The 59,210-nt window shown below is 39.8% G+C and overlaps 2 protein-coding genes across 2 annotated transcripts; one reads left to right on the top strand and one right to left on the bottom strand.

Moving 5' to 3' along the window:
• Nucleotides 1–1,639: 1,639 nt before the first annotated feature.
• On the bottom strand, nucleotides 1,640–11,749 carry ccdc80l2 (coiled-coil domain containing 80 like 2). Its single transcript, XM_082539712.1, has 12 exons — nucleotides 11,074–11,749; nucleotides 10,914–11,002; nucleotides 10,604–10,777; nucleotides 10,297–10,448; nucleotides 8,357–8,662; nucleotides 7,932–8,172; nucleotides 7,653–7,809; nucleotides 4,845–4,981; nucleotides 4,228–4,379; nucleotides 3,675–3,778; nucleotides 3,207–3,287; nucleotides 1,640–2,179 (listed from the first exon to the last, which is right to left on the bottom strand). The coding sequence occupies exons 1-12, from the start codon at nucleotides 11,351–11,353 to the stop codon at nucleotides 1,845–1,847; spliced, it is 2,208 nt and encodes a 735-aa protein (XP_082395838.1). The 5' UTR covers nucleotides 11,354–11,749; the 3' UTR covers nucleotides 1,640–1,844.
• A 3,409-nt stretch (nucleotides 11,750–15,158) lies between these two features.
• Nucleotides 15,159–51,056, top strand: nnt (nicotinamide nucleotide transhydrogenase). The gene is made up of 22 exons (XM_082538269.1): nucleotides 15,159–15,256; nucleotides 17,199–17,418; nucleotides 19,989–20,218; nucleotides 21,113–21,330; nucleotides 21,568–21,655; nucleotides 21,807–21,895; nucleotides 23,403–23,590; nucleotides 23,959–24,092; nucleotides 24,210–24,401; nucleotides 25,410–25,563; nucleotides 26,225–26,386; nucleotides 30,320–30,430; nucleotides 34,140–34,285; nucleotides 34,560–34,755; nucleotides 36,446–36,679; nucleotides 38,661–38,821; nucleotides 41,028–41,207; nucleotides 41,443–41,602; nucleotides 44,670–44,751; nucleotides 46,373–46,491; nucleotides 47,217–47,332; nucleotides 48,716–51,056. The coding sequence occupies exons 2-22, from the start codon at nucleotides 17,265–17,267 to the stop codon at nucleotides 48,857–48,859; spliced, it is 3,258 nt and encodes a 1,085-aa protein (XP_082394395.1). The 5' UTR covers nucleotides 15,159–15,256; nucleotides 17,199–17,264; the 3' UTR covers nucleotides 48,860–51,056.
• The last annotated feature ends 8,154 nt before the right edge of the window (nucleotides 51,057–59,210 follow it).

Raw genomic sequence — 59,210 nt, 5'->3', positions numbered from 1 at the left:
GCATGCAAATTTGACACAGAGACAGTTTAAAGTGACTTTCTGTCTTACTTCAACCTTCATTCTTCTTCTTCTTACTTATAATTCACATTTTGAGGTGAAGGCCAGAGCTGAATTTAGAGCCAGTTGTGTGATGGATGTGTTTTTCTTTTCACTTTTTTTGCTTTGTTATATTGTACCATGTTTTGATTAGACTTATTGTACATTCACTTTCTGTTACACATCATAGTTATGTTACAACTATTCTTCACATCTGTTATATTATGTGGGACTACCTTTAGCATCAACCCTCATTTTTAAAGTAAAAATGCTTTTACTTTCTTTTCTATTTTCTTTTGTGATGTATAACCTCTATGTTAAAGGTTTAATTCACTCTTTTTGCACTTGCAGAGTCAATATTGCAGAGCCATATTATTGCATGTGAGGTGTTTGCTATTTTGGACACTTGCATTTGCTCTGAGCTAAGCCTGCATATCTTCTTCTTGTGTTGATTTTACTAAACATTGCTTCAGGATATATCTGACATGAGTTTCATTGTAAACATTTGCTATTCCCCTTGCTGGATCCCGGTTTGGTTAAGACCGATGGCTTTGTTTGTTAGTATTTGGATGAATGAGTCATATCATGTTCTGGTCACAACTCGATGTTAAACTTTCAGTGTTAGGACTTCTGAATTCAAGAAATCAGTCCATGCAGGCAAGTGAAGAACTCATGTAAAACTTTTGTTAACATCTGTATTACTGACCATGAGGTTTATGCGGCTCTTTAAAAAGTCATGGCTTAAATAAAAGAACTTCTCTTCTATTTCAATACTTTGTTCGTTTTAGTATCAGCATATTTCAGTAGAGAACCTTTCCTTTTTTGTACTTGCACAGTGGATGTGTTTGAAAGGTCTACACAGACATATTAGTAAAAAGCACCGTCTGCTCTGTGTTAGGCGGGGCTGTGTGCAGGCAGGAATAGGACCCAAGGTGCAGACTCCGGAGACAGACGTGAACTCAAAAAAGGCTTTAATTCTGAACGCAACATGACATAACTTGAAAAACTCAAAATAAACTTACACTGGTGGACAGCCAAAACACACAGCAAAATAAACGGTAGATCGCGACACAGACACTAAGAAACACAGGGCTTAAATACACAGAGGGAGCAATCAGGGAATGGGTAACAGGAGGGAAACACAGCTGGGGCAAATCAGGCCTAACGAGACAAGAGGAAGCAAAACCAGACACATTAACATCACACATGGACTTTCAAAGTAAAACAGGAAACATAACAGACTCACGGGCAGGCACTATAACAAAGGGAACAGAGACACTGACTGGATGTGGGGATACAGCAGAAAGGGGAGACAGCAACATGGAACCCAGACAGAAAACCAGAACACTAAAACTCTAACCAAACCCCACCCAGAGAACCTAAACTAAGAATAATCCTAAAACCCATAAAGCAAAGCTAGAATATAATGAAATAACAAAATCAAAGAACCAAAAACACAAAAACACTGGGTCAACGACCCAGGGACCCTAACACTCTGTCTTGAAATTACTTTCTTCCCTTTTTACATATGAAGTCAAAGAGAAAATTGCTTTTTTAAAGGGCAGTTGAAATGCTTGAATAAGACCACGCCATTGTCGTCTGCTTATCTTTTCAAATGTATTTATTTCTTGTAAAATATCCAGCTTATTATTGTACGATCCAGCAGATCATCATCTATACATCGACTTTATCGATTCTTATGAGTCCAGTTTTGAGGTCTCATTGGCTCAAGTCAAATCCACATGTTGATACTTTTTGTTTCATATTAAAAAATTTAGGTAGATAATCGCTTCTTCCTCTTTTTGTCATTATTCCTCGGATTGGCTGTAGAAGTGCATCATCTCTGCCCTCTCTTCATTGTATCCGTGGGAGTGTTCCTGCTCATTGCCTCCTCTTCCTCTGTCCTCCTGGCAGTGAATCCCCAGCCTCTTCTGCAGCTTCGCCTCCTGGAGGCGGAGCTCCATAGAGTCCACCAGGTCGTAGATGTTATCCAGGGACCACATAGGTGATGGAAACCATGTTTTGGGGTCACCATCCTTCCCCACAACCACCATGCTGAAATAGTCCTTATCGATCTTTAGCTGTTCCCTCATATTGTTGACCAAGTCAGGCGTCAATGACTCAACCTCAGTCTGACTGCGACCTGGGGGAAGGAATGGAAGTCATTTAAATTACACAAAACAGTGAAAAGCGAAAGAAACGAAAACTAGGATAACCCAGATACTTTCAGATTAGATAAAATATTATGACAGCTCAACCTTAAAACCACAGTCAAAACAAAACTTTCGAAAGCATTTCCTCTAGGCTCCAAAAGGGAGAGAGTCCCATATACTTCTATGTTGAAATGCTCGACTTTACAGCAAAAATAAACTTTTACTACCTGGAACAGAAACTTTTTCGTCCTCTGCAGCTAAATTTCCCCTTTGTGTCATCTGTGCTGACATTGATTTTATTTTTGCATTTTTAAAGGAAACATACAAAAAGGAGTCAAAAAATTAATCAAAAGCGCGTTTTTGTTTTTGTGCAGCATGTATTGCTATTTATCCATTGGGATCATTTTTGGTCAGCTGTATAGATCTCTTTGCTATAATGAAGGGGGAACTCCAGGCATCAAGGGCCAGTGTCCTGCAGGTTTTAGATGTGTCCTTGATCCAACACAGCTGATTAAAATGGCTAAATTTCTTCCTTAACATGGCTTGAAGTTCTCCAGAGGCCTGGTAACTAACCAATCATTTGATTCAAGTGTGTTGACCCAGGGTGAGATCTAAAACCTGCAGGACACTGGCACTTCAGGCCTAGAGTTCCCTACCACTGATGTAGACTACACCTGCCAACTGCATCTCCATCTCTGTGCAGGCCAAACCACATATCTACATGTGGCAAAAGGTTAGCAGTAGTGACAGCATGATAGAATATAAATACTGAGTGTGTCTTCCTCAGCTACAGGCTTCCTTTGGTTGACAGATGTAGCCTTTTGCAGTCCACAAAACCTGTGAGATCATGCAAGCCACATCAATCTTTTTTCTTTTTTTTTTAAACAAAGAATGCTCTTAAACCAAAATGTTTATTAAACTACCTACCTTAAAATATACAATATTACTAATGATTTCAAACGTGTATGCTCCATTACGTCTCATACACCTGGAATGCCCCACATTACCATGACGTACCATTTAAGGGAAATAACTCAACAGTTCCTGATGCTTTTTCTTCTGTTCCTATCAGCTTTAGCATGGCAAAGTGACGAATACCTGAGAAAAACACAAGAGAAGGTACATTTAGACTCATTAAAAGGGACACATTCAGCACAGATAATCAAAACGATCCCTTTTTATAAAGACAAAGAAATGATTTTTGTGTCGATGAACCTATTTAGCTAAGTGCCTGTCTAGCTATGGTTATATATTTCAAATAATATGGCTCTTGTACCACACAATTTTATAAATGCATAACATTTTTAATACACTAATATTCATATTATAATATTCATTGTTTGATTCTGTCATGATCCGTACAGTTTTGTTTAATGGTATGCTTTTTCAGGTCCGAATTTCACAACCATGACAAATCTACCCATGTCTGACTTCTGGCTTCCTTGTAACACTTCCTTGTTACCGCGGGTCTTTTAAAACACGTACCCAGGGGACATTCCTGTCCTCTGACTGCAGAGAGCTGCTGCTGAAACAAATAGTCATCCTCAGAGGGAGCAGAGATGAGCAGCAGTCTCCTTTTAGAAATGAACCTAGAAATGAAAAATATAGATTTAAACTTGGATACCTGTCAGTTTCATTCAGTCATTAGACCACCTTCTATAAAATGGAAGACCATAGATTCAATCATACTTTTACTCAGTTTTCAAATTTGAATTATGCTACACTTTATATCATGATTTGTGTTAATAAAATAGAAACAAACATAAACTTACACAGGAATCAATAAAGACGAATATGAAGAATAATTACACGATTTAAGATAAAGATAGGAGATTGGAGTGTGAAAGCTTCAGAGATCCACGCTCCACTAAAAAAAGGTCGCATTAACCACATGGGTTTTTTCACTGTTGATAATTTAAGGTGACGGAGAGATTAAAATATGCTGACCCTGTTTACAGCAATCTTCAAATTTATTTTGAGCTTGTTTTGTTCTTAGTGGATGGTGCTCACTGCAATAAAAACAGATTAGTTATATTACCTGAGCAGTGGGTTTTCTACTACAGGCTGTCCCATGTCTTTAGAGCACGCTGGTGGATTCTTTCTTTCCTTCTCTTTTTCTCGGTTCCTCGAGGGAAAGTTGTCAATGTAGTCAAACAAAGCCTGGCTTGATGGTGGAGCCTCAAAGACTCTCTGGGGGGGAAGGATAAGAGCAGGTGAGGGATTAGATCTTTAGTCTTTATGGGCATACATAAGCAACTAAACAACAAGGAAAATGTATTGCGATACAACTGTATTATTTACAATTTTTTTCTTTTTTGGTGAATGTCAAAGTTATTAAGTGACCAACACTTGGTCACATAATAAAGTTGTTCCCGATTACTTTAAGTGTTGCTGGAGTCATCAGAACTTTGTCTTCTCCATGCACCCTGGAAGTAGGTGAAGTTGTGCCAGAAATATTTGTTGCTATGAACATCAAAGTCCCATCTTTACCTGGTTAAATAATGGGTTCCTCGATGGGTTACTTTAAGTTCAAATATTGCAATGGTTTTGAAATATGAGTGTGTTGTCCTTTTAATCGCTAAACTTATCTGCTATCAGAAAGCCAAATAAGCAAGAAAAGGCCAAACTTGGAAAGCTCAGGTGAGATTTTCTTACACTGGCCTTGATGTCATAATCTGTGACAGTCATTGAAAAGAGGTCAGGCGACGACAGGCCGAGCTCTGCCCTCAGCAGAGAGATGGCCCCTAAATCCAAGAAGTGCTCTGCTTGGCCACTGAGTGGAGGCTCTGAATCTGGAGAACACACATACAAAGGATATAAATCAATGTGTGCACACACAGATGTTAGAGAAAATACCAAGTACACGTTACAGTGCATGCAACAAAAACAGCAATTATAACCACTATATCCCAAATCAGTGTCTCTGAACGATGTGTGAACTTGAAGACAGTGAGTACACAGGGCTTTTGTTTGGCTGTGTATATTCACCAAGTCCTCTTGTGGAAAGGGACTACTGTGTTAACTGTTAAAATGTAACTACTGAAGTATCACAGTGTAAAGGTTAAACTAAACATTTACTACATTCCGCAGTGCAAAATTAAACTGTTACTTCCTGGTACACAAGTTCAGAGAACTATTACATTTTGCTTAGCAGTAAACCTGAGCTGTTTATGTTATTCTGACTAAACCACTTCACTTTATTATTGTGTATTGCTATATGCTTTATTAGATACTATCTGCTTTTTTATGGCTGATGGGAACTGTGTATTGTATGGGTTAGTTCCCTGATGATGAATTCCACTGACTTTGTTGTGCTCTTGATTTTGTATTCAGCGTCATACTGAGGCTGAACTTTGTAGTTTTGAGTTAAATGTCTCAACGCACATTGACTGGATTAGGCTAGCATTAAATTTGGTTCAGTAAGGCGCCCGCTCACACAGGTCTACAGATCAGCCTCCAGATAAAAATGTGCATTCTCTAATCACTTAATGCATGTTTAAATATTCAGTCCTGCAGGTCTATAGATTGACGGTGACCCTCTGGCATATATATTTTTCCTGGGGAAAATATATATTCCCTGACTGGTTGGCAAGTGGTTGCAATCGCTTGGTGACGTTGGTGGCAAAGAGGAATATGGTGCTGCACCAAAACTCTCCTTATGATTTCTTTGGTTGATAACAGTTTGCATTGAAGATGTTGTCATTGCAGCAACTCTACTACCAACCACAGTGATCACAAGGAGGTTTTAGTTTCAGCACCTTCTGTACAACTTCTAGCAACCACTCTCGACCCAATCATGGAATACACATTTTTCCCGGAGGACGGGAGGTTGCTATGCCACGTCTCTAGGCCTATGTGACTGAGGGATAATTTATGTCCCTCTGAAGTTGAACTGCCTTACTTTACCTTCAACCATATGTTATTAATAAATGATATACTGATATGGTGACATATGGGAGTTAGGCTAAAATATTAATCGAAGGCTCAAAACAACAGTTCTTCAAAAACAAGTCCACAAACAATTGTGTTCAAAAGTTTACATACATTCATCATGGCCATGAATGTCATGGCAGTTGAGGGCTTTTCAGCGTAACTGGTGCTGAAGGTTCTACATTGTCTTAACTTGACAAGGCCAAGACCTATTAGGTTCTTGATTGACTACAACTAGTAGTTTCTCTTTTCCAGAATAAAAAGAATTTGTTTGATGCCATTAATTGGATTGACCAATATTCAGAACAATGAGAAAGTCCAACGAACTCAGTCAAGATTAAAGAAAGACAATAGGAGACTTAAATTAAAACCTTTTGAAGCCATTTCTAAACAACTGCAGATTCCAAGATAATTAACTTAAATGACTGTAAGTATGTGCCATTCAGATGTGTTATCACTATGTGGAAGAAGACCCAAACTGTCACCCTCAATAACTGAAAACATCCATCCATCCATTCGCTTCCGCTTATCCTTTTCAGGGTCGCGGGGGGCGCTGGAGCCTATCCCAGCTGTCATAGGGCGAGAGGCAGGGTACATCCTGGACAGGTCGCCAGTCTATCGCAGGGCTAACACATAGGGACAGACAACCATTCGCACTCACATTCACTCGCACATTCACAATTTGGATTATCCAATTAACCTATCCCCACAAGTTGCATGTCTTTGGACGGTGGGAGGAAGCCGGAGTACCCGGAGAGAACCCACGCAAACACGGGGAGAACATGCAAACTCCACACAGAAAGACCCCGGCCTGATGGTGGAATTGAACTCAGGACCTTCTTGCTGTGCGGCAACAGTGCTAACCACCATGCCACCGTGCTGCCTTTATCACATGATAAATGTTTTTATTTACACGTAATCCACGTTGAGAAATGGGGACGAGACAAACCAGAAAGAAGCAGACCAACACCAACAACCTCCTGTGAGTTTTGTAGGTTATTCCAGGCCATTCCTCACTTTGTACTCATGAGTGTCTGTGCTGTGCTGTTTGAAGAGCAAGCCCCATAGAAAACAAAAACAAAAAAAACAAAAAACTGAAATATCAGAATGACTATGACATTCATGCGCAGGGTTAGTGTGTCTAAAAACAGACTTCAGACCAAAGGTTAAAATTAATTTATTAATAATCCATGTCTGTACACGCATAAGGCGTATACCAAGATGGCTATCTCTTTACTAACAACCTTAAGGCTTATAAACAGTCTGTGTATTTTACCGTTAGCTATTGTTAGCATGCTAAAATAGCTGGCAATAGGTCAACACCCACGGACAATTTTGTTACTGTTCAGTTTCTAGGAAGCACTATATTTGCCTTTGGTTGCATGTTAGTAAAAAACAAAACAAAACCAAATACGTGTTGGTTCAGTGAACCCTGAGAGGATTTGTAGTTTTAAAAGCATTCATGAAGAGAACCTAAACAAATGTTGAAATGCAAATACATAACTGGCAACAAAAGGTAAAAACCCTTCCTACCTAGGTGGTAGTGCTGAATTATAAGTGTGCCATCACTTCCCTGTCCAGTAATGGTTGCCACTGTGATCTTCCTTATAGCGAGTTCACAGCGATACTTCTCATTCTCCTCAGTCTGCTGGATATACAGTGTTGCCTCTCTGTTGGGTGTTGAGATCACCTTGTATGAGGCAAAACAAAAACATGAAAATTGGTTCAGGTACAGCCGTGAAAACACATGATTTAAATTCATTAACAATCTGGAGGCAAAGAGAAGTGCAACGATTAGACAAAAGGTCTTACCATCAACCTTCTTGTCCCCTTTAAACTGTCCAAAAACTCCTTCAGCGCTGTTTTATCCTTCTCACTTGCCTCTCTGTTGGACTTTTTCCCCCTTCCTTTTCTTTTCTTTCCTTTTTTCCCTTTGCCTATTTTCTTAGACCTCTGTTTTTCCTTTTTGTTCCCCTTTCCACTCTGACCAGTTTTATTTCCATTATTTTTCTCTACATTTCTTTTCTTTCCTTCTTCCACAGATGGATGAGTGCTGCAATACAATATATAAAAAAGTCACTTTGATGTCCATCCAGCACTAAAAACAGTATTTATGTGCTGTAAGCAGAAGAGGAGGCAAGAAATACCAGATGTGAACACAAATCAAAACATTCAAAGGCATACTCTTCACTCTGTTTCAAAGTCTAACAAAACATACTAACTTAAAAAGACATTACCTGTTTTTCTTTACTTCCTCATTGCTCCTTGAAACAGATGGAAGACTGTTCACCCTTGTTTTCTCCTGTACTTTAGAATTGATGGGATCATTGTTGCTCGAAGGCTTTCTCATTGTAGACGGCTTACGAATTACAAACCTCGACCGACCACTCAGTATATCCTGGATCTTACTCCTCAGAGCAGCTTTTTTGTCCAAAGGTGGTCTTCTTTGTAATGGCACCACAGAAGTCACATTTCCTCTCCTCTGAGGACTAAGTGTCATCTTTTTTCTTTTTTTCACAATCTTCTTTTTGGTGGTTTTACATCTAAAACATGGCATAGAAAACAAAAAATTCACATGTGTGTTCACTTGGAAAACTATGAAATCTTTATCTGTTTTTAATCATCATTTTTTTTAAACTGATGAACGTAAGTGTCAGGGATTGTAAAAAAAAAAAATACAATAAAATAAAATGAGGGGGAGTTGTTTAGCAGGAAGTCTGGTGAGCAGATACTGCCCATGGAATAACGTCCTGTTCATGTCATGGTCCTGCAACCATGACTCAGTGACTTTGTGTTTGTGTTCTTTATTGTTATTATTCTCTTTATTATTCATGGGCTGTTTTGGGATGGTTTGTGTTTTGGGATTTTAGATACTGGGTTCTGGGTTTGTGCTCCCTCTATTGGTCCCTGGTGTTAGTGTTCCCCTGTCTCGTCAGGTTAATCAGGTCCAGCTGTTTCCCCCCACCTGTGTGTGATTTCCCAGTGTCTCTCTGTGTACTTATAGTGTGTGTTTTCCTCTGCTCCTCGTCGCGTCGTCTGTGTTCATACCCTGTGAAATCCTCTGCGTGCTCTCCCTGCTGTTCTCCCTTCATGTTCAGGTTTGCCACTCCTTTGTGTAGTTTCTCCCAGTTTAGTTCGTCCTTAGTTCAGTTTTGCCATCTCCCTTTTATGTTTGGTATTGTCAATAAATCACCCTTCACGTCTGAAATAGTGCTGCGTTTGAGTCCTCCTTCCACTCTTCACACGGCCGCTGACCCGGACCGTGACAGTTCACCAATGAATCGCTTCACTTGTTCCCCATCGCTTTGTCAGTTGCTGCATTTGATATTCAATATTCTGGTTGTGTAGATTAGTCTTGCATATTTTCCAACCTTATTAGTCCATAGTATCCTTCTTTCCCATTGGTAATTAATTCAGTCTCTCAGAAGTGAGCTTGACTTAAGCTAGTGCCCAACTGCTTATAGGTGAGTTATAGTTTCTGTGTTCTTGAGTCTGCTAGAGAGACTACTCTGATCTGAGTGACGTCAATTTCATCATCAGACGGTGAATGCAAGGCGGTCATACACTTAAGTGACCGGATAAACTAATGAGACTTTTCTTTACCTGCATCAACTACTCAGCAGCCTCCAGGTGGAAGGAGGACAACCGTTACTCAGTCTCTGTAACTGCTAGTCTTGTGTGCGTACGCCATATAATGGTCTAAAGATCTCTGAAACTCTTGTATATAATTGTTTTGCACTGGGTACAAATATCCTTGCACATTTTGTGACTCTTCTGTACTTATTGTTTCTGAATTCACTGCAGGAGCCTGTCTAGGACTGTTTGGCAAACTTCCTGACACGTTCCTCTCAAAGCTCAGAAATAGTACATTAATTTAATTTGTGATGTTGACTTGACCATAGATGTGCATGTCAGAGTAAATTGTTGTCTGACTCTCTCTGCTAGCCCTGCAATATACTGGCAACATGTCCAGGGTATATCCTGGCTGTCACTCCATGACCGCTGGGATAGGCTCCAGACCTCTATGACCCTGAACTGTGTAAGTGGAAGAAAATGAATTATTGATGCTAAACAGGACAAACATTTCACGGTGTACAGCTGAAAAGGAAGCATGATCATCATATATAGGACCTTTAAAATTAGTCATCACATAAAAATAAAAGTAAGGTAGTGAAACCTGAGGTGAGATCCTTTTCTGGTCATCTTCTCCAGCTTCCTCATGGGGAACTGATCGATGACCTCCAAAACGGCCTCGACACGCACCGGATAAGGGAAGCGCTCGCTGACCCGTAGGTTCTTCTTTATAACCAGCATGGTGAACTTTTGCTCCTGACATGATTGGTGTTCAACACAAATCAGAAACACATCAACTAGTAAACCACCAAGAAGCATTTCAGTTTAAAAAAGAATTAAAAACGCAATAACTTTTTTATATGTTGCCAAGAGTTTGAAATGAATCACACAGTTTATGGCACACTGGTTACTTGGCTGGTAAGCTCCAGGTAGTGCAGCAGTTTGGTAACCGTGTCGGGGTCCAGGTTCTCGACTGTGGCATCTCCTTGAAAAGTTGTTTTCTGGATCCGTCCCTCCATCATAGCATTCTGAATGATAGTTACAATGTACGTATCTCTTTCTGCTAAATGGCAGTTCAGGCCTTTCTGAGTAAGGCAGAGAAAGAAACAATCAAATAAAACAAGTAAAAATTGATGGATAAGCAGCTAGTTTAAATTTTTTTTTAAATCTGAAAAAAGAGTAAATAATGTGTATGTATCAGAATAAATTGCAGAGAAGTACTTGCTCCATTTCTTCTAGCTGTTTCTCCATCATACGAAGATATTGGTCACTGTGGGATGGAGCTGTTATCACCCACAGACGCTTTTTACCTGCAAGGGAAAATCGGTGACTGTAGGGACATAAGAACAGGAACATCTGCTGGTCAATTAATTCCTCTTACCTGCAAAGTCAGCCAGGAAATCCATCTCTGGAGCCAAGCTTGATGATGACTCTCCAACTTTTCTGTTATATCCATCTTCTCTGCTTTCTTCCAGCCCTAATCCATGTTCAATTCCAGGAGGAAGGTCTGAGTAGTCTCCCCAGTCTCGTACATTTGGGTCCAACAGTTCCTTTGGCTTACCGTCACCGAAGCCCTGCCATGCAGCCAGCAAACCCAGGTTGTTGAGGCTCCACAAAGCTGCAATCAGCAACAGATAGTGTGAGGTAAAAAACTGAGGCATCTTCACTGATGTTGCAAATAAATTGGTCTGGCGATCAGCTGGAACTGCTTAGCAGCTCATAAATCCTCATCTGAAGTAAAAATACATATGTGCAGTGTTGCTTTCACCACCGCTTGTTTAGAAGTGATGTGCAGTTATTTTAAAAAAGGGGAAAAAAAGTATCCAGTTAATAAAACAATAGCCTGAATCCCAGTTCAACGCTCCACTGAAGGCTTTATGGTGAAAAACAGGTGGATCCAACCTGGAATCTGTAAAGGAAAGGGAAAAGCAAAGACTATCGTGGTGTTAACGTCTCTCTGCAGCAGAGAAACTGACTCGAGAGACACTCCTCTCCTTACACACAGACACACACTCCTGGATCGAATTAAACCCCAGACCCTTTAACAGGAAACTCCTGGAATTTTCTGCAACTTCAAAGCATTTTCTCCCAGAAAACTCTCTCTCCCTCTCTGTCCCACACACTACCATACTATTACACACACACCCCACAAAAAATAGTCATTGTTGCATAATTGGCGCCACACATTGTCTTTGGTTTGAATCTCTTCACCAGATGAAATTTCATTGTATTCAGCATGTTTGATTTACACATATGTCACTATCTGTCAGACAAAAGGATGAACTTTAATCACAAACTTTGTTACCGCACACATGATTTGTGAGAGGTGATTTCCTGGGGTTTTCCCAGGAAAAGGGCAAAGACAGTGAAGGTCATAAACTTTGGGAAGTTCAGGCAGTTCAGACCAAAGCCATTTGTTCAGGAGAGTCAAAGCTTTTAAGTGATGGGAAATGGCAATTACCATAAATAACCAAGACCACACTGCAGATGCCGATGTCTAGAAAAGGTCACACCAGTTCAAAATTGTCAATCTGAGACAAATGTCCTCACAGGGCAAGAGCCTTCTGTCAGGTAAAGGCACTCATCTTTCTCCAACCTCACAAAGCTTAAAAACAACAAAGCTAGATAGCTTACAACCACCTTCCTCTCATTAAAACCTCCAAATCTGACTTGAAACCTATAAACCCCCAGATCTCTTCAAATGCAAACATAATCACTGAAATGGTGACAGAAATTCTGTTTTGCAGAATATTTAGAGCATTCTTAGTAGTGATCTTAGTAATTATTGTTATGTTCACTAACTGGGCAGTTTTTATTAGGTAAACATTGCTACTACTGGGTTGAACACCTTTTAATTCTTTGTGGTGTAGATTCAACAAGGCGTTGGAGTTTTTTTGGTCCACATTGACATGACTGGCATGCTATTACATGGCCAACAGCTTAAACTGACAGGGTGGATCCATGCTTTTCAGGCTGTTTATGCCGGATTCAGATCCTACCATATGAATGTTCCAGTAGAAATGGAGCCTCATCAGAACAGGTAGTCTTTCCAGTCTTCTGTTGCCTAAATACAGTGATAACCATGTGATGTGACTGGCTGATTAGATATTTGCATTAAAAGAGGTTGAACAGGTTTCCCTAATAAAAGTGACTATAAATGGCTTACTCTAGAATTATTGCCCTTATTCTATAAAACAAGCAAATATTTCATGTTTTGTACGATAAATCAAATGCAATTTTTTATATTATATAAATAAAGTATCCACATAAGTATGAAAACTGCACATTGTTAGTATTTTATATGTAATTTCATTTGTAACAAATCATTAGTGGATCTACTGCACATAGCGAGGAAGTGCAACAGGTAGAATTTTTTGTCAGATGGACTGAAAAACACATGCTTTGAAGAGTTATGACTTTTTAAATATTCTTGCACAAGTTTCTTTGCCTCAAAAATGGAATTTAGTGAGAATAGGGACAAAATAAAGACAATGGAAGAATGCAGGCTGTCAGTGCAATTAGAAGAGCTGTCTGTAGGGTGAAATGAAATACAATGAGAACCAGGTGCAGCCACAATGCATCCCGCTCTGTGGTCCTGATAAAGAGAACCAGATGATCACTGTGTATGAGAAATAGAGGATTTGTTCTGTTTACATGTGCTGTGCTTTAAGTGAATGAATGTGAGAGAAAAGAAGCTAAGAATAGCATAAACAAAGACACATAAAGAAGCTGCTATCTTGTTGTTTAAGTGTCAAAACAGGTCGTGTATCAGTTTTTGTAATAATGATACACAGTTAAAAGGTAAAAACAGTAAGAATTCACCTCCCCGTTAGCACAACAATGTGATTTTTCATAGCAAATACATCATTTAAGAGACAATCATGATGTCAGATTTCATTTCAGACAGTGTACCAGCTTACATTTACCATGATGAGAGATCTTTGGGTTAAGACCAAGAATAACAGAGTGAAAGCCTCCTTCCGCTGACTTCACAGCACCATTCATATTACACTTTGCACGAGAACGCTGAATTTCATACAGCTGTGCAGTCTCCAACATACCAAATGAAGCCCAGGTGTTGAGTTTAGTGTTTTATATGTAAGATTACAATGACATGCTAACATAATCAAATGCACAACAGCCTCAGGTCAGTATGAGGTCGCACATGATGACATCACAAGGGGGAGGACACGTATAACATCAGTCTCCAAATCATAAACACAGACAAAAGATTTAAATTTGTACAAATATATTTGTATGCATAGTAAATTGAGATAACTGACCTGCCACGATGAACAAAAAAACTCCAGGGACCCCCAACCTTCTGGTGACCACAAAAAACTTGTTCTAATCTGAATAGAAGAGTATTTTGGAGTCTGGATTGTGAAAAACATTGTCAGCTAGGTTTACTGAAAAGATAAACAACTCAAGGTAAACACCTTAAAAAAGCCCCTCACTAATATTGACCAAATCCTATGAATTGGACCTCTGTGTCTACCTTTGTGACATCATGAATTTTTTGTTTTGCTTATATGATGCCTAGTAGAGCCACAGAGAGGGTCACCTTAAAGCAAGGACATCCTAGTTATTAACAGTGGGCATGCCAAGTATGCAAAGTGCACAGCTGACTTTGTGACTATGTGAGACTGTTACATGTGCACAAATTAATGCACACAATTAAATCAACCTCAGTGCAAGTCTCAGCCCTGAAAGTTGGCCCTAAGTATATTTTTTTTAATCCAGGTCCCCAAGTAAGCATCTGTAGACCCATGCAAAAGTGAATTTTGTAATGTTTACTCCAAATGTAGATGGGGCTTCTCATAGCTCAGAATGAATCTTTCTGGGGTAACCTGAGATATAAACACATGTGGGTCCTCATACATTGCATTTTTCAGTGCTTTGAAAAAATATCCGACCTCTTCCTGCTTTTTATTTGCAGAAAGGAAGGGGTATATACTTTTTCACAGCACTGAGCATGCATTAATGAAACACAGCTGGCAATAGCCTATTTTTTTGGCTCAGTGCTACTTTGGGGAGACCAAGAATTCCTCTGTGCAGGAACAAAAAGAATGAGAGTATTGGCTGCGGGCTGCTTTATCCACGAAATGAAAGCAAATGCGAATAGCAACACAAAAACTGTACAGTAAACTCTATGAATCAAGCGGAGCCTCATATTTAGTAAACTGTAGTAGAGCGCGCCTCAGTGGGGCCATGCAGAGTTGCACCTTCAACGTTTTTTTATGCATTTTTCAGGTACATTACAGAAATGTGCTCATTAGTCTTTTCCAGCACATGGAAAGGCTTCACCATAACTTTTCGTCTGATTTAAGGCTGTAAATCTGATGACATATAATATGTGGAAAAGTTATCATAAAGCATAAAAGGAAACGTTGACAAGACAGAGAAACGGCACTGACAGTAACAGCGCAACATGCGCCGCCTGATATCCTCTGACGCATCTCCCGTGGTCCAATCACGTCTCTGTGCCGGCCGCTTCTCCTCACTCCTTCCGGGTCGTCGCAAAGTTCGCCTGTGCTGCACAGAGCCGGGGACTGTCTTCAAAGGTCAGTCGAGTTATCAATCGTTAACCTCTCCACTCTCGCTTTCCACCATACATTTGTTTCGGTTTGCATTTCTGCGAGTGTGCGAGGGGCCTTTTTGACTCACACGTCGCCTACATGTATGAATCAGAACCATATGACTTTGTATGCAAGCTAGCGCGCTTTATGTTAGCTCGGGTTAGCTTCCTTACCCCCCCCCCCCCCCCCCCCCCCCCCCCGTTATATATTTTGTCACGGGTATAGACAAAAAGAAGCGAGCAGCCCGCCTGGATTGTGAGCGTGTTGTCTCTTGAGTCGCAGGGGAAGCTGTGTGAGAGCTGGCCCGCCTGAAATGCGTTTAATGCACCAGCTTTTATGCTCCAGATTCTTTGAATGACACCGCTGTGTTGTTGTTATTGTAAGGAAGCCATTGATATGTGGTTTTGTTTTACTGGTGACTCACGAGGTGGTGGAAAGGTTAACGGTGCTCAGAGCGGGTTAAGCATAGAACACAAAGCAGCAGACCCAAGCAGCTTGATGATGATGTTGGTGGTTATTTTTATGTATCTTTAGCTAACTGTTAGCTGAAACTCAATGACGTGGTAGTTACAGGTTAAAAAAAACAAACAAACCCTCAACTACTGCCTTTAAATGATCCACAATTAACTTTTATCGACCTTTATTCGTGTTGTTATTTATTTATTAATTCATACACGTAGTTCAGTTTGCGTTTATGTTGCCACGTTTCATTCAGGCCTGTTTAACTTCAGCCTTGGTTTACTGAGGACTGCTCAGCTTTTGTGCTCCAACTGAATGCCTGAAAAATCAATAATAATGATGATAATAATACTACTAAAAATGTCTAGCATGAATATCCAAACAGTGTATGCACATCCAAGGCTGTACACTGAGAGATCCCATTGTTAATGAGCTTCTTAATTATCAGTAAACATCAAATGACTGTTTTTTGTTTATGAAGTTGTACAGTTTGGTTTTCTTGGGTAGTTTTTGAATATTGTTGGTCATATGTGGCCTGTTACATTTTCACTACTGTTTAACTCTAGATTGAGAGCTTAATTCAATAATGAAATAACAATAAATAACTTAATTTAAAATGTTTGCAGGCATATTCATTAATGTGCCTACGCTATGATTGTATGACTGTATTTAGATTTAATGATGTATTGATTGCTGTTTATAATTTATCACTTGTGTTTTTTGTGTACTAAGACATTGTTATTAGCTCTTTAAACTTTTTACAAAAAAATTACGAACAGCTCAATTAATAGCATTGATTGCAGTTTACACAGTAACTATATTTTCCACTCACAAAGGTGTAGCAGCAAATAATATGATTTTTTTGCTTGACAAATTACTTGAAATATTGAGGATTCCTCAGTTCATTGAGTCCCTTGAACGCCACTCTCTGCACTAATGATTGGTGCATGTTTTTAACCTTTACTCAAGACATAAAAAGTGGCACAGTAGAGCTTGTAGCCAGTGCGGTCTAGTTTGAACCCTTCTGCACCAGCCTCCTCTCCTAGTTTATCCCAGTCATATTATCTTCTTTTAAAGCAAACATACTACGCCACATATGCTGTTTACTGCCTTTGAATCATTTGGTTTGTTGCAATTAAAATAAGTGATTGTAGTTCTCTGTGGCTTTATTAGTGCACAGTTAGGTTGATATGCGATCAAACAACGCACTCATAATAAGGTGCTGAATTTTAGTGCAGCTATGTGACCTGTTGCATAAACAGTGGTCACTTGCATGTCCTTGATGTGCAAGGGAAGGACAGTTTTCTGTGAAAGGATTTGGCATGTGTGTAGTTGGATTCTAGTTCTGGGATCGAGAAAAATATTCAACATGCTTATTTTTTCCTCTCACTTCAACATAGTTTCATCCTGCAGTTCTTCTTAACCTCTAACCACCCTCCCCTCTCTCTCTTTTCATGTCTCCTCCCAGGAGGGCTGTTGTCTGTCCTCTATAGCTCCTCCTGCAGTGTGAGTGTCAGGTGTGTGTGCGTGCACCATGGCTAGCCTCCTCCGAGTTGTGGCAGCCAGCTGCTCAGCGCCTGTGTTCAGCGGGGTTTCTGCTGTAAAGCTGCAGAGTGGCCGTACCATCAAGTCAACATGTCTGCGTTTTTTTAGGACCCATCAAGCCCTCGGGCGATGTGCTAGTCCAGGTAAGGCACTGCACAGTGAGGAGCGTAAGTTAAAGAATCATTAATGCTATAATCAGTGTGGTGTGACTCTTTGTTTTATTGACTGTCTTCGTAATCCATAAAATGGGCAAGGTGACCCAGGCCTGGAACAGTGTTTTATTGCTAGGTGTAAGCTTTTGTGACCTAGTGTTCCTATATAAGAATAATGCCATGAAATTCACAATTATGTATGATTGGTCATTCTTTAATAGCAGGCTGGGTTTTTCTGCTGTTTCATTGAGACATGTCTTTGAGATATAGGTAGATATTTAACCGCTGATAGCCACAGGAGCAACACCACCTGTAGCATCCATGTCTTTTCTCAGTGTCAGGTGTACAGCATGAGTGTTACAGGTGTCTGCTACGCATTATATAAAACAGATAGAGGGTTATTCAGTTCACCTTAATCACTGTTGCAGCATTCTATTCATTCATTCTTGCATGCTTGTTTTGAAGGTCAGTGTTATGAAATAGTTAATCCAGAGGACAAACTTCAGTCTCATCCAGCAGTTTTTCAGTTTGGAGTTTTGCTTTAGAGTCGGTGTTGCATACTGTTTAAATATCATATAGTGCATAACCCAGTTTCAGGGACATTCTCAGTTTGAAGGCTCTGAGGCAGCAGGTGTGATGACTGTGAAGCCAGTACCAGCTGGTTAGAGGAGCTTTATGTCTGCGTGTGCTGGTTTCCTTTGCTTCATGGTGACATGGGTTGATTTTCTACAGTTCAGCTCGCTCCAGTAACAGCTGGCAGCGTTTATTCTGGACACACAAGTGTCAGATTATGATCTCATGTAGGAGGGGCACACATGCTTACGTGTGATTATGCTTTGACCTCCAGAGAACCTATATACTCACAGCATAACCTGAAAGCATGTGTTTACGTGAGACGGGTTTTGTTCTTTAAAGTGGACAAGATCAGACTTTGCTGCATGTTGTGTATGGTGTTGGCATAACTTGCAAGCAAGCTTACAGACATAACTGACTGTGGGATTAGAGTTAGCAAATGAGCACAGCATGATGCTTCTGACTTCTTTTGTAAAATTGTCAGAGAACTGCTTCAGCACTAATCTAAAAAAATAAAAATCACCGTAATCTTATTTGTAAGTTTTTATCTCAGCCCAATCAATGATTATAATGTCCCTGTATAATAAAAGGCTGGTTTGCCGTACGTCTAAGCATCCCCTCCTTTGAAACAACCCAGGTCTGTCAGCCTCTCAGCATTTCCTCTTGTCCTCATTTCCAAGAAAATCGGCACAGTGTAAACATGTTTATTTAAAAACAACAATCACGTGCCTCTGAGGGTCTGCCCTTTTCAATGTTTCATTCATAGGGGAAGGTGTCGAGGCTGCAGGCTCAGGGTTTCAGTCGTGGAAGCTTTCATTGCTCTCACAGTAACGTAATAAGTTATCTTCAACTCATAAGACTATCTTCACTTGTCTTGTCTCTTGTGTCTGCACCGGGTCTTCCGAGCACGTCTATGTTGCAAGTGTTGTTGATATGTGAAGGGATTAACACGGATCACTTTGATCATCATCATCGATCTATCCGTATGTTTGCAATCGGACTACATTAGTTTAGTTTGTTGAAAATGTCACGTTACATATGCGGTAATTGATTAGGTCTTTAGCAAAAAAAGGTAATCAACAGCCCTTGGTCACTGCTTTTAGTGAATGGATTTATCTGCTTTTGTCTACTCAGCGTGCTTATTCAGAGCATTTTATTTTGGTAGATAGGGTTCTTATATCAGTACTGACCTTTGATTTATAGACCATATTCACATGGTTGGCTCAGAAAAATAAATTCTGAGCCGTCTTGTGCTGCAACGCTTCCTGTAAAAGTGGCCATAGGATGGGTCACTGCAGCAGCAGGAGCAAAAAAGAGTAAAGGTTCATGTGTATGGGTTGAGGAGGCAGCAGGAAGGAACTGCAGTGGAATTTCCCATAGGAGCCAATAAAGCATGCGCCTGCCTGTCACTTGAAAAAGAAAGTATTATAAAAAGACTCTGACGTTTTCAGTTTGTTCTTTCTGTTGTTTTCTTTTCAGTTTCTCTTTTGCTACTAATTTATCCCTTGTTATTCTCTCATATCATACTCCCCTTTTTATGTCACCATTTGAATCAGTAAATGATTTGATTAGTAAATGAGAGACTCAAAATACCTGCAAAACTGATGAATTTACCAGCAGTCCAAGCTGTAGTTTGTGTTTACTGCTAATTTGCAAATGTCACATGAAGAGAAAAATCTTATCAGGAATGCAAACAAAGGCCGTTATTTATATGTTTATGGTAAACTCAGCTAAGTTGTCCTTTCATGTAGTAGTAGCAAAGATCCATAGCATAAGCAAAATGTTGTGGCTTGTTTATTGTCACTATATCTTTCTGCTGTTTTGGAACATGGCATCTTCAGTCGTACAAACCCAGAAACACACTGCACATTTCTACCATCTTTCTTCATTAAGGATTCAATATTTATTTATTTCACCTTAGCTTTTGTAGCTCATTAAAAAATTTCCTTCAGTTTGTGAGTTTCACCAGATCATTTTCCCCTCTCTAGGTATTCCATACAAACAACTCACAGTCGGCGTTCCCAAAGAAATTTTCCAGAATGAACGCAGAGTGGCGCTATCGCCTGCCGGCGTCCAGGCACTCATTAAACAGGGTTTCAATGTTGTTGTGGAGTCCGGAGCTGGAGAGTCTTCCAAGTTCGGTGATGAACAGTACGCCCAGGCTGGAGCAACAATTAAAGACCTCAAAGATGTCTTAGCCTCTGATGTGGTGGTTAAGGTAAGTCTTAAATAAAGAGAGGGTGTGTTGTGTAGAGAGGGAAGAGGAGGCCACAAAAGGCGGTTGAATGAAACCTGTGCCAGAAATGTATCACTATCTGACTGACTGGTTAAGAAGAGGTAATGAAGGATAATAGAAGGAAGTGGGGGAAAGGAAGGAAGTCATAGTTTTGATGATGACAGCAGCTTTTGGCGTGATGTGTGTCTTGTGGTGTAAGTGTAGGAGGATGTGGAGGGATGACAGAGTATGTGAATGCAGGGAAAAAAAACATGTCACTATCCCAAAACAATTAAACTGTCTGTCTTCACGTCAGACATGGTGGTTGAGGATGAGAAAAAGGCAGCGATTCTAAGAAAATGAGAAGCAGCTTCATGCTTTTACAGGTTCTTATTTGATAATCATTTATAATTAAAGGTTTGTTATTTTATAATCTAAACTAATATGAAAGTGGAAAAATGTCAGAGAGAAGTGAAGGTTGCTGTGGATGACTTACTTTAAACACAACCTACTGGATCCTTACTTCCTTGGATACTATACGTACCAGTATGGACCTGAGTTTTAGTACATTGGTCACTCATGAAAGAGCCTTGGTAACTGTAATATACTACTGATGAAACCAGTGGGTGAGTCTGGACTGGAACTGATGGTGTTAACTTCATAGCATAAAAAAAGTCAGAACTAAAAAACACTAAAACTAAAACACTGCACTGTAGTTGGCTGATGTCGAAGAAAAGGTAGAAATATACATATCTATAAAAATATAGGAAACACTTGCAGTACTCTATAGTAGCTTTGATATATACTCTGGGATAAACTGATCTCGATAAGATCTGATCAGTTATTTCTGGTCACACTACGTTCGTTTTGAACTATGTGAGCTTTGTCTGCTTCCAGGTCCGTGCTCCTATTTTCAACCCTGCTCTGGGTGTGCATGAGGTGGATATGATGAAGGATGCATCTACTTTGATCAGCTTCATCTATCCAGCTCAGAACCCTGAGCTGATGGACATGCTGTCCAAGAAGAAAGCAACTGTCCTGGCTATGGACCAGGTGCCCAGAGTCACCATTGCCCAGGGTTACGATGCACTGAGCTCCATGGCAAACATCGCAGGGTATGTTCACGGTGCCTTCAAGGCATGTATTGTTGACTGCTTGCGTCCAGTTGAATGATCTGCTCCTGTCTTCCTGTACTCTTGTCTTATAAACAAAATGTTGAATTACAGACCCAGACCAGAAAAAGGAAAACATTTCTTCAGATGTTTTAGCAACTGCTCAATTTTTCTTTCTTTTTTGCATGTAGCACATCTATATTCATTGTTTTCTTTGTTATGAATTCCCTGTCTTTTCAGGTACAAGGCAGTGGTGCTGGCAGCTAACAGCTTTGGACGGTTTTTCACTGGACAAATTACAGCAGCCGGGAAAGTGCCTCCTGCAAAGGTGTGTAGTCTGAGTCCGTGTACTTTTGGAGGTAGCATTTCTTTTATTTAGAAGGTATGCGTCTGTGAATGTGACTCTGCCAGTTTTAACTTTAAGCATGGGCCATAACTCTGGTCATCCTTAACTAGTATTTGTACGCCTTCTTTAATAGGTGCTCATCATTGGAGGTGGCGTGGCTGGGTTGGCAGCAGCGGGCACCGCCAGAGCCATGGGAGCCATTGTCAGAGGATTTGATACGAGGTTAGAAAAGTTATTGACTGTAAAATATTATTTGTTATTGTTTTTTGTTCACCAGCTAATATAGTCAGTATTATTAATTTAGTGTAGAACTAGCGGCTACAATGGCAACATCTAATATCGCAGTTAATCACAGCGACAAAGGCGTTGTGTCTCCTTTGGCTTTTTCACAATAAAAGCTGTCTTTGGCAGTTGAACACTTTGAAGCAGCAGCAGTAAAAAGCTAAGAGAAACGTGAAGGAAATGTGCAGTAATGATGTAAAAAATGGGATAAAATTATGACGCATGCCTTCTTTCCTTTGAGTTCCTTATACCTGCTATACATGGAAAATTCAAAGAAAACAAGGGCTTTGTAAATGTAAGGGCCTTCATCCCTTCATATACTATACCGTTCAGTTTTATAAAGTTAATTCTACAGTCATGCTAATTTTCTGTGTGCAGTGAACTTGCTGTCCTATAGATTTTATTTTACAGCAGTTAAAGTCAGCAACCAGATCTCGGACTTGTCTAAGGAGCTTGGAAAGAAAAGCGTCTGGACTTCTTTGAGTTGCTTGAAGAGAAAGAAGTCCAGACGCTTTTCATTCCAAGCTCCTTAGACTACGATGACCTGGATGACTGAAAACAATCACAGACAGATCTCTGACTATTTGCAGACTTTGTAGACCTAACAGATAAAGTCAAAATTAAAGCCACTATTAAGCCAGATTCAGTCTGCAATCTGTCTGCGATTGATTGGGGTCCAGCTGGCATACTCTTTTTTGTGATAATATAGTGATTAGCTGTGATAAATTCAGTCACAACCTCATCAATAATGGGGACGTAGTTGGTGCAGTTGGTAACCATCTGAGTCACGTTCCCTACTGCAAAAACATGCCAACGATTGCATCTGAGAATGGCTGAGTTGTGCTCATTAAGGGTGTTGTATGCTTAACGTCTGGTTGACCAGCTTGTCGCCACAGCTACTGCACAAAATTCAGTGCAATCACTAGACAACCACCAATTTTGTTTTTCCTAGTCACAAGGTTGGCTTCCTATTTTTACTCTAGTGTGACTGAGACATTAACACATGTTATTGCTGTAACACAGTATTCACAGTGTGTTTCTCTTCAAGTTTTATGGACATACAGTGTTTCTCATATTGTACCACATAATCATTTTTAGAAGTGATTATTCTTCTGATATTTTCATGATTATTGTTTTTCTTTATTGAATGTAGTGCTTGTTATCTCTCATATCCCAACTTGATATCTTGATTTGGGTGACAGTTACTTTATTTTCATGCACAAAGTGGAAAATAAAGTTCTCTGATTTCAGAAGGCAGAACTGCTAAATGTTTGGGACTTTTTCCTTTAACAGAGCACAGGAAGGATGGTATTTCCTTCAGTAAATGGTTACCAAATAGTTTTCCATTAAATAATATATTAATCTTTGCAGTTTTTATCACACGTGTAATGTGCTCTCATCTGAGATTTCGAAATTACTAGTAACCTCTCATTTTCCTCTCTCCTAGAGCTGCAGCTTTGGAGCAGTTTAAATCTCTGGGTGCAGAACCACTGGAGGTGGACATTAAGGAGTCAGGAGAAGGCCAGGGAGGCTACGCCAAGGAAATGTCTAAGGAGTTTATAGAGGCAGAGATGAAGCTGTTTGCTAAGCAGTGTCAGGACGTGGACATTGTCATCAGCACTGCTCTTATCCCTGGTATGCAGAGAAGCGCAGTGTCAGGCAGAATAAGAATGTTGGCTGTGGCCACGAGCCCTGTCCTCAGCATCAAGGTTGCATAAAGAGATTTCTCTCCATTTGAAATAGGATTTGAGATGTGTATTCTCGTCTCAACTCTTAGAAAAGTGCCCATTAGCTCCAATAATCTTTTGGTTTTAACAATTTTTAAATGTAGTGTGGGCACAGTAAGCTTAACTGCAGTGACTATGAGTTACTTGCTGGGTTATACTTTGAGATTGAGGTTCCATTGAGGCTGATGTGATATGATACTTTGTAAATGTGGGCACATTTTAATCATCTTTCCAGTGATGCATTAATAGCCTAGTCTTTCTGTTTTAACAATGCAGGTAGGCGGGCACCCATCCTAATCACCAAGCCAATGGTAGAAAGTATGAAAGATGGCTCGGTGGTGGTGGACCTGGCTGCTGAGGCAGGTGGAAACATTGAAACCACAGAACCTGGAGAGCTGTCTGTATACAAGGTCAGTGCATACACTCTTCAGACGTTCTCACACTTAAACAAAAGGAAGTTTTTGTTTGGTTTTCTTTAATTGATTGGCTTAGTTTAATTTTTTTAAATATTAATTTTTTTGTTACAGGGCGTGACCCATGTTGGCTACACAGACCTACCCAGCCGTTTACCAACTCAGTCCAGCACTTTGTATTCCAACAACATCACCAAGTTGATCCGGGCGATCAGCCCTGACAAGGAGAACTTTTACTTTAATGTCAAGGACGAGTTCGACTATGGGACCATGGATCACGTTGTCAGAGGATCTGTTGTCATGGAGGTATGAGGTCTTGTGCAGTCCAAAGCCAAACGTGCTGGTATCGCCAATGTGATCTTTGGCTGGGTGGACATTTTCTGCCTTTTCTCTGGCTGTCCTTACCTAATATTTTCTAGCTGTTCTTTACTGGTCCTTTCCATCCATCCATCCATCTGCACATGTTGTAGGATCATGTCTCAGTCACTAGATGTCACTCTTAGCATGCATTCTTCTTGCATCATAGTCTCTATAGAGCTGCAAATGAAGCAGTGTCCTCTCATTACACCAAACCCTAAGGCAAATTAAATCTTTATGCCACATGATATACTCTAATTTCTATGTTATTTAAATATTGCAGTCAGAGGTTCTCATTTTTGCTTTGTCTAATGATTTACAAGCAACGCTACCATCAAGTTTATTTTTCACCTCCTGTTTATGGAATTCTTCTAAGAATTTTAGGTTAAGCAAAGTTAATGCAATAATCAGCTGAAATATTGACTACAATATGGATGTCCGTATGCAAACCACACTACAGCTGCTGCAGATTTCTTCAATCCATGTTTTTTAGCACAGGAAAAGAGAGATAAGAGATTATTTTGCTTATATTAGTCTGTAATCTTATTCACTTCTTCAAAAGAGCAGATTTCAGAGATGAATTAACTCATATAGTAATGGTCTTACAAATGCTGCTGAAACACAGCAATTTTTTATTGTACCTGTCCATTAGCTTGCCTCATTGATCTGAACAGTTAAAAGGGTAAAGATTGACCATTCGTGAGGGGGGTCAGGGTAGAGCTGCTATCCCTCCACATCGAAAGGAGTCAGTTAAGCTGGCCTTGGGCATCTTACTGGGATGCCTCCTGTTATCACCATCAGTGAGGTCTTTGCTTGGACTGCTTTCATGATAAGTGTCATATATTAAATTCATAACTTTGCACCGTTTTTTTTTTTTTTTTAAATCAGACAAAGATCATCACCAGCTGAGCCATAAAAATGGTTTGCTCTTTTTGTTTCTCTATTTGTCACCTCCAGAAAGGAAAGAACCTGTTCCCCGCTCCTCAGCCTCTCAACGTGCCCGTCGCAGCGCCTCCTAAAACGAAGAGCGTCCAGGAACTGGAGGCAGAGAAGGCTGCACAGATTTCCCCTTTCAGGGCCACACTCACCAGCGCTGGGGTTTACACTGGAGGTTGGTTGTTGCAGATAACTGTGGGTGTACCATTAAATTTAGATTTAGGGTGGAGTTGGTTTGAAGTAGAGTTGTGGTGTTCCTATGGTGCCTCTGTGTCAGTGCAGCACATGTAGTGGATGCGGTTCACACATTGTTTAGGTGCTTGAGTAGTTTCCTACTTAACACCAACACACAACTACTGATGTTAGCTCCTCTTAATCAGTGTGGACTGCCTGTAAATACCCATTTATCTGCAGCCATTTAGATCATCATGGATGTGCATTCAGTGTGTAAAAGAATAGTCGCCAAAGTAATAAAATAAACTTGTCTGCTAAAGTGAAGGGAATTAGGACAACATGGGTGGTCAAGTGCCCACCACATATGCGCCCTTTATTTTTCCAGTTACGTATATTTGAGATTAAAATGAAGACAGAACTGTTTTCTTAGACTTCAGCTCCAACATAAACCAGTCCTGACAGTTTCAGCTCCTTCTATAGAATATTCCAGGAAAAAGAGCCAGCACATTTAAAACACTTTCTCCACCTAATTCTGTGAATAATAAATAGGAGCTTCTCAGTAGGCATACATTTTGCATTTCACTCTTAATGTGTCCTTCAGCTGTGCAGTCAGAGCTACTCTACTTCTTTTATTTCCTTAACTTCTCTTCTCTCTGTGCCAGGCATCGCCACCCTGCTTGGTCTGGGCCTGTCAGCTCCCAACGCTGCCTTCACTCAGATCGTCACCACCTTTGGTCTGGCTGGCATCGTGGGATACCACACAGTGTGGGGAGTCACTCCTGCTTTGCACTCTCCTCTCATGTCTGTCACCAACGCCATCTCAGGTCAGTTATTTGCAATGTGTCTCATTACAGTTTGTGAGTTAAACTTCCCATAACGGAAGTCATTTTTCTGTCTAGTATGAATGAAGTCATCGTTTCTCCCCATCTGTGTAAGCACAAATCACAGATCCACACAGTGCCTGATTTATAGCCGCGTGATACACATTTATCACGTTTACATTTCTAAGAATAATTGTAATTACAGACATGAATATTGATGTTTCCTTATTCAGTCTGAATCACACGAACCGGTAATTTTATGCACTTCTTGACTGGACGCTGGATGTTTTAACTAATAAAAAAAGAACTTTTTTGAAAGTTTGACTTTAAGCTGTTTAACCAAAATTATTAATCATGTGTACTCACAAGTGTCATTAATCCCCACTGACACCCGTACATCTTTACTGTCCAGCAGAGTAGAATTTACTGAAACACAACATCCTCTACCTCGTGGTATATAGATATAGAATAGCAATACATTAATTAAAAAAAATAAAAATAAAAAAAAATAATATATATATATATATAAAAGCATTAACCTTAATCTTTGATCGATCACACCCAGCTGGCTGCTGTAACCCTGCTGTTGCCTTTTTGCCCTTCGTTCTAAAACTTTCAGGATCGAGTTCTTATTGCGGCTGCTGCTTAACACAGAAGGGTTAAGAGGTTAGAGAGGTAAATGGTACGTGTGTGTTCTCACAGCTTTGATCACTCCACAGCTACACACTGAGGTAGGAAGTAACACGCCGTTGGTGATCTCTGAGGGTCAGGGAAGTCTTTTGCTCGTTTACTCGTGTGCACAGCCGGACATCAGAGCTCGCCTGCAGAGCCAAGCAGTGTAATATCTAAGAGATAGTTTTCACTTTCTTTGAAATTTTATTAGCGACACCTATATATCATTTACCCTTCTGTGAAGTTTGTCCAGTGCTGTCTTAAATGAGATGGCTCGAAAAGGCACATGGGGTTCATGGGGTTCGTCGCTTAATATTGGTAGAACTTGATAGATTTCCCGAAACGTTTTTTTGTTTTTTGTTTTTCTTTCCATCTTGTCTGCTCCCTTCACCTCCTTTCCCCTCTCACCTTCCTCTTTGTCCAGGTATTTTTTTCCTCTCATATTTGGCAGTTTTTTAAAAACCTCTGTCACTGACTGTGGTTATGGAAACAGTGAAACCTGCAGAATTGTTGTTGTTGTGCCAGGCATCATAAAGACACACACACACAATAACTTACAGACATTAGGGAATCATGTTGGAATTTAGGGTTGCAATGAGGGACAGTTTTATTCTTTTCAGGACATTATTGTGTTACAGCCAGTAGTGACTCCGACTGGTGGGTCATCTTAGATTCTTCAGATACTGGTTTCACATCCAGTGGCTCATTGAAATGTATCTTCATATCTGGTGACTTATAATAAGGCTTTAATCTACTTGAGAGCCCTGATTTACTGCCTGAAACCTAATGTTTGATACATAGACACACACACAGGGCGTTAGGCCACCCAGTGCAGACATCTGTTGATACCTTACAGTTTGCATGTGTCCACTGATGCCTATTGGCTTGCTTTTGGGCTTATCCGTTCATTAAGTTGGACAGGAATGTCTTTGATCTCCACCTACAAGATGTAACTGCATCTGTTTTCTTTTCTTTAAAAAAGAAAAAATCAAATTCTCATTTTCCCCCCTTTTTCCATTGTTAGTGACTAGTTGCAAGGAGTTAACTAGTTATTTGCTGTCCTCCTAGTGACTGATCAGTTTATTCTGTAGGTCCAGTTTAGTTTTATTTATTTAGAAGTATTTCAGAACAATTAGCTCAAGGTGCTTTCTATATTAGAGAGAAAACCCCAGCAGTCACATGCACAAGCCCTTGGAGATGGTGGGAATGAAGAACTCCCTTTTAATAGGAAATCTCCAACCAAAACAGGCCTAATGGCACTTTTATCCTCGCTGTTAACCCCATCTTGTTTGTTTCTCCTGTGAATACTGCAGCAGCGGCTTGTGTGTCATTGGCGAGCATAAAAAGACGTCGGTTTTATCATAACAGTGGCACACAAGGCGACCAACATGGCGGGTATACTGGAGTCTTAAGGAGGGGCACATTCTTGCCATGACTAATTACAGCATGGACTTTTTTTTTTATTGTGCAGCTCAGTTCCTGTTGACAAGTGGCAACATTGCTTTTGTTTGTTTTTTTGTTTTTGTTTTTTCAGTCAGGTTGCATTTGCACACATTATTCATTGATCAGGAGCAGAAAGAAGTAAAGACCGTAGTGCCCTAATGTAACTCTTTGTTGAGTCGTCAAGGCTTCTAACATCAACATATATATGTTGACATTAGCTGTAGGTAAAACAAAAACAACACACACAAAAAACCTCCCCTGAGAAAATGCAAAAAAAATCCCATTCAGATTACGTTTAGGAAGTGGGCCCACCTGGTAATTTTATTTAACCATTTAACCATAACAGATACCCATCTATATGGCAAACAAAAGGACAATAAACATTAAAATGAGTATGTGACCTAAAAAAAAAAGTAGAAAGAGGGAAGGAAACTTGAAGAATAAGCTTGAAATAATCAAGGCCATGCTTAATACGCTGCAACTTAAAAGCTAAAAGTTTGTTTGTTATCAAATTTAAAGCAAAGTTGGAATTCTAAGGACATTTTTTAGATATTAAAAAAAAGAAAATACAGTTAAAAAAGGCTGTTAGTTAAAAGAGGTGAAAGCCAAAGAAAAATGTAACACACCTACTGGACGTATATACTTGCATCTCAAGAAATTTGCATGTGGTATAAAAAAGTTTAAAACTATTTGGTTGTTAAATTTAAATAGTACCAACTTCAATGTATTATGTAACTGTTGCTTGTTAAAACCTCAGTATTCAAATTTGACTTGCTTACATTGTATTAGTATCTGTCGGTCTAGTTCAGCACACGCAACCACATTCATGCAGAAGACCGCTGACTTGACAGATGATTGTTATCAACGACCAGTGTCGAGGCTGGCTGTTTGCAGAATGCTGTAGTAAGCAAATTAATGGAAAACTGACTGGATCAGCGTGGTTGGAAAATGTGGACAGTTACAGGGATCATCACTAGGTTACATACGTAAATACAGAACATGGATTCAGTTTGTGTGAGATGTATACAGAGTGCATACGGTCACTTTGTTCATGAGAGTGTAACATTAATCATTATTAAAAGAAGATTGATTAGTGGCACCCTGACTCATTTTTTGCTGGTTTCTGTGGGGTGATTAAAAACCAACTTTAAAGTATTAATGCTCCAGGTTATCCTGCAACAGTGGTTTCTATTTGCGACAGCTAATTTAAAATGAGGTTGTATTTACATAAATACAAGTGGCGAAAGAGTGTTTGGCAGCTTTAAAAGTTGAAGCCGACATACAGGCGTGTTTATAAAGCTGCATTTTGTCTGAGAAAAAAGGAGGTCAGACTTCCTTTTTTCCTCATTTGAAAGTCCAATCTAACACTGTTGACTTCAAACACACAAACACACACACTACCTGTTAGTCAACCAAAATAGCACACAGTCACAAGCCCATGTGAATGCAGGCTCCAATGGTAGTTGTGCATTGCATCCTACTGCCTGTAAATCATTACAGGACTGATGTTATCGAGGTTTCCTGAGTCTCTTTTGGTAAAAACGCACACACTCTTTTCCTTTCCATCCATTTTTTTATCTCCGTATCTTTTTCCTATCTGGAAAACAAACAGTATTCCGAGGAAACTGTCTGATTAAACCAAATCTAATAAGTGTCAAGATTAACTTTTTATTTTTTCGACAACTGAATTCATGTTTTGAAGTTCTGTGCTGTTTTTGTGACATCTTCACCAAATTTTTGAACACCCCCCCCCCCCCCCACTGTATTATGTGTATTATGAAAGCGTAGGTTCATGAATACTGAAATGTCTGTGGTCTACAGGTCTGACGGCTGTGGGTGGTCTGTCCCTGATGGGAGGGGGCTACGTCCCAACTTCGACTGCTGAGACACTGGCTGTGCTCGCTGCCTTCATCTCTTCGGTCAACATTGCTGGTGAGTCACCCTAACACAGACACCTCACGGTAACCCCTGCCAGTTACAGCAACCCAGAGCCAATAATATATCATCTTGGGCTGAAGATTGAGGTGTTTAATATTGATTGTGCAATAACATCATTTCAAACCCAAGTTTTGCAGCTGCCCTCTCTGCCCACCTGCTCAGCCCAGAGTCGGTGGCTCTCGCTCGGACCACACACATCCATTCCTGCTATTAGCCTCAATAATTTCCATTATAATGACAAACTGTTCCTGGAGTCATTATAATACTCATCGCTCTGTAATAGTCCTGGGAAAAACAGAGTGTTCCTCCAGGGCTGAGCCATGATTTAGTTTTAATTTCTCCTATTAGCTCACTGCTAGACACCAGGACAGACTTTGATGCAAGCAAATAAACAGTTGACTTGCATAACAGATACATTTGGTTTGTTTGTTAAAATATACTGATGCGTCAGTTGAGTGTTAGAGATGCAGAGGGCATTAAGTGGAATCTTACCACAGATCAATCATTGCTTTCAAATGCATCACTGTACAAACAACTTTTTAGCGCTTTCACTTAACTTTGCTCTTTCTTCTGAAATACCACAGCCTTCATTGACATACCTACCAGTTATTTTTTTAATGTTCCCTTTGAGTTGGGTTCCTCAGACATATTTCATAGCAGTATACCACATTACCATAACCCCATCGGAACAAACTTAACACGCCATGGAAACGGACAAACACAATAAAGACAGAGCGCAATTAGGTCTATGTAAAATGTGAACATGCTGCCTTATCAATTCCATCTGTTAGCAAAAATCTGAAAAATGCCTGAAAGCTCCAGTGTGGTGGTTGCACTGCAAGAAGGGTAAAAAACCCAGAGCTACGTTTTTCTAAGCTACCGAACTGAAAAAATAAAACCAAAAACATGCAAAACTGGGATTCTGATATCTGCATGTTCAACAGGCACTTTCTTGCTGATAAGTCAAATATTCAAATGCCTCTTTAAAGCTAATATCAACTAATTGGCCAGTTTATTACGTATACCTGTTTTACTGCTCACTAAAAGCAAATTACAGTAATAGAAGCAAGTAGCAAGTAAGTATTAGTAGTAAATAACTACTTGTTACAACCAAAGTACGCAGAAAAGTATCAAGAATGAACAGCACGTCATATCTTGAAACATATGGGCTTTAGCTGCAGAAGATCACACCAGGTGTCACTCCTGTCAGCTAAGAAACAGGAAGCTGAGGCCACACTTAACACAGGCTAATCAAAATTGAACAACTGACAATTGGAAAAACGTTGCCTGGTCTAGTGAGTATAAAAAAGCTCAAACTGGTGTCTTGAACAAGAAAATTGGTTCACTGTACTCCATAGTGAGCAACTGTGTGATGATGTCATGTCAACATGGACTAGAATCTCTGAGGAATCTTTCCAGCACCTTGTTGAATCTGTGGACCAAGGAATTAAGGACCAACCAAGTATTAGCAAGATGTACCTAACAAAGTGGCCATTAAATGTAGTCATGTAAGCGAAGCAAAAGCATTTTGACATTTTAAAGATTGTATAATTGATGTTTTAACATTTTGAGTATTTAATTAGTTTGCTATCACGTGATAGCACGATGAGCTTTTTTAACAGCTAGTTGCCTTTTTCTTAACTTTATTAACGGGTCAAAGTTTTTACTGGTCTTGTGAAATACCTCATCTTTTACTGAAAATAACAGGCTAAAAATGTTGTATGTACATTCTTTGGTTACCGGCAGCATTCCCAGCACAGTATTTAGCAGATGTTATCATGGTGAGGTGCTAAATGAAGTAAGATAAGCAGTGTTTATCAGAATTTCATAACTCTGTTATTGCTTAATCTGACACAGTAAATCAATATTATGCTGTCTGAATGAGTTCAAGCACAACTCTTCCAGCATGAGTGTAAACTCTTAATCTTGTTTATAGGCTGTTTTTCTTGCAAGCTTTCCAAATATAGTGCCACTAGCCCCATTTTTGGTTAAGAATTACCCCCAAAAAGAGACCAATACTGGCTCAGCCCATACACAGACGTTCCTCCATATTAATATACAGTTAGATCCATATATATTTGGGCACTGAAACAAGTTGTTTTTTGTTTTTGTTTTTTTTAAAAACCTGTTTACTGAAACATATTCCAATTATAGTTATATAATGGACATGGATATGATGTGTACACTCAGTTTTCATTTGAGGGTGTCTACGTTCAAGAGGTGTAGGACAAAAAATGAACGACACTCTCCAGGAGGTAGGCGTATCGATATCTAAGTCTACAATAAAGAGAAGACTGCATGAAAGTAAATACAGAGGGTTCACTGCAAGGTGCAAGCCACTCACAAGTCTCAAGAATAGAGAAGTTTGACTGGATGATGCAAAAAATCAAAACAAAAAAATCCCCAGCAGTTCTGGAAAAACATTCTTTGGAAGGATGAAACAAAGATCAACCTCTACCAGAACAATGGCAAGAAGAAAGTATGGAGAAGGCGTGGAACAGCTCATGATCCAAAGCAACCACATCGTCTGTAAAACACAGCAGAGGCAGTGTGATGGCTTGGGCGTGCATGGCTGCCAGTGGCACTGGGACACTAGTGTTTAGTGATGATGTGACACAGGACAGACGCAGCTGAATTAATTCTGAGGCGTTCAGAGACATACTGTCTGCTCAAATCCCGCTAAATGCACTAAAATTGATTGAACAACGTTCCATAATACAGATGGACAGTGACCAAAACATACAGCCAAAGCAATCCAAGAGTTTATTTGAGCAAGAAGTGGAATATTTTTGATTGACCAAGTCAGTCACGTGATCTTAACCCAGTTGAGCGTGCATTTCACTTGTTGAAGACTAAACGTCCATGAGTTCAAGACTTCAGACTGTTATTGCCAGCAAAAGGTTTTCAACCAAGTATTAGAAACGAACGTTTTATTTTCAGTTATTTAATTTGTCCAATTGCATTTGAGCACCTAAAATGAAGGGATTAGGCTTAAAAAATACTTCAGTTCCTCACATTTTATGCAATCTTTTTGTTCAACCCACTGAATTCAAGCTTAAAGTCTACACTCAAACTGCATCTGAGTTGTTTCATTTAAAATTCATTGTGGTAACGTACAGAACCCAAAATTAGAAAAAAGAAAGTTGTCTCTGTCCAAATATGTAACTGTATTGACCCAGTCTGGTCTGGAATAATAGTCGATTATTAGTACATGTTTTAAATGGGACATTATGTGACTAAAATTACATGTACGGGACAGAAAGAGATGCTAACCTCCGATTCACCCCTCTGTGTATTAGTGCATGTGCATGCACGTGGCTACAGCCATGCCAGAGGGGAAAAGGGAGGCATACATGCAGTAATGTGATCTTGTCCTGTAAAGCAGTAAGACACTGTCTGCTCCCGGTTTGACACTTTTGAGGTTTTCTACTTGAAATATTTACCCTGACATAAAGTAGACTCATTAAATTCCTAACATTGGTTATTGGGCTTGGCAACAAATTTTAGCTATGGCCTATAAAACACCTGTTAGTCTAAAAATGTAGAAACTGTTTTTCAGGTGCGTCAACTATTTTTACTCTTTTTCTTCTTCTTCTTCTTGTTTTTAGTTAAAGTTTTTTGTGTTTTTCTGTATAAATGATTATTTTGTTAATTTTAATTGACTTAGCAGTTGTCAATATAAGTGTCTTCATTTCCTCATCAGGTGGTTTTCTGGTGACTAAGAAGATGTTGGACATGTTCAAACGTCCCACTGATCCCCCAGAGTACAACTACCTCTATTTGCTACCTGGTGGTGTCTTCGTCGGAGGCTACGCTGCTGCCCTGCAGTCTGGATATAACATTGAACAGGTGAAAGAGGACATTTAAGTTGTGTCCGTTAGTTAAAGTGTTTTCATGTTTTCTCACTGAAGCTATTTTCTTTATCCATGTGCATTGATGCAAAACAGCTCATGACTATATAAAAGTCCTTGAGACCTCCAAAATGTATTCTTTGATTCCACAGATGTTGTGCAGGAACTCTAAGTAAAATCACTTGGACTTTTCTTTTTTTTTTCTTATTCATCCTGTGGTTCCTTAATCCTTGTCCACCCTTCTTTTCCATTCTCGCTCTTTCCCTAACCAGATGATGTACTTAGGCTCAGGCTTGTGCTGCGTTGGTGCCCTGGCTGGCCTTTCTAACCAGACCACAGCCCGTCTGGGTAACACTTTAGGTATGATGGGAGTCGCAGGCGGGATTGCAGCCACTCTGGGTGCCCTCAAACCAAGTCCTGAGCTCCTGGCACAAATGAGTGCAGCCATGGCTGTGGGTGGCACTGCTGGTGAGTCTGTTTGCATTTAGAGTTGCAAATAAAAACTTTAAAATTACCAGGATCTCAGTACTGATTACTGATGACATGCAGTCTGATATTCATCTAAGTCACAAATGGAGATAAAAACAGTCTGAGTAAAGCAATGACACAGAGACATTTGTCTTTATTTAACATGGTGAGTAATAAATTACACTGCAAGCTTAAAACCTACTAATGTCTGGTGTTCAGATTTAAGACATGAGATTTGATGCGTGGGCTGCAGGAGGTGCCATTCCTGTAAATAAAGGCATGCAAAGTCTGCTCCTCTTAAGGAAAACCTGCTTGGCATTTAACATGCTTTGATTGCGACAGCTTTCACAAGATCTTAGAAGCATTACTGAGGTAAAAAGAAGTGGGAAAGGCTAGAAAACTACAGGGACCTGAATGTTCATCAGTCTACAATGAGCCAAATTGTTTTAGACGTACTGCAAAGATCATCCCAAGGTTTCAGTGCAAAAAGAGGTAAGCACAAGGGTAGCAGCAAAACACCTGCAGACATCTTCACACACACACACACACACACACACACACACACCTTGCAACAATATAATGGATATATATCTAAATGAAATAATGAAGCTAAATTGTATGAAGTAACTTTGTCAAGGCAGCAGTCCATAACCTTGAGATTGGGAGAGGTTGGGTGTTGCAGCAGTATTGATGCAAAGCAACAAGCACACAAGTTAATTAGCACCAGAAGAGCTGGAAGACAATGAAACAAGATTCAGGTTTTGATTAGGTTTGACTCTAATCCAGCTAAGATCCTGAGGTATGACCTTTAGAGGGATTTTTTTGATCTTGACATCCCGGGAGTTTTGTATGAAGGAAGGCTCCACTGTTCCTCGTCAGCATTCTGCATGTTGCAAAAGCACTTACTGGACATACTCGATTGTTAAAGGATGTTCCACAAGTTACTGAATTCAAGAGTTAATGTTTAACTCTTTTCAGCTTCCACCATAACTACTTAATGTGTTCAATTAAGCAATGAAAAGCACAACTATTTGTGTGTTAATTAGCTTAGTCAGGTTGTATTCAAGTTGATTGAAATCATCGTAACTCCAAATGATTCACAAACTCCCTTCTTGCAGCTGTGCATAGATTTTAAAAGATCGACTTGTCCTTCTCCCCTACACAGAAGTAGGAATGTCTCTTGACTCCAATATATTGAATGCGGCTTTTGCATTGTTTGCATGTATTCTGGCCTTGGCTACATTAGGTTAGCAGGTGTGTTAAGAGCAGTGATATTTACATCGTGACTAAATCTCTGCCAGACAAAGCAGATCTGTCAGAATGGTCAGCATCACACATTACTCACTTTCTCTCTCTTTGAGGATTGTTTGATCATTTAAATGCTAATTGTTCCAGCCACAAAGCCGAAACCCAGACTAAACTATCCACACAGACAATAATGCTGTTTTTCTTTTTAACCCCAGATACGGGAATGTATTTCACACACGCACATGTACAGAAAGTGTAGACCAACTCACACACACGGAATTTCCCCAAGCAAGCCTCATCAGCAACACCTGGCTCTTTAGATGGGCCCACTTCCCAGCAGTCCTGAGTGCATGTGCATGTGCTTGTGATTTGCATGTTATTTGTGTGTGGGTCTTTCAGGGCCACTAAACTTTATTTACTTCTTATCTCTCCTTCTCTCTAGGCCTGGCCATTGCTAAGAAGATCCAGATCAGTGACTTGCCCCAGCTGGTGGCTGCTTTCCACAGTTTGGTTGGCTTGGCTGCTGTGCTCACCTGTGTGGCTGAATACATGATTGAGTACCCACACTTCGCCACAGACCCTGCAGCCAACCTCACCAAGATAGTTGCGTATCTTGGAGCCTACATCGGTGGAGTCACTTTTAGCGGCTCTTTGGTAGCATATGGCAAACTGCAAGGTGAGAGCTGCAGTTGCATATACTAAATATTGAATGGAAAAGAAACATTTACACTTGCTGATGTACAGGCACACTTTGGAATAATGCTGACATGTTATTATAAAGCATATTTATTACACTTTTGATCATCCTGGTTGCCAGAGAGGAGGCAGATACAGTCCATCATGAGATGCTACTTTTAGGTGCACGATACATATTAGGAAAACCATGGATCTGGGTCAGCTGTGATCTGTAAAGCTACAGTTAATGTTAATTTTGCAAAGCTCTTTTTAGAAAAATATTTTTTAAGCTCAGATGTGCTCTTTCTTTACTTTCTTTCCAAGAGCCAGATTAGAAGATCACTGCCAATCTCGAGTCTCTGCATTAATTCTTCAACTGGAGCTGGGAGTCATTGAGCTTTGCTTAGCATAAACACTATATAAGCAAAAGTAAACTCCTTGTTTAAGTTAATAAGAAGTCTTAATTATGGGTGGCAACCTCAATGCCTGAAAAATGAAGCTGGTATGGAAGTGCCAAAAAGTACAGTTCTCTTACTGGCCACTTGAGGCTGCTCCTAAACCACCTCAGTCTCCAGAGACTTCCATGTTAAAATGCCCAGCTTACAACAGTTTGGTCCATTATGGATAGTTTCCCGCTTCATAACAACTTTGTACTGAGTGAATCCGTTTAGATACTGTTAAGGCCAAAAGTTAGGGATGTGGTTTCTTTGGCAGATGTGCCAACACAGAGTGTAGATGCAGATAGCTTGAAGCTAGGTTTCACACCTGCTACTCAGATTTACTGAACTAGACTTCTCAGCCATGCTTTTGCTGTTTGGTAGGAACAAGTGATGTGGATTACAGTGTGGTACAGACCATCTAGGAAGTTTGTGTTTTAGCTTCAGTGAGTGAATTCTTGTATTTTGTTATTGCTGTGTTGTTTCAGATGAGCAGACATGTGTGCATTGCAACTTACTAACCATACTTGCTAGATAAGAGAACTTGGAACTGTTTTCTTCAGGTACCTTTTGACTATAAAAGTCCAAAGCGTTACTGTTGAGACCAGGTGCCATCACGGCAGCTCCATCCATCTTTAGTTTCTAGTTCCTGTCTGAATACTGCAATTCGTTTAACTCACTTCTTGTTTTTGTTATAATTGAGATGATTGAGCCACGATCGAGTTGGCAGTTCGTCTTGTAATCGGAAGGTTGCCGGTTTGAGCCCCGGCTCAGACAGTCTCGGTCGTTGTGTCCTTGGGCAAGACACTTCACCTACCTCCCTCGCTTCTGTCAGTATGCCCCAGGGCAGCTGTGGCTACAACTGTAGCTGCCTCCACCAGTGTGTGAATGTGAGAGTGAATGAATAGTGGAATTGTAAAGCGCTTTGAGGGCCCCGAAAAGTGCTATATAAATGCAATCCATTATTATTATTATTATTATTATTATTATTATTATTATTATTATTATATTTCATATGTATGGTAAAGTTTTATTTGCGATTGTTTTTCCTAAACATGACCAGTTAACTGACCTGCAATTATTTTTTGACATTTGGAGGTGAAAAATGATCAAAGAAAAAAAATGTTATCTTTATTGATTAACAAACTTAACTCTAACCTGCATCGACTATATGCACAGACACACATATGCACACTTTGCTGCCAGCTTGATCATACTGTGTTTATCCACATAAGGAAGTCTGCTGCTTCGTGTCACCGCTGCTAGCTGTGAAGCGTTAAAAAAGAAGCCCAGTTCATCAGGTTCATGTGCTGGCTCCAGTCCTTGTAATCACACTGTAATTTCCATGTTGACTGAAAGTGTTTCATAAGGACAAATTATGCATCTACATGGCATTCAGTTAATGACAAGTCTCAAGTGGTGGTTGCGAAGGAAGAAATCTAAAATGATAAATGTCACATACAAAAAAAAGCTACTGCTAGGAGTTTGAGTGTACACCTAACAGATTTTTTTTTTTTTGTTCTCACCACTTTTCTCCACATGCAGGTATGTTGAACAGCGCTCCTCTGATGCTCCCCGGTCGTCACGCCCTGAATGCCACTCTTATGGCAGCAAGTGTCGGTGGGATGATTCCCTACATGCTGGATCCAAGTTACACCACAGGCATCACCTGTCTCGGATCAGTGTCTGCTCTCTCTGCTGTCATGGTATGCTGTGTTTATGTATGAAGTCTGTTTTTTCGCTCTTAAAAATCACAGATTGAGAAGTTATTTCATACCGACAGACTGGACATGATGGTAAAAATTTTCACGAGTGGTGAAAGGGCATAAAGAAGTCAAGAGAAATGATGCCAGAGAGGTGTAGAAAAGAGACAAAACGAAGGGATTTGCTCATAAATGTCAGGAGGCTTTTTGCACAGGAAACAGTAGCTGCCCAGAAATTCAGAATGGAGCAGAGAGTTGGCAGTGGCCAAACTGCTGGGTTAATATTCTCCACTGTCGTTAAGCTTAACGTTTGAAATTCTGTAGAAATCAGAGACAGACATCTTCAATGCAGGCATTTCTCCATAGCAGTGTCAAATGTTAAGCATGTGACAGTGAACAATAACAATAAACAACAACCCCACCTACTTTTAAATCTATTTTTTACTGACAGTCTTTAGATTTACAATTAGCAATAGTTATATTCTATGAAGTTAGACTTAGGATCTATAGAGAAGCGTTTTACAGTGTAAATAATAAAGGAAAGTGATAATTGTTCTCTTTAGAGAGTCTTTAGGCCTTCAAAGTTTCATTTACTGATGCTGAGTACTTTATACATTAAGTGAAGCCAGGCAGTACATGTTAAAAACGGAAGAAATTTTATGCACAGCCGCGTGTTGGAGTTTCAGTTTTTACACGTGCCAATCCCCCTAAAAACATTAGCATGTCCCTGGAGAAGGTTGATGGATATCATTTCACAGTCTGTTTTATATTTCTGTCCTCTAATCAGTCGTTCAAATACAGTATAATGCATCATCTACTGTACATGTGTGCGTTTCTTAACACTTCTGGATCCTGCTGAGGCTTTCGTAACTACAGTTGGCTCTTATTAAACGAAAGCTGTTCAGATGATAGCGGGAATGGAGGACAAGAAAAATTTGATTGTGAAAAATATGTCTAAAACTAGGATGATGTTTTTATCCTTTGAAAATAAAATGTTGTTTATTTAATTATTACAAAACACTAAGTGGACAGGAGTTTCATTCTAGTATATTTAAAAGTTTGTAAGGTTTTGTTTGAATGTGAGTGTCTCAACACTAGAGTGCGACTATTGCATATATTACATTACTTAACCTTAATCCTAACATTGTAACATTCAGACATTAACCTAACAAATTATTAGTTGTATTTTGACAGTCGGATTTTATGGATTAGCACCTACCAAGGGAAGTAAAAGAAAGAAACATTAGTCTTGCTCTGTGTGCACACTGCTGAGGAAGGACAGAGATGTTTTCATTGTGTACCAATCTCTGTATAAACTGTAAAAGTCACACTGGATCCTGCTCTGCTCTGTTTCAATAAAGCACCAAGTTCATGTGCAGTATCACGGAGCAGGAATGTGCAGGGCTCGGCTCTATACACTCAGAGTGAGGACTAAGTGTAGAGTTGACACGACAGAGCCCAAGTTTTGGCACTCACACACGCTACAGGATTGTTTGGTCTGTTGTTCGGTGGCGGCTTATGATGTCATAATATGTCATGCATAATGAAAGTTTTGTGGTTAGAAATTAGATATCATTGCCCTGGAATTAAAATGACACAATGCTTTTTTTCAAGGTGTTACAGGTGTATACACACCACAAATGGGTCATTGTAGCCTGTTGGTATGTGGTTGCTGAGCAACGCATTAAAGCTACTTTCAGCTGCTACTTTGTCACCTCGGTGGGTGGGTCCATATCTGTTCTGGGTTTTTTTTGGTTTTTTATACCAGATGCTCTTCTTAATGCAGTCCCAAAGGGATTTGTGTCTCCTCCCAGAGTCAAACCCGAGATGTTTTGTTTGTTAGGTAAATGTGTAAACCACTACATTATGGAGCTGCTGCACTGGCTTCATAATATCTGATATAGACAAGAAACGTCAGGGGCCTTTGTGCCAGTTTTAGCTACTCAACTCCTGATTGTGTTGGAGGAATTTGCAGTGATGATTTAAGAACTCCGCTGCTGCGCTGCTGTATGTTCGCAGCACAAAGTTCTAATATTGGCACATACTGGACAACATATATGCAAAAATCGCGGCCAATATCATTCGACAACGTCAGCAAACGTGTCTGTCAGTTGAGCTCATAGCTGCTCTCAATTTTGCTGCTCTAACGAATACTTAAGATGATCACAGGAGTGGGTTTAACCACACATTTCCTACTCCTTTCTTCCAGGGTGTAACACTGACAGCAGCTATTGGAGGTGCTGACATGCCGGTGGTAATCACCGTACTCAACAGTTACTCAGGCTGGGCCCTGTGTGCCGAGGGCTTCCTTCTCAACAACAACCTGCTGACCATCGTCGGAGCTCTCATCGGGTCATCTGGAGCCATTTTGTCATATATTATGTGTGTGGTGAGTGGAGCACAGACTCAGCATCTCATGTAGCAGATAGTTTAATGTGGTTTTTCCTTATCTGTCCACCAGGAGGGACTCTTAACTTTTCCATTATAGCAAGACTGTGGAGTGGCTTTTCTAAATATTCCGGTCACAAATGTGTGAAATTCATTGCCATGTTTTGTTTTAGACAACAGCGTTTAGTGTAAAGTAAATATGAAAGAAAGTATCTTAATTTCCCCCCCTCCTCTAGGCCATGAATCGCTCACTGGCTAATGTGATCTTGGGAGGCTACGGCACATCTTCCACCGGCACAGGAAAGCCCATGGAGATCACAGGGACACACACAGAAGTCAATGTGGATCAGACTGTCGAGATGATTAAAGAGGCCCAAAACATAATCATCACTCCAGGTAAGACATACACACACAACCCTATACTCACACTGAGGATTTTATGTGAGTGGAAAAATACAGTACTTTGACTTTGCCAGTCTCTTTTTTGCCATCATTAGCACAGTGTGTTCTGTTTATTTAACCTTTTGTTAACCCGTGTTACATCATTTTGCTGGGTTAATTGACAAGTCCTGGTGGAGCGCACGTGCACGAACACACACAAAAGCACATGCACACACACGTAAACCCGCTGTTAGGTTTCTGTGTGGTCGTCAGTGCTCGTAAATAGACATTCTGCAGTGCAGCTTATGTATGCAAGGTCAAAGGGGGAAATTAGATGGAATGAGGCTATGTTGGTTTTTTTGTTGACAATTCAAATACCACACTCCAAATTGGCTTCTAGTTCCTTTTTCAGGGTTAAAGAGTGGGTTCCAGTCTTTGTTCCAGCTATATGATTTTCTTTGTTTCACGTGTTTTCAATATTTGTCTAGATATGTGCCTGAACCTCCCACCTGGACTATAACGATTGTCCTTGGAGCTGCTGCTCTAAACTCATTATTGTGTGGCCCACTGACATTTCGGTCCCCTCGTCTAGACTGTTGTTAACCATTCGCAGTTCCAAAGGGTTGTTTCGCTCACGTGGGTACATGTAAACACAGACCAAAGGCATCTAATCTGCAAACTGGTGATTCCAGTCACAGCGCTGAGTGCCTGTATACAAAAATGAAGTCTTCAGAGGAAACCGCTGCAATTTACAAGAATTGCAAATTAAAGTGGTCACGTGGTCAAGTGAAAAAGAGGTGATCCATGGAGAGAGTGGCATCCAGAAGCCCCACCCAACAGGTGGGTGGGGCTTCTGTGCTAATGGCCAGAGATGTGTGCTTGAAATTATCATATGGAGGATATCTCCTCTCTTTGACATCATACAGATTCAAGAGTAGAAAAAACTGTCTGAAACCAGGCATTTTGGGCAGCTTCCAGCTAGTAGGGACACATGCTGGACAATATGAGCTTTTAATAAGTAGCAATCAGGAATAATTAGGAATCAGTCTACTTGAAAAGATTCCAGCGCAAATACGATGATTAAAATCATTATCGTTCGCTTATCTGAAGTTGACTCACCTTGAAAGCAGGCGAGGTGAGTCAAGGGTATTCCAGATGTTCTTCTCCCTCTCACAGTTCTCCATCTCAAACTCTACTCAGGCCATATGATAATATAATCTCACCAGTGAATTCTGGTACTACTTTGGGATCTTCTTCAAGTTTGTCATGCCCAGAAAATCTCCAATTGGAGGCACTGTGACATCCAGATGTCTTGGCTCCTTACTCTCTCTTTAAGGCTGATTCTAACCACCCAGTGGGGGAAATGCATTTCGGCTGCTTGTGTTCTGGTCATTACAAAGATCTCATGATCATGGGTGAGGGTTGGGACGTAGATCAGTTGTTAAATGAAAGCTTTGCCTTTTGGCTTGACTCTCTCTTCACTGTGACACTCTGTTACATCTCCGAAATTACTGCTAAAACCGTCGCCGATCTGCCGGTCCAACTCCATGTGCTCCATGTTCCTATCACTTGTGAATAAGATCCCAGTCCTGGGAACTGAAATCCATTAAAACAAATTATAAAACAATCTGTTGAATAATTGGCCGTTTTAAACAACATCAATCAGCTATCCAGACTTTGTTGCAAAGTCTGGATGTCAGCAAGCTTCTAAAATTCCACTTAGTGTTAAACATTCAAACATTCTTAATCTTAGATTTGTTTTCAACTCTGTAGTTTTACAGTTTTAAGGCCTTTTCACTGCACATGTGCCATTTGTCACCTGTGATGACAGGTAAATGTAAAACTTATACAGCCAGACTGTTTCCACTGGAGACAACGCTTCATATGTCGCTGTACAGAACCCAGTACATTAAAATGTGCAGAACAATCGGAAATTTAATTGCTAAAACATGACAATAGCCAGAGTATAGAAGTAATATTTTTTATGGCTATGCCTGCATAACTCACATCAGCCAAATGCATGGTTTGTTGAGCTGTGTGAGGCAGCAGTAGTTTGGTGTTGTTTCTCTTTCAGTCAGTGCCCTTGTTTTCATTTCACCAATTCCCTCTAAATTGAAGCTGTCACAGTCAGTTTGCCTGACATCTGTGGAAATGATTAAGACACTGCCCCGATAAACACGGTGCATTCTTGGCATTCATCCGGCTCGTGTCTTCATGGCCTGGGTCCACTTGTTGTTCTTATACGAGAAGCTCCACTGAGAATTTTGGAAGTGCAGAGGGATACAGTAATTTTGACAGAGGGAGGCAGAGAAGTGAAAAGCGCTACATTTTTCATTTTTGAGCTGGGTGGCAGTGGGTCAACCAATTTTCTGGAGATTTTTTGGGGGGTGGGGTCTCTGTTTGTCTCCAGTAGAACTGTCATTTTGATTGGTGTGCTGTAACATGAAAGTTTTTGACTGGTTGTTGTGACAAGGTTAGTAAACATCACCGGACCGTTTGACATGTGTTTGTGTGTGTGAGCAACAGCGTGAGTTTAAAAAAAGAAAAAGAAAAGAAAAAATCAAGTAGCATACTCCAGAATTATTATCAAACATGAGATAAATCCAAGGCTGGGAGGCAGAAGTACTCTGTGTATTGAGTTTTATGCTACATTGACATTAAATGTCAACATGAATTTATGTAAGAAATCTTAAAATGACAAAAGCAGGATATTACAAGGAAATAAAGTGGGTTAAAAAATACTCTGTTTTTACTCTTTGGTCATTCAGTTCATTTTCAAAATATTTATATTATTGGTGAATCATTAAAGCAGCGTAATTAGACTGCAGAAATTAGATTTGAAGATTAGAAGATTGTTTCAGTCACAGAGACTGAGTGAGATGAAAGGGATTTTACAAATAAACATTCAGGCGCTGTGTTGGCTGCCTCACTCTAGCTACGCTCCTTTCCTGCATGTGCTTTCTGTAAGCTATATAGCTGTAACCACAAATATGTTTTGGCTAAATGTAAAGGGTTTGTTTGTGCTGGGTATATATAATCATCTAATTTTTGTTGTCTGTTACTGCTTTGAAATCTATTTCAGGTTACGGTCTCTGTGCTGCAAAGGCCCAGTACCCCATTGCGGACTTGGTGAAGATGCTCAAAGAGGCGGGCAAGAGTGTCAGGTAAAGGAATGATAAAGTTGACTTTTTTAAAAGTAGATTTAATTTGTCAAAATAAACTGCTGCCAAACGACAACAAAATATACCATCAATTTTGTTTATGAACAGGATTTTTATGGGTTGTAAATCTTGAGCATCTCTAGGTCATTTTCAACATGGCTGCTACTTTTAGATCTACTTTTCACTTGTGCCTCAGTGAGAGGCACCGAACCTCCTTTAGTGCATCAAAATCAAAATGTCCCATCCTTCTAAGTGATTTCCATTTTTGGAAGTTCCATTGAGGCAAATCAAATGAGCGAAAATTATATTTGTAGCAAAACCCTCCTTTGTTTTGAGTGCACTCTGTGCCACCACATGATGACACACACCACAGTCCAGTTTCTTCAGACACCACCTGGTCTAACTCCTCACCTGATGTGCTGCCTTTGGCATTGGAAACGAAGAACATTTTAACCGAAAGCTGCTGGAGGCTCAGTCCCAGTGATGATCCTCTACGGGAAATTTGGGTCCGTTTCGAGCTAAAGCCGATGTTCGCTGTGCACAAGTTTAAGGTCTGTGGTGATATCACATAACGGGCAGTGCGTGCGTGTGTGGTGGTGAGTGTAAGTGGTCAGATTTGGACTTCAAATGAGCCATCTAAAAATGGTAGCTGCACTGGAAGCTGTTTGGGTATATCGATACTTAATGTAAAAGTTATACTACGAAGGACATGACCAACAAGCGGAGACTGACAAGGGCAACAAGACGTAGTGGGCATGTGTGTGTGGTAAAAAAGGAAATGCGAAAGAGAGGATGCGAAGGACAAGGTACAGTGGAAGCATGTGTAATTGTCCTGCCTCTGTCGTTTGATCGTGGCTCTTGCAGCTGCTATTGCTTAGAGCATTTGTACTTGATTAGAGGAAAGTGGGTGGTCAGAGAAAAACAGAAAAAACCTCCTTCACTCTGATCTCTTTCTTTCATTTTTTTAAACTTTGTTCTGTATTATTAAAACTCTTTTTTTGTCACTTATTTTCTTACTCTTTGTACCTGCTTTTGTCACCTCTTCCGCTTGTCTTTTTCATCCAGCCTCCTCCTTTTTACAGGGTACTAGCAATATAACACTTGGCCACAACTTCTGCTCATCCAGACCAAAACTACTGTGTTCCCCACTGTCGTCCTGTGCATGCAGACAGTATCGAAATACACAAAAGGCATAAACTGACTTGCTAATTCACCCCAGAATCAGCGGGCCATCTGCTGTCTGTATCCGCCGAAGCTCATCAAACAAAAATAAAAGATCAAACCTCCAAATAGTGGCCAAAGTGATTGGAAGGTTTCAGAAAAGGAGAACCAGCCACCAGTATTCAGTGGCTGGTGCTAATTTCCTACCATGATTACATTACATGGCTAATTGAGTTTGAGAGCTGTGTATGCCCAGAAACACACTCAACAAATAACACTGGTGGGGGAGTGCAGTAGGTGTGTTTGTGTGGAACCAGACTGTAATCACACTCATCAACTCCATTTGTCCAATTCTCTTTGATTTAAGGAAGTTGATGGCAGTCAAGAAGAACTACGAACTAAGTTTGTAGTAGGTGGGACTGATTTGAAGTATTCATTTTAATGCATTTTTTTTCACCCTCAGGTTTGGTATTCACCCGGTTGCTGGCCGCATGCCTGGTCAGCTAAATGTGCTGTTGGCTGAAGCTGGTGTCCCGTATGACATTGTCCTGGAAATGGAGGAGATCAATGAGGATTTCCCTGGTGAGAACTAGTTATTTCTGTCATTTAAAATCTGTACATTGTCATTAATTCATCCATAAATGCTGCTGCCTTTTTACAGAGTTTACAATCAGACCCATTTATATTTACGAATGTCGGGTTAAAAGGATAGTTTGACTTCTATTGGAAAACCTTCAAAGGCCTTACATAGGTGAGAACAGAATTATTGGCCCTCTCATGAAAACCAAAAGTATTGCCCACGTGCTGTTACAACAGAGCAAGGAATTTTTAACACAGCTTTCTAAGCATCCCAGTTTTATTTTGGATGCTTACATTAGTTTTAGTTTGCACACAGAAACAAAGTTATTTCATAAAAACTACCAGGGCTAAAAGTATTATTAGCTGTTGGTCAGCTGTGTGTCCTTTTTGGCTGGTAACAGCCTGCAATCGCTTGTTTTCATTTTTAACAAGTCTCACAAATGTCTTCTGAGCAATTCCAGCCCATTTTTATTTAGTGACTCTCTCAAACGCCTTTAAACGTGATGATCTTCAGGAATGGGTCTTGACCTCCAGTTTATCCCACAGATTCCTTCCACACTGATGAGATTCACAGTTCCAGGCACATTAAAGCATCCCCAGAGCATAATAGTCCCATGTTTCAGTATTAAATGAACAAACAAAAATGAGTGGGTAAAGTGTTTGGTATTTTACCTAAAAATAAATAAATTGATGTGAAATAATGGAGATGTGTTCGTACATCCTATCAGAAACTGACCTGGTCCTGGTGATTGGCGCCAATGACACAGTTAACTCAGCGGCCCAAGAAGACCCCAACTCCATCATCGCTGGTATGCCCGTGCTGGAAGTCTGGAAGGCGAAGCAGGTGAGAAATCTGGCGCATGCATGAGTGATAATAAGATTTATCCTGAAGCACAAAAACACGAAGAGGAACAAATGGAAGCGTTAACAGTTCGACTGTCTGCACCTGCAGACCTGCTTCATTTAAAGACGCACACAAACCTAAAGAAGACAAAAACACACATGTATAGACATATAAACCCAGGCTCTTACAGACTGTTGCAGTTCCAGGTGCAGTCCCATCCTGATCTCATTACTGAGACTGTGTCCGTGTGGAATATCAACATTTGGAGCATCCCACTGGCACTGATCAGAGATCTGTGATTTATACAGTGCTCCCACTAGTTTCCACACAGGAAATAAAACAGGACATTCTACCTAACCGCACATGCAGCGACACACATACAGATTTTAAATCACTATTTTTTAAGTGCTCAATTACACTTTCATCACACACCACTTTTATAATTTAAATAATCTTTGGCTTTGACTCAGAGACTCATTCTTACTAGGAATTGCCTACTAAGAAACTAAGGGTAAAAGTTGGAGTGTTTTTAGCGTTTTTCAACGAACATTTCGTTTAATGGACCATTTTGAAATTTCATTGTCTAGACAACTACTTCAGCTTAGTCCTCCAATTTTTTTCTTTGTCATAAAATTCATAGTGGTCGGAAAATAAGAGAGAACACCATCACCACTTTTAAATATCAGTATCAACAGAAATTTCAGTTTCCTTAGATTATTTTGGATTTGACACCTGAGAAATATGAGAGTGAAGTTGAATGAAAATGTGTTTTGTTTGTTGTTTTGTTTCCATAAGCTTGAATATCTGTCAAACCATTCTCCTAATTTGGACTGTTTTAAACGATATTATGTTCCTTGTATATGAGAGGCTGTAAATAAAATATCATCCCCCTGCCTGCAAAAGTTTGCTTTCTGCAGACGTCCAAATCTGCTGTCAGAGATTGGGGATTCAAATATTTCAGAGATTCAAGCATCCATAATTCTGTGTTAATTGGAGCTACAATCCTTTGAGTCCAGAGCCATAGTGCCGTAGATTTACCCTGAAAAAGATTGCATCACACAGAAAGCAACTTTAATCTCTAATGGTTAGATGAGAAGTTTTTTGATCCTCCTTCCCTAGTTGCCAGATTTGATTCACTGTGACGTTCCAAGAAATTCAAGTTGAACCTTTACCATTTTGATCCATGCACGTGGCATGGTGCAGATTTATGCGCTATAAGTCGTGCGGCAGTGCCTCAACCATTGTTAATGGAGGGATTGAATGGAGAAGATGAGGAAAACACTTTTTGCAGATGGTCCTTATAAACTTTTTCTTCTGTTTTGTCATCTGTTTGTTGTCCAATCAGAAGCTTACCAGCCTGTGTGAATTTGTCTCCTTCCATAGGTGATTGTGATGAAACGCTCCCTGGGTGTGGGTTACGCAGCTGTTGACAACCCCATCTTCTACAAACCCAACACTGCAATGTTGTTAGGCGATGCTAAGAAGACTTGCGATGCCCTACAAGCCAAGGTCCGCGAGTCCCAGTAATGTGCCCCCTGCCTCAACCAGGCACCTCCGCTGAGAGCACACACATGGAGAGAGAAAGGACAACAACAATAAGGCTTAGTTTTTCCAAAAGTATTCCAGCATTCAGTTCATCTTTGTCCAATTTGTAACGCAGCCAAGTGAACAAAGATGATTAATAGGGTAAAAGCTTTTCTGCAAACCCTTTCTGTGATCTATAAATAAAAGCAAATTTGCTTTTGCAATCAGAGCTGAATAATGCAGATGATGTAGATTTATCATTTCCTAATGAGGTAATGCACAACTCTTTTATTTCTAGATCTTAAAGAAAGGGTTTGTCAACTTTCTGCATGTCTTCTGTTTAATAAGGGGAGCAGCTGACAGCGAGTCATCTTCATTACAGAGACGTATATTAATGTAAAACAGCCACAAATGTAGATAAGATGTTAGAGATGATGCATTTCACTGTTAAGGTGTTTTAGAAAATAGCCAATAGCTAAAAGAAATATTAGACTTGGATTGGAATTTAAAAAATATGATGGTGAATCACAAGAGGAGGTATGACAGACTTAAGCGCTAACATTTTACCACCCTGTAAAGATTCCTCGCCCCTTTTTCCCCCCAATTTGGTTTTGTTTTAGTCATGTGTTCCCTTTGATAGATCTGCTCTTTTTCTCCCCTGTACAAGTAAAAGGGAAAAAGGCAGAATAGTGCAACATTTCAGTTCCAGTTTTATACTGTATTGGGAGATTTTTTTTGTATTTGGTCTAATAATTATTTTAGAAAATGTCTGTATTTAGTGCTGTTTTGCTTTTTCTCTTTTCACTTGAGTGTATCTCGTGACCTTCCATCAAGAAAACAGCTGAGAAAAAATCCATTCAGACTTCTTCCATCAGATGAGCAATGCAATAAACCAAAAGGATCTGAACGTTATGTGTGCCACCACAGCTGTGCAGAACGCTAGTGAAGCCCGTCTCACTCTTACAAACACTCTGATAGCCGACTGGATTTTTATGATGTGTTTGAGCCAGATGTGTTTCTTCTTTCTGTGTGGTTCAGATATTACAGTACACTAAATGCTATCCTGCTGGCCTTAATGGTAAAGAAGGTTTAGTTTTTCTCCTTTTAAGTGAATGTGGCTCATCCACTCCAATGCGTGCCCTCATTATTGCTCTGCGGTGAAATGAAGGTTTGTAAAGTAGGGCCATATGTCAGTCGGCCTTGTTGCGTCGAGCCTAAGCAACTAAGCAGTTATTTAATTAAAATTGTTGCCACGATCCAGCAGATATGAGGTGTCCGTTATCATGAAGTACTTCTAAAATCTTTATTTCTTCCTTTCTTTTATTAAAGTCCAAAACACAAAAAAAGTGCCAAATGGCCCCTCGAATTTGGAAAGATTTGCGTTATGAAAAAACACTTGAGTAGATCACAGACCGAAAAAAGATGGCAGCTTCCACTTTCTACCTATTGTGTCACAACTGAGTCACGTTTGAATGTGCTCCATTTATTTTCTGCTGCGGTTGCACTGCTGCAGCAGATCAATTGGCAAGAATGTATATTGTGGCGTAATTTGAACTAATATGTGAGCAGTCTTCATCACTTTGTAATCTACAAGTACTGTATGCATTAGTTGTTATAGTATCATCCTGGGACCTGATATGTTGACAACTGTCCTACCTCTCCATGAAATGGCCAATACCTTTCCACGGGACCTTCACCTGACCAGTCACCTATTACATAATCAAGCACAGGATCAGGACAGACAAATTCCAACCAAACACAGGACCAATAGCCTTCTGTTTTGTGTTTATGTTGCATTTTTTTTAACCACCTGACCTCAGTTTGCTGCCAGCATGTTTGCTTCATTGTGCAAGTGTAGAGCTGCACATGTCACTAGTGCTCATGAGGGCCTATCGTTCTCACGTCTTAGCTTCCACAAGGAAATGCATTCTTTGTCTGATATCGAGCAAATTAAAAGTGATGGAAAATCTTGATAATTCTGCTAGTATCCCTCCCCCCTTATGCCTGTTGTGTTTCTTCTTCTTTTTAAGGAAAGTATTTTTGTAAAGAGGCAGGGCAACAATGAGCTTTTAAAGTTGTACAACGTTTCAGTGCACCATGTTATGGAGACGAACTGATGAAATGTACTGTGAACTTGTTTTTTCCCCTCTTTTGTTTGTCATGGAACATTTTCATCCCTAATAAATCTGTATTTACACAAGTTTCCTGAAAGCGTAATTTCTTCCCTGACGTACACTTAAAGGTGAAAGGTGCAGTTGAATTCCCTTAAAGTAAACATGCTGATCTGCAAGGATTTCCCTGAGGTCCGCCACAGCTGTGAGGCTAATGGTACCAGCCCAATCTTCTATGGCAGAGTTGAAAACTAAAATACTTGCAGCAATTAACTAAATGAAGGATCACAAGCTGGAGGAAGGAGTTTTATCCACACACAGCCATTGTTTTAGATTTAGTTTTAGATTCTGTTACTCCAGCTCACCATGCTGTTATCACTTTTACACTTACAGCACATGTTCATGAGATTACATCGCCTTTGATATTCCATTTGTGAACAAAACAAGGAAACGCTGCATTTTGAAGCTCAGAGTGTAATTAGAGTAAACAAATATGTCATCTTGGAAAAGTTCAAACTTCTGTTGGGTGACATATTAATCAATGCATGCTCTTGTTTTTTGTTTTTTAATCTGTTTTCTCTTGACTAGATAAAAGTCCTGTGCAGAACTAAGTACATGTGATGATTCGGTAGCTGTTAGAACCACCTTTAGAATAAAAATTGAAGTAATCAACAATGTGAGAGATTTTTATCACTCTTGCATTAACATTAAATAATGTGCAACTCTCTTAAGGCCCCATCAGAGCATTTCAACCTTCACTGGGTTTTTGTAACACCTTGTTTTTTTGTTTTTCAGCCTTTCTGTTGTAGATTTGCTGCTGTGCTTGGAATCTGTAGTGTGACCCTGTGTGACCAAGATTTGGTTGTTGGACAGATGGCCTCACATCTGACTCTAGAATCCTGTGGCAGGACTGCGTGAACAAATTGCAAATTGCCCAATTGATAGCAAAGTGTCAGGGTCCCCAAATCGTCACCCCTGTGCTTCACAGATTGTATGAGATGTTTGTGCTGATATGCTTCGTTTTTCACCAAATGTATTCAGTTCGGTCTCATCCGTCCAAATTTGTTTGGACATTTACTTAGAAGTCTTATCCTGTTCGGATGTCTTCTGGGAAGATCAGCAGCTGTCTTGAATGTTTGTGGATAATATTTCTCATCGTAGACTGATGGCTGTCAAATTGTTTGGGATTGGCCTTATAAACCTTCCCAGATTGATGGGCAGCAGCATTTTCTTCTCTAAGATCACTGAAGATATCTTTCCAACTTAGCATTGTGTTAACACACATCTGAATGCTGCACATTAGCAAACAGCTCAAAGCAGTGAAAGGGTTTCCTTTGTATTTATTCATTTATTTATAAAGTATTGCTGAAAAACATGACTAACATTTTTGTGTTATAGATAATAAAAACAGCATGAAAAATTTAGCAGCATTTTTGCTTTGATTTTTAAAGCATGAAAGGAAACTATAAAGACAAATACATGCTTAAGGCAGCGCACTGATCGCTTCAGATGATAAGATGGTAGAGTTCACGATAAGATATGATACATTTCGTGATGATACTAAAAGGAAGACAGCCATAAAAATAAGACACTGAAATACAGCTGGGAAGTGACGTAACTCCGGCCACAAACATGATTCAAATTGTTGTTTTCCTTTAAAAATTAAGGTATAAACAAAGAATAGTCCTGGTTCTCTGAATGGCAGCGGGTAGAAGATGAGCACAATGGGTAGGAAAGCCACTTTAACTCTAACTTCAAGGTGTCCCTCTTTTGCAGAATGGGATTGCATGAGTCTGTGATGAGGGTTTTTACAATGACTGAAATGTAAATATCAGGCTGTGTGATATTTTCACCTACAAGCGGCACTTGATTGCTATTCATCAGCAAAGAGTAAACTAGAGGCACTTAGAAGGGGAGTGGTACCCACATAGATTGAGTTGATTAAACTGTAGATAGATGGACATGGGGATTGCATGTGTGCATGATGAGGGTGGTTTCATCCTGTAACAAGTGCCACTCAGACAGGCTGTTATCTGGTTGCATGCTTGAGGAGATCTAAGGAGAGCTGTCACTCCCAGAGCACAGGCTAACTGCTGTGATAATTATAAAAGAACAGGTTTGGAAATCACTGTCAGGGAATTCCTGCATGTTTATGTTTGTTTGTTTGTTTTCTTCTTGAATGCAAATAGAAAGTATTTTTCATATGTCTGCAACACGCATCAGAAGGACTTCAGGTCATTGTAAAGGTGTGCGTGTGTGAGAGTGTGTGAGAGAGGGAAGATCACTGCAGAGGTGACAGTCTCATCAGCTGAAGTAGGGACACGCTGCCAGTATTTACTCAGAGCGCAGCGTGTTCCAGACACAATAAACCTCCATCCTTCCTCCCAGCAGGGATAGTCTGCCCTCCTTGGAAAAAAACACTCACACACACAGACAATTTGCTTAATTTGTTTTTCTTGGCCTTGCATGCGATTTGATGTGGAAGGTATTTAATTATTTATGACAGGAGTGTGTTTTGATGAGAGAATACTTTTTAATCTTTTATCTGAGAGAAATCGCAGATAAGTAGAAGTATCACAATGTGAATCTCAAAAACATTTAAAATATGGCATGCAGCTGAGATGAAAATAAAATTAGATAAAAGCAGTCATCATAAAGCTTGTCCCTCAACACTCATTGTTTTATCTTGTTTTTTTTAGTCCAACGCTCATTCATTACATATGTATTCATACGAGCGCATGTTTCCACCTTATCTAACACTCTGATGGATACATCAGGGGCAACTCAGGGTTGCCCAAGGATACTTCAACATGCAGACTGGAGATTACTTCCTGAGCCACAGCCCCCTCTGCCCCCAATTTTATGAATAAAATTATAGCTTTGTACTTTTGTTTGTATTTCAGTTTAATGTTTATTAGTTTCAGTTTAAGCCTTTTTCATTGCTATAATATGAAGAATATTTATCAGAGGCATGATTTCAGATGGATACCACAATCACATAGCACTTTTGAAAGCGGCTGACTCACAGTCAAACATCCTGAGTCTCAAGAAAACAAGATGCTCCATGAGCCAAATGTAGTGTAAGTACTGAATTGTCTGTATATAATTATGAATGCATATAGATTAGACTGATTGTGTATACATGCTTGTAAATAAGTATATCCATGCGTGTGTAGAAGTGCTTATTCGTGAGCAGCAATGTTCAAATACTGTTTTATTTCTGTTTTTCTTTTTAGTTTTTACTTTATTTCTTAACTGTGTGAGTTATTATGAAAAAAGTCTCTTGAGGCAGGTTGTTTGACCCAAGTGACAAAAACTACGACTAACAACATCTCCCGTGTTTATCTTTATTTGAACTAGCTGGAAAATATGGTTTCAGTTAGTTCTCATTTTTATAAAGTCTAGTTTTTATTTCAAAAACTTCTTTAAATCATGGGGTATATCGATAGTCACATAACTTACAATCTTCTGGCATCACATTCAAAGTGAATTGATTATATCACGTGGTGAATCTGGCTGATCTTACTGCACAATGGAAACGAAAGGCAGACTGCCTCATGCCCGACAAAAGTTCTCGCAGTGAAAAGGAAGCTTATGCTGCACACAGATCTGAGTTGGCGTGTGTGTCTGTGTGTTTACTTTCCTCTGTGCAATAGACAGATATTCTCTTGAGTAAATGAGGCAATCTTGTTGAAAGGCATGTAAATGTAACTGTGTGACTGAAGGGTTATGTGGATGGGTCCTCCAGCATAAAGTTGGGCTGTGTCATGAAACCTTTCCAGAAAGTGTGTTTGACATGTCTCGCAATGTGGTAATCTACTGATGTGCAAATAAGGACAAATGTGTCACTTGTCCACACCCTAAGCTCACCACAGACAGAATTATTAAACATTTTTAACTGGAATCCCAAATCAGAGCAATATGTTCTAACTGGCTCGTTAATATTACAGCTTTGCTACAGGAGAAAAAAATGAGCTCACATACAACTACCTTTGAAAGCTTTGACACAAAGCTAATTGTGTTAAAGCTTTTATTAACACTTCAAGTGGTAGTTTCTACCAGTGTTATCCTATAGATGAATAAACTCCAACAGCACCGCAATAAATGTACCAAAAAAGAAACTCCAAAAATAGAGCAAACTAATTAAAAATGTCAATGGGAAAAATCCAACATTAAATTAAAGCTACTCATACATGTCCATGCTCAAGTCCTTTTAGATTTAGTATTTAGTATTTATTAGTATTTAGTATTTATTTATTTATTGTCATTGTCAAGAACAATGAAATTGCGTTTGGGGCTTCCATACAACCCAAAAAAAAGAAGAAAATAATAAATACCCCTTAAAACCCAAGTGTACATATTTAACCCAGTGTGACTCCAATGCAATAAGACAATCCTTAGCAATAATGTTCGTAGAAATTCAGACAAAGACCTGAGAAACATGACAAAATACAACAATGCAACCCATTCAATATTATTGTACTGTGAGATATGATATCAGATATGATAGTTGTCTATTTAAGAAAGGGGGGGGGGGGGGGGGGCAGGAGGGGGAAGAGAATAAAGATATGATGCACCAATTATGTAATTATGTAATTATGTAATTTCAAATGTTTGTGTCTGTAAATGTGATGTTCTTTTTCATTAAATTAAAACAATAGGATGCTGTCATGTTTTAGGTGCATAAAGGCTAAAATCAGGTTATTTTAGCACGTTGCTAGGTGGTTGCTAGGCATGCTGACCCCATAATGTCTGATTTAGATAAGAACCTTCAGGGGCCTAAGATGTACCTGTGTGACACATTTGGTTGGCCACGTCTTGATGGTCTAAGAAGAGTTTGCAGCCAAAGAAAGCGTGTGTGTGTGTGTGTGTGTGTGTGTGTGTGTGTGTGTGTGTGTTAGAGCAAAAACAAGGCATTGTGAAGTGAATGGTTGCTTGTAAATTCAAACAGACAAAACAAAACAAAAACAGTAGATATAGTAGATGAAAGACAAAGTTATCTACCATCTTAGCACGCCTTACACTTTAAGTGGCCCTCTCTCGCTAAGGTGTCCTTGTAGAATTAAAAAAAGGTTTCATAAAATATATTCTTCAGAAGCTTTTATTTTTATTTTCAAATGAGATAAGCCACTATCTGTCCAGTACAGGCTGTAAGCTAAATCAAAAAGGAGGTGCACAATGCTACACTATGCAGCACCAGTCTTCTTATATTTACAGATAGAAATGATAACGTGTCATCAGTTGCTGGTAAGATGTACCAGAGGAAGCTCTTTCATCCTTGATCTTGGGCATGTTCCCTCTTCTAATGTCTAATCTGATCGTCCTAACAGCTTGTTTGGAGAAACTGCGCTATTGAGCTGTGTTTTAAAAGCCCCCAAACCCAGGCCTCTTGGATACATCGCCTCATGAACTTACACAAACATACGCCGTGTCTGCCCCAGAATGTCCTAAAGTCGCTTTGACTGTGGCAGCCAGAGATGGATCTACACGCACAAATCTGGCTAGCGACCAAAACAACTGGCCTCTTTACTCTTCAGTTTGATTGCTGTTCAGGGCTGGTTAACATAAACACTGTGGGAGTGTGTCCTTTTAAGCTGCTTTTATTGTCCAGCTGCTTCTCAACTTCTGGATGTAAATTGTTGAGAGGTTGGGATGGAGGGATGAGAGAAGAGGAAAATAAGGTGGGAGTGAAAAGAGGTTCGAACTGGTTACTGTAGTGGCAAAGAAAGAGGGGATTTTCTCATAAGTACGACAGTATTCATTTAGATTGGTGTGTGTGTGTGTCTCTTTGTGTGTGTCTGTGCATCTGTATGTGTGTGCATATGAGCCATTAAAGCATCACAGAGTTCAGAGAAACAAATTGTTTATTGAAACATCTTCCCAGACCGCTTAGCTTCAGTTTGTTATGGTCTTGTGGCTAGTGGAGAGTTGCAGGAGCAAAAAAGAAATTCAAAAAGAAACAAATTGTATTTACAGTGAATGGTGAAGGAAACCCAACCTTTGCAAATTAAGCAGGAATTTACTGAAAAAAAAAGCTTTTCTGAGGTAGCCTCACTGAGTTGGAAATCCTTGAAAGTATGTCTGCTATGCAACTTTGGTATTTTTCACCACGATATTTATCCAACTATCCATTTTTTTTTTACTGCAGACTTTTCTCTCTTCTGCCACCTACTCCAGTTCTTCCGGGGGGGACACTAAACTGCTCGCAGACCAACCAAGAGACATAATCTCTTCAATGTGTCCTGGGTCTACCTTGGGGCCTGTTCTCTAAGCATGCCTGAAACACCTCACCCAGAAGGCATCCTGATCACATCTCTGAACCACCTCAATTGTCTGCTTTTCATGTGGAAAAGTACTGGCTCTACTCTGATTCCCTCCAAGCTACAAGCTCCTCACCTATCTTTAAAGGAGAGCCCAGGCACTCTTCAAAGAAAACTTTTTTCTGGCGTTTGTGTCTGTGATCTCATTCTTTTGGTCATTACCCAGAGCATAAGTCAGGGTGGAAAGATCAGCCGCTAAATCGACAGGAGTACTCTATGTGCCAATCATGTGTTCTCTTCTCCCCTCGCTTGTGAACAAGACCCTGAGATACTTGAACTTTTCCCCTTGGAACAACAACACATTCCCAACCCAGAGTGGTCACTCCACCCTTTTCCAGCAGAGAGCCATGGCCTCAGACTTCGAGGTGCTAATTCTCATTCCAGCTACTTCACACTTGGCTACAAACTGTCCCAGTGTAACCCGGAGGTCATCGTTAAATGAAGCCACATAAACTACAAAAAGCAGATACACAATCTTAAGATCACTGACACACTAATTGTTTTGACTGAACCTAGAAAGTCTGTCCATAAACATTATGAATAGAATTGGGGACAAAGAGCAGCCCTGGCAGAGTGTAACACCCATCAGGAACAAATATGACTTGTTGCTATCAGTTGTGACAGTTCTTGCTTGACTAAAACATCTGGATTATGATAGACTCTCTGAAACACACTAAGTTAATAAAATGCACTTATAATTGATTGAAGTCATATTTTTCATTGTCTGAATAATAAGACTGTTACTAAAAAGTGTACTAATAAATATAGTTGTGATTTTATATTCGGTTGTTGGGGTTTAATATTTGACTAATTATTTTCAGCTTATTCTTGCATCCCCATTCTTTTTTAACTGATTCTCCATTTAGTTACTTCCTGTTTATTTTGTTTGTAATTTGTCTCTTGAGTCTTGCTGTTGGTTCGACTTCCTTTGTTTTAGTCTAAATTAGTTTCAGCTGCATCTTGTTAAACTGATGTTTCCATTTTCCTTGATTACATCATGTATGTATATAGAGCCCCAGGTTGCCTTTGTCTCTCGTTTGTCATTGTTGGCATTTCTTTGTTGTTGTGTCCCATGGACTCAACCTTTTTTTTTTTTTTACCAACAAGCTTGTGAGTTATTTTGCCTGCTTTGGTGTCCCCTCAATTGGGTCCTTTTGTCCTACAAATACTGACAACCGCTCTGCTGCCATGTCCACTTATGTAAATATGATCAAAGCTAGATTGGCAAAAACCGTGAGCAAAATAGTAAGTTATGTTTATGCTAAACGCATCCTAGTACAGGCCCTAGCTGAGCGACATTTTATTTAGCACATTCCTCCTTTTCTTCAATTTTTAAAATCTACTTATGCATTTATTGTACTTAACTATCCTGCCTCACAGTCATTTGACATTTTGGGTTGAAGAACAAGTCAACAATTTTGCACAGGCTTTACTGCATGGTTAGCTAGCTAGCTAACTCAATACGATAAGCTTGAGTGATGTGAAGGTTTTCACAACAGCGTAAAATATAGGGGTACTTTTAATTTTCTTTTCAACTCTGCATACACAAGACTCAACCCAGCACAAACTCTCTCTTGCTCTTGCTTGGTGGCAATATTCACATGGGTGGTTCATGTCAAGATGATGCCCACAACAAGGCTAGGACCCAAGATGTCCTGGGGAAACATCGCATTGCAATGAGGTGATCTGCCTCTGCGAAGGTATGTGGAGGCTTGTGTGTGAGAGATTTAGTGAATGCTGCTTTAGTCAGTCTTCTCTGTTTTATTCATTTTTGAAACAGCCCATCTCATCTGTCTTTGAGTTTTTACTGATCTGACACCAAAGCAAAGCACAACCACTCAGATCTAGGATTTATACCTGTTTATAAAAATATTTTCTTTACACTAGAGTTCCAGCCATCAGTTGCAATACACCTCTGATCTT

The sequence above is a fragment of the Aulonocara stuartgranti genome (genome assembly GCF_965226115.1).
Source record: "Aulonocara stuartgranti genome assembly, chromosome: 7".
In the NCBI taxonomy this organism is placed as follows: domain Eukaryota; kingdom Metazoa; phylum Chordata; class Actinopteri; order Cichliformes; family Cichlidae; genus Aulonocara; species Aulonocara stuartgranti.
The sequence above is the reverse complement of the archived record's forward strand: the minus strand, read 5'-3'. Positions and strand labels throughout refer to the sequence as shown.

Excerpts from the sequence above, each read along its gene's own strand:
- ccdc80l2 (XM_082539712.1), bottom strand. The coding sequence starts at position 11,353 with ATGCCTCAGTTTTTTACCTCACACTATCTGTTGCTGATTGCAGCTTTG. Across the intron at positions 4,380-4,844 it reads ATTATGACATCAAGGCCAGT|AGAGTCTTTGAGGCTCCACC; the intron begins GTAAGAAAATCT and ends CTTCCCCCCCAG. Across the intron at positions 2,180-3,206 it reads TGAGTTATTTCCCTTAAATG|GTCGCAGTCAGACTGAGGTT; the intron begins GTACGTCATGGT and ends TCCTTCCCCCAG.
- nnt (XM_082538269.1), top strand. The coding sequence starts at position 17,265 with ATGGCTAGCCTCCTCCGAGTTGTGGCAGCCAGCTGCTCAGCGCCTGTG. Across the intron at positions 41,603-44,669 it reads AAACATAATCATCACTCCAG|GTTACGGTCTCTGTGCTGCA; the intron begins GTAAGACATACA and ends AATCTATTTCAG. Across the intron at positions 47,333-48,715 it reads AAGTCTGGAAGGCGAAGCAG|GTGATTGTGATGAAACGCTC; the intron begins GTGAGAAATCTG and ends CTCCTTCCATAG.